Genomic DNA, 70,491 nt, shown 5'->3' on the forward strand with positions numbered 1-70,491 from the left:
AAAACCAATTGGTGTAAAACCAATTGGTCCAATTGGCTCAATTGTGTACTAATTCACAATTGGAACCAATTGGACCAGGTGGAAATTTTCCAATTGGTTTCAATTGCTTTTTTTAACTGGGTAGAAATGGGTTAGAGCATTCGAGGACCCACTCGTTACGTGATTCGCATTGTGCGACACGTGGTTGTTCTTTTGCTTTTCTAAAACGCTTTACTACTCATGTTAACAATATCAAGCCTGCCTATGGTCAGTTTGCTACGTAATTTCAAGCACCGGCGTGTCTTTGTGTGAGAATATTGGGCTGGTACGCAGGGGACTGGGTTCGAATTTCATTGTGCCCTTCGTGTTTTGTTTTATTTACGGAGTTTTTAGGGGTGAAGCTCTCTAAGGCGTGGGTCTGTCTATCCTCCGTTGTCGTACGTAGCCACCAGTGGCACATACCCGCTCTACAGTTGGTAATCGCCACAGCGGATACGAGATGGTGGTACTTGGAGTGCTCACTAGATGGACGCACGGACGGACAGATAGACAGACAGACTAGCAGATGGACGAACGGAGCGGGTGTGTGCCACAGGGGATGCGAGATGGCGGTACTTGGAGTGTTCACTGGATGGACGCACGGACGGACGGGCAGATAGACGGACGCACGAACGGACGGACGGACGGATGGACGCTTCGTCCCACTCGTCATCATTCACTCCGTGGGTATTTTTTTTTCTTATTTGGTGCGATAGTGGTTACGGACACCGGCGGCGGCGGCGGACAACTACGGTGAGCACGCGACACATGTTGTGATCTCATAACAGCTTTCACTGGATAAAGAGAGGGAGAGAGAGAGAAGAAACTTTCCCAGGTCTTCGTATAGATAACTTACCAGCGAAGCTGTAATGTGCGACGGTGCTGTGTTTATCGCCAAGTTGGTTGGTTGGTTGGTTGACCCATTAACCTGGTTCCTGTGGTTCATACGTCATTTTCAGTGTACCGGTGGCAAACAGTGGGGAGTGCTCGATTTCGCTCACGTAGGGAGGACGAATTTCGGTTTCGCTACGTCAAATACAAATTCTTCGCAAGAAAATCAGCAGCTAGCATTGTGTTGGATGTCAATGCGTTCCCCCGTTATAAAGCGGCGGGGCTTTTTCACCGAAGACTGCGCACATCCAGAAGTGACGAACTCTGTTCGGAAGAAATATTCAGAAACGTGTTCGCACCTCGGCGATCACGGTCCGATCTACTTGTATAAATAGTTATGCCCCACTCAGGCTCCCGTGATATTGTATACATCGCCGAGAGTTAACGCAATTAATTTGCTGTTAATTTTACTTCAGTCGAAGCTACCGCAAGTGGTTCCCGCATTATTTTAAACCAACCACAAATGTCGGCCTAATGACAGCTTATCATCATTTAGTACAGTGAATGCAGCGGTAATTTATCAAAAATTGAAAGTATGTGTGCAAGCTACACAAGAGGATCAATTATACAAGCCAGCACGAAAAGCAATTTCCTTCTAAAGCTGAGGGTAGAGTTCCCTTTGTATGTGCGACATATTTGTATAGTCACTGATAGTTCTATAACAGAATTTGGATATATATTACATACGAATTGTTGCACGCCATGTATAGTTGGTTCAAACAAAAACGAAAAAAAAAACCGGCAGAACGAGCTGACAATTAAATCACGGCGAATCACTTTCATAAGTTAACAGTCCGTTCGTTTCAAGCATATAAGCGTCGTTACGCAATACATAATAAACCTTGATAGTTTCGTATTTAAGCTTGGGCGGTAAGCTATCGACAAAGAAGAAAAAAGAAAGCTCAATAAGGCGACATTTTGTCGCTTCGAAACAGATCGACACGTATTAAAAGGCGGTTTCACGACATAAACGAGCTTAGTGCGGAAAAGCCACACACATAGTCATCGGCGCTCGCCAAGCGCACTTGCTATAATATTCGGTGGGTTGATCTTATCTTCGAGCCTCGGTGCATTTTGTACGACAGGTAAACGTCTGCATAGTAAGCATACTGGATGGGAAATAGTGCACCCCATTTCGTAAGTGTCCAAGAGGGGCGCACTCCATCTGCGCATCCCTAGCGGAATCTTCCACCACCGCGAGGAGGAGGCCTCAGTGGATCTCCAGTATTTTCAGTGTAACGGTGCACGTCATCCCAGCGGGCGCGACGACTGACGCCACGAGTCGACGCTGCAGGCCGTTCCGAATCCCCGGGTTCTCGCACGGTGGAGGCCCTGAGCCTGTCCAGCGAGCCCACTCTACGCAGAACCGAGCTGGGCACCGGTCTTAGCCGGCTCCCGATCACGACGTCGTCGAGGAAGCTGCCTGAAGGGGCCGCCTCAGCACCGCGATCGGTGGCCATCCTCAGCTCGGCAAGCTCCCGCCGGAGACGGTCGTTGTAGCGGCGCTGTTCTTCGATTCTCTCGCGTCGCTGCCTCTCGAGACGCTCCCTGCGCTGCTCCTCGCGAATGCGTTCCTCGATGCGCAGCCGTTCTTGCTGGCGCAACCGCTCCTCTTCGAGCTCGCGTCGCCTTCGCTCCTCCTGGCGAGCCCGTTCCTCGCGCCGCAACCGCTCTTGCTGTCGCACGCGCTCCTCGCGCCGCAGCTTTTCTTCGCGCAGCTGCTTCTCTTCTAGGCGCAGCCTCTCTTCTTGTCGCACGCGCTGCTCGCGGCGGAGGAAGTCCTCCACGCTTATGGTCGGCGGCGGCTGACCACCGCCGAGCGAGAGCTGGCCCAAGAGGGCTTGCGCGCGGCACGTGGCGCAGCCGCCGGTAGCCGCGGGAAACGCCGTCGCAGAGTTTGCCTGAACAGCCCCTCCGTACGTTCCCATTGCAGCTGGTGGCATCGGGTAGGGCTGTGGAAAAGCCGCCGGCGCTGGGAACAACGGGGGCCTCTGGTAAGGTCCCTGTAGGTTTGGTTGATAGGCGTTGCAGTAGATGTCTTGCCCCTGCATACCCGGGGGATATACTTGTTGCGCGGAGTACGCGGGTGGAGTGGCTGGCGGAAAGGCATACGGATAGGGCATTTGGTCTGCAAACCGCACTCCTCCTTGTAAACCTCTGCCGGTGGTGTCGGTCATCTCGGTTCTTCGTTTGGAGAAGCGTGAGGCCGGCTTTGGACCGAGATTACGCACCTCGTACCATTCGTCTCCGGCAGGGCCTTCGTCACCACGGCGCAAGCGACGTCGCCATGTTTTGCTTTGTCCTTGAGCCGCCTTCATTCTCGACTCACCCATGTGGCTTGGCCAGCAGGATCCACAACAGGGGCATGTAGTTGTCTCCTTATCTTCGATGCCTTGGGCTGGTGGGAACGACTCGTCCGCTTCGCTGGTGGTAGTCCCACTTTTATTTTCTGCGTCAGTCTCGTCATCACGCCCTTTCTTGTCGCTAGTGGGTCTCGACCTGGGCTGCTCGCCGGCCTTGCGAACGCCCGGTTTACCGTACTTGCGCTTTTTAGTAGTGGAACGCGTCGTGCGACGCGTTATAAGTCCACCACGCCCTTGGCGCCAATCGTTAGGGTCGGGCTCTAGGACTTCCTCCGTCACCTCCTCGTAATAGTCCTCCGAACCCGTCGAGTACTTCTCTTCGTCGTCCAACGTTTCTTCGACAGCAGGCACGGGCTTCTTGTCTGGGCCTTTTTCTTCTGTCACCTGTTTTGCGGGACCTAAGTCTTTCGTAGACACCGGGGGCTCCTTAGGCTCCGTAGCGGTCTTCGTGACCGTCGTCAAAGCGTTTGCTTCACGCTCTTTGTGGTTTTCGGGCTCGCGAGTCTCGTCCGTCGCTTTTTCGGCTTTCCCTTTTCGTTCGTGAGCTACCGTAGAGGGCTCTTTTCTGTCTGACCTTCGGACCCTAGATTCACCTCTCGCACGATTCTGGAGGTTCTCACGGTAATACTTTTCGATAATCGAGCGCATTGGATCTCTCCTGGTCGCCGTCGGTTTGCGCGCTCTCTCCTTGCTCCTGTAAGGCGACCTTTCTTCGATGCCGGAGAGGTTTGTGTCGTAGTCGGGACTTCGTTCGCCACGCCGTCTTTCTGATGCGGGGGCCCTCTGACGGCTGTATCGCCTGGCCGGCCTCGACTCGGTACCTTCAGCCCTATAGCGAAGCTCCCTCAGATATGCCGTATCTCTAGTCCGTCCTCTGTCCCTGCCGCGCCTGTCCGAGGAGCTATCCGACGGGTGATCACCTTCCTCGGGAATGGTCCGAGTCTCTTCTACTTCAGCGTGTTGCTTAACGTCGGTTTCTCGCCTGTCTCTTCTTTCGGCGCCGGGGCCGTCTTCGTCGGCTTGTTTCTGATCGGCCTCTGCTTTCTCTTCGAGACCATCCTTATTACGGTATGCGCGATCCCTGCCACTAGCCATGCCTTCGATTGAGAAATGTAAAATCCGGCTTGGCTACCTTGTCTCTTGGGCGTTTTTCCTGCTCTCGGAGCACGGTGAGCCGGTCACGCCTCTTCGCTTCTAGTCTGTGCAGAGGTCCCGCTCACCCGTTCTTCGGAGTCGACCGAAGCATACCAAGTGCATTTCACGAAGCGCGGCTCCGAGCCAAAACAGCGGCCCTAGTCACAACGCGTGTTCTCGCGCAGAAATAACGCGCCACGTGCGTGCCCTCGATCTTCTTTCTATTTTACCGTCGTTTATCCACGCGGGTTCATTGGTTGGTTGGTTGGCCCTTATATGTGCACAATCCACCACGAGGGATCGGCCATGAAACGGATGGTACCTTTTCTTAAAAATGAATTGGTTTACCAGCCGAATATGTTCAGATAATGATGTTTTTTTAAAGAACAAATAGGTAAAACACGGATTAAAGGTAGGATAAATAAAGTAAAAGAAAGTTCAACAAGCTAGTAGGGTTGAAAATAAATTGAATTTATGTCTAAGCTTAACATTGTATTCGTTCTGTTTCTTTTAGGAAATCGCATACGGCTTCCAAACGTTCCTGTAGCTAAAGCCCTTTTCAGTTGCTCCAAAGGAAATAACCACCTGAAGGGATAAATTTAAAGCTAACCTACGGAGAGGTTCTTCTAACAGTCTTTTCCTTTGATTTGCAAATAGCCTGCATGTTAAGGGGAAATGATACACAGATCCACTCTCGTTGCAGTGAAGGCATTAGGGTACCAGACCAGACCTGTGTATGTAAAAATTCTGTGGGCGACTCAGCATCGTATTCTCCTAACTGATATTTCTGCCCTTCTAGAGGAGCACCATCAATTTTTTCTGGGGTAATTTAGATGAGAAAACTCGGATGTAGCCAAGCGAGACTTTTAAGTCATCCGATGTGGCAAATTTGTCAAATCGTGCCATGGCGATAAATGCTAGTGTCGGTAATATAGAAATTATGGAACCATTGTGTGAGTCCACTGCAAGTGCATCTCCATTTTCATTGAGGGTTAAACCTTTATGACCTAGTACCCATACCAATAGAATTAGACGTTAATGTCTTGCAGCAAGGGCATAGAACACTTTTAAAGCATTCGACGTATTCCGTGCAGTTAATAAAGAACAGCCAGACATGCAGTGTGTAAGAATGACAGCATCTGTTATGGATAGAGGCAGTTTCCGTAATTCTAAGACAATTGAAAGTTATTCTGCTTGATAAATAGGTGTGTATATATAATGAACGGCATTTAGGTACCTACTGCCACGATCTTTGCAATTCTTAGGAAATATATTGTCCAATTCTGTTTTGATTGTTTGAATAGGTCTCCTTAGTACCAATACTTCATGAAGGCTTACTTGTAATGTTTCCAAGAGCTTCTGTACGACGATGACTTGACGGCACCTTAATCTAGACCACTGTTGGTTAAAGAAAGACCCTAGACTCAGCAGTAGATTAATTTATTTCAGCCTTACAGAAGCACCCTCGACCTCTTCGTGTCACTTTAGACAGCACTCAGGATATTCCACTCACACGCATATCCAAAGGACCCCGGCGTACAAAATTAGGGGAACAAAAGAAGTGGGCTTGCCCGTATAAACGTATTTTTGCGGACAAACCAGCTTTAAAGGCGTCTACCACGTGTGCAGGTTGTCTAAAGCTTAAAAAAAAAAAAATCCCTTATTTAGGAGCGTGTTTCTCCGTCAAGCAACAGTCTTAATTTGTTTTGCGAGCGTTTCTTTTCCTGAAAACTCCACGAACGCTACTTTTTTGACGAAAAGGCTTCACTACGCTCGCGGTGCAAATGTCATTATTCTCGTGAATGTTCTGGGACAAATTAAATTCCGGAGGGTGCAGCCTTTTCTTTCTTTCGTTTATTCATATTTACTGCTATAACAATTATATGGGTACTCTCGGCGGGTTTTCGCTGTCATGTCCCGTATAATGTATAAACCGATCAAAATTCGGCAGATTCTATGCACCACGAGAATCGGTGTTATGCGAAGCATTCGGAGAGAAGGTCAATGTGTAATTTTACTACTGAGCAAAACGTTGCGAAATGATGATCTAGATATGTAAAAATATTTTGCGAACAGACGCATGTTAGACAGTCTCATATGTTTCATATAACCAGTTGTTTACACTTGCGTAACGATGCCAACCGCAACATGGGTATTACCAACACCAGAAGCGGTGAGCTGTTGTGTAGCGCTTGTGCTTGCGGGCATGGGTAGTGCTTGGGTAGTGCTAAACACAGAGAGACTTCCGCGGATCACGCTTAATACGATTGACGTTAACCCGACGTGACGCCTGTATTATACTAGTACATGCGTATAAAGTTTACAAAACTAGATAGCCAGCATTGCAATCACAACTGGCGTACCATCAATATTACACTCGCATATAGTATTATTCCAAAGCAGTTTCGAGACTTGGCTTGGCTGTGTGGTAGAATAATTGGCGGCCACGCAGAATGCTTGGGTTCGATTACTGCTGGGACCCAAGCTTCTTCGTAATCGTCGGGACAACGCTACCGATGTTTATTTTGCTTAACGCTCTCGCATTTAGATTACCAATGTCGGTTCTCGCCGTTCCCGGGCAGATACAAACTGTCAATCGCCTGTGGCGCATACACTCATACCGCGGCCTGTGGTGTACCTGGATGTGCTACTCTAGTCTGGAGGGAACGGTTTGATGACGTACGCGAAAAGATTTTGTCATTCCAAGCCAGACATATTCGCCAGTGTTTTCTTTCCTACCGCGAGATCGTATCTAAAAGAGTTAGCGACCATGCCTCACATCGTATAATGTTACAATTTGTTGCTATCGCATTCATCACTTCGCTCCCAAAACAAAGATTTGCCCAGCGTGGGATGCAATAACTCTTATGGGTGAGTAGGGAAGAAATGACAAGAAATAGAGAAAAAATGAGAAAAATTCTTAGCGAGAAAGTTTTTTGGCGAGGCGGTATTTGAAAATGGCGAAGCGGTATTCGAGTATATACGCGATTCGAAGGCATGAGTGTCATAACCATTGGGCCACCCAGGCCAGCTGATAGAGCATAGCATAGCTTTGTACTGAAAGGGAGATGAAGGAAAGGAGGAGGAGAGAGTAAATCATATCAATTAGAATGAAAGAAATAGAAGAACAAAATAGAAAGATAAATAATAGAGAACAAGATAAAGATGAAAGGGCAAGAAATGAAAAAAAAAGAGAGAAAGGAATAGAAATAAAGAGTGACCAATAAAAAGAAAAATGCCCAATAACCAGTATGAGGAAAAAAAGGAGAGGAAGAAAAAAATAAAAAGAAACAAAGAAGGCCACCCAGCTCTGCACTTTGTTCAAACTTGGCATGAGAAACAGGATTTTTTTTATAGAAAGGAGGTTACAAGCTGTTGAGTATTTCAATAAGAGTCTCTGTTTTTAAGCCCCTGTTTCTCGAAGGGAATTAAATAACATAAGAGCTGTAATATAATGACATTTTCTTGGGTCTTACGTTTGCAAACTACAATATGATTATGAGGCACGCTATAGTGGAGGGCTCCGGAAATTTCGACAATCTGGCAGCTTTTAATGTACGCTAACCTCGCACAGTGCACAGGCCTCTATCGTTCCGACTCTATACATGAGCTGTAAATTCTTTGTAGTGCAAAAGCACCAAGGACTGATGCGAACTTCCATAGGCTGTGTTGACTGTGGGTCGGCTTGCAATTCACCACAGGCGTAGCCAGCGAGCGAGGACCTGATTCACTTACCCCCACCCCCCCACCCTTTGGGTTTTTTGTAATTCGCATATACATAATTATGCACACACATACTAATGCAGGGACAGACACATGTTAAGAAGTGGTTGACCCCTTCTCCTGCTAAGGAAGTTCTGGCTTAGCCCCTAGCATTCACCAATGCATACAGTCATCACATTGTTATGACGAGATAATGCAAATGCAAACAAAGCACACTACACCTTTTGTGTTAAGTTCCCAACTTGACGAATGTAGCCAGATTAGGATCAAGTTTCTGCAAGACAACAGGAGCGCACGAGGAAACAAGATAATAATTGAAGCTTCGGAGCACATGATGTTTTTATTTAGAGGTAAAAATTGACATCTACAAAAGCTATTCTGCACTTGTTTTACCGCTCATTCTAATGAATGTTTTGGGCATGTCAAAAAAAAGTTCTTGGTACGATGAAACCATTAATTTGAGAACGGGTAAACATTCAACTTAAATGATAATTCTTTTGATTTAGTATTTGCTAAATATCTATTTCTTTCAAAGCAACTTCTCTTTACATATTTCTTTCTACTCTCTTATGATAAGCCAGATTGTGGATGAGTTTTGGAAATTATGTTACTCTTGAAACAAATAATTGTTTGTGGGCATTTCCAGGCACCATGTTTAAATGAAAGTAGATCTGCCTTTACAAATTTTGTTCTACTCAATTCATACTATCTTTCCCATGCAGCTCTATGCCACTTTCAAAGGCCGCAAAGGTTCCCGAGTCTTCCTCCTAGTGAATAATTTTTCCAGAACTGTCATGCTCAGTGGTACAAATAGAATGAGTGCAAGACTTCTAGCCTCTAGGCGTTCTACTGTGGACATTTGTCCAGTACGTTGTGCAAAGGATATGGGTGGCGGCAGAAACAATTGGGCCAACTTCCACAAAATGGAGTCGTTGCATGAAGTGGCATGAAAATTGTTTGAAAGTAAGCCTTGCAGAAGACAAAATCCAAGCAGGCTCCAAAAGACACTACAAAGCTATAAAGAGATCGCTTACTGTTATTGAAGTAAGTGCCTAAGCTGTCTGATATGTATGCTTTCTTTCCCATAAATTTGACACAGTTCTTCGGAAGATTCAGGCTGAAGTGGCCTTTACAGCATCCATTACCTGCTTTGGGCAGGTAATGGATGCTCGTGCTTTGGGCATCAACACAACACAGCTTCAAGTAGCCAATAAAGCAACTGGCTATGTGTTATTGATTACTAAAAAAAAAGTGGCCACAATATTGCAAAATAAAAGTAACTGATTAATTACGTTACCAAGAAATGCAGCCTATCACAAACTTCTCACGTCTGATTAATACCTTCAATTAGCCTGTAGTTTGTTACCAACTTCCTTGAGCTTTTTTTCAGATTCCGATCCAGCATTGCATTCATCTTCAACACCTTCTCTCTTTACCACCCTCTTCCCTTACCTAACGCTGAGTAACAGTTCAGAAAATTGATTCAGGCCAACCTCTCAGCTTATCTCTCATAATGAACCTCTTCCTCAGCTGTCCATTTTTTTTTTCGCTGGAGCTACTGGGTCTTTTTTCAGAACTTATACTGCTCTGCCCTTATGTCACATCTAAAGAAGCCTAGCCCAGATCACTTTTCACTGCCTTATTTGTGGGTTTTCCACATACCCTTAATGCTGATTGGCCCACTGACATTTTGTTAACTTCTGTCCAATTCAGGACCTGATTTTAAGCACAAAACTACACCTGAAAACATTGGTGGCAGCACTAAATTCCTAAATTCTATGCACCCCTCCCCCAACCATGTATTTCTTATAACTTCAAGGTGCTCTGACATTAAAGCTGAATGTTATCTTGCCCTTATTTTCACAATATCTTGGCGCATGCTTACATAGGTCTCTTCTTCACTGAAACATGACCTCTGTTGACAATTACTTGCTGTTGTATCTACATCTGGTTAGTATGTATTTTTAAACTACAAATAACAGTTCTACATCTGGTTAGTATGTATTTTTAAACTACAAATAACAGTTCGAAATTTGCCTGTGCTAAAAACTATTGTCTAGATCTAGGGTATTAGCGAGTTCCTGGAAGTTCCTTGTATTGTCTGCTAGGGAAGCCATGTTGTTTGCACACATCAGTCTGGGAATCCTGTATGACTATTTACCTGTTGCACAGGCAACAAATGAATCCCTAATATTCGTTTCTTTTTTTCAAAGCGCGCTTATGTGTTCTTTACACAAAGCAAGAAAACAAAGACCATCTTTTCTTCAGTCCTTTCTGAATTTCGTTACGTTTATTTTTTTAATTTTGCGAGCAAGCATTTATTAAAGATGTAAACTAACAAGCCCACAGCACAGGGTCTAAGTACAGCAACAGGACACAACAAGCAGGCTTGCAAGTTACAGCTAACAAATCATTACTGAGCTCCATGCACTTCGCGTCGCTGCGTTTTCTGAAAAAATTGGGGGCAACAGTGGTAATAGCAATAACAGCGACTGACAAGCACAAGGCGATGGCAATCACTTGCAGCTTAGTCATGGAACAAGCGGAGATAAATGTCGGTCGGCAGCACGGATTCCAGACGGAACGACAATGCCGTTTCCAACGTGGGTGCAGCACGGTTAACGGCATCGCACAGCTGCGTGTTCTCAGTCTCCGATTCTCAGCTCGCATCTTCGTCACCTGCATCGACGTCGCCGTCATCCCCCATCTCAGCGTCGCCAGCGGAGACCGCGTCACTAGCATCTTGGAGCTTCTTGGCTCGGTTCGCGTCCTTTTTCGTTTTTCCTTGGCGGAACTGCTCCAAATTCCCAGTGAGTGTGTCGATGAAACTCTCAAACTCCATTTCTTCCATCGCCGATATGATATCGGAGCCGGTCACAGTTTTTCTTTTGCCCTTCGTCGCAATGTTGTTTGCGCACGAAGTGGCGTAGAGGACAAAGACGCTCGCCGCTTTAGCTAAAGCAGCTCGTGCTTCCTTCGAAACGTTGACGCCATCGGGAAGGGCATCCTTGACGATACGCGTAACGACAGACAGAGGCAAGTTGATATCCTCAGGTCGCTCTACCATCGTCGGTAATGAAGCAAACAGATTAGCTGTCACAACAAGACCTGTGTAAAGGCGCGTTGAACGTTTCACTGATTCAGAGTGAGGCAGCACTTAAAGCAACGACCACATAGAGTGTCATTAGAGTCGACGCAGAACGCGCGCGCACACACAGAAACGTTGGAAAGCAAGCCAGTGAGCCAAAGTGAGCCACTCAATAAGCCGTTGCTATAGTGTACTTACCATGACCTACTACACTCCTGACCTGCCCAGAGAGCACCTCTTCCAGCGCCCACGTTCTAGTTCATACCTTCTGCCGCTAGGGCCGTAACTTAGGAGCACTGTGGCGCTAGTCAGCACCTGTTCGCTGACGTCAGCTTGAGTGTTCGTGGTCATATTTCGGCCAACAGAGCACTCATATTGCGTAATTATTATGCACTAATGAAAAATAATTTTGAAACAAATATTTCAAAAGTCATTCACAAATTCTTTGCAATTAAATGGACGCAACATCACATATGCTGTCCTACACTATGTAAGTCTACGGATTCTCGCATTTGTCCACCAGTGTGCAATAAATTTTTCGTCACACTGAACAGCTTACTTGACCAGTCATCTAAGTGAAAAAATAGTCACATATATGCCGGCTGTTCATCACGGAATGCAGCCGTTCTTACTCTAGCGCCGTCCAAACAGCCGTAAAGTAGCAGACGAACAGGTTATAGGTAGCGCCACCTACGGCGAGCGATTGAACGAGAGCGGGGACACGCGCTCCCATAGGAACCCCGCTATCTGAACAGGTCAGGAGTGTAGTAGGTCATGGTACTTACTACTAAGGCGGCCAGTGTGAAGCGTGGTGAAGCCAACAAGAGACGTCTACGAAGCCGTGATAAGTATACTGCTAAAAGTGCGCGCTTTGATGTGACCGATGTTGTCCAATGCGCAGCATTAAACTTGCTCAGTGTCTCGTCTTTTTACCTCAAGTGTGAATTTTGACAATTGTGCCAATGAGTTTCACGGATGTGATATCTGCGCCGTAATCGGCATGTGTTGTTCGCTTGGAAAGAGTAACGCAGTTCCCGAGGATCTAGCGAGAAGATAATGGATTCTTTTGCTCGGGTATGTTGTCGACTGTCACGAATACCGGGTACATATGTTCTGACCCACCTGTACTGTCTACAGGGTAAGAAAAAGAAGCAGAAGCAAAAGCACAAAAAGCGATCTTCGAAAGCAAAAAAAGTGTCAAGCGTATCGGTGAGCTTATTACACGCGAAAACGTCCCTTCCGTTGCAATGAATCAAAGCACAAACTTGTTTCACATCTTTTAGGACTCCAGCAGCAGCAGTGGTAGCAGCGATGAATGGGCGGAGGCACCGCCTAAAGCTCGTTCTACTGAACAACAGGACAGAAAAGCAGACAATACTTCTAAAGCCGCTCAGGTAATGCATAAGCTTTATTCTCAATCGAAACACACGTACGCACGCGAAGAACTGAGAAGTGTTTGTGTAGTGTGGATGACAGTATCTGTTTTAGCGTTTTTCGTTTTTAATTCGAGGCATTTGCTGCAAAGCGTGTGCAGTAAGAATACCAGAAGGGTACCAAATAAATGCATGTAACCCACTTTAGTGCAGGCACTACAGCCATGAATGAGCGCACTTGTCTGCTATCCAGCATCTAAAGTAATGTGGAAGCTTGTTTTAGCTTGGCCTTCACAGACATTCTGCACCTAACATCCTCAGTACCAGGGCACAACAGCACATGGTGCCGTTGACTGAAACCACATTGCAGCCTTGTCACTCGCAAATTTTCATTGATATTATTGTGATGATTATTCAAGAAGAATGCGTCTCATCATTCAATGCAGAGAGACGCATGGATGAACTTCGAAGATGTCATTCCAACCATATCGGCAAAGGATCACAGAGCGCAGAGAAGAGGTGAGAGGGCAGGCGGGTCTGGCCAGAAGGAAAAGACTTTAAGGACTGTTTATGAGGTGGGTGCATAATTGCAATATATCTGGTACTATTTTAATGATGCTGCTTGATGTTTTACCTATGCTCAGTATCCAACACACACATGATTGTGTTGCCACTGGAATGTACTTTAAATTATTTACCTTTAAGCCCTTAGTGCAAGCTAGCTTTCATAGGTGTTACCAATATGCTGTGGCTGACAATTTGTACCTGCTTATACCTTTTGTCATGCTTTCTGGTTCACTGCATGGTTATCAAGTTACAATTGGTCCACAAAAATGGTGAAAATAAAAATATCTTAAATTGCTTGAAGAAGACGGGATGTAATGCAGGAACACAGATGCACACACGAAGAGAAAAATACGCGAAACGCATGTACAGGAAGAAATTGTCAGCCACAGACGTAGAGACAAAGTGTAAAACTCCTAACTGACTTTATTTCATGAAGGAGGATTTATAAGTTCTACAAAATAAATTCAGCTGTAGGTCCTGCTCTCTGCATGTGCGTCGGTGGTTCTGTTTTGCATCCTGTATTTTTTGCATTTTACGATTTTTGCTGAATATGTGAACTGACTAGCGCAACGACATGCCTTGCTTCTGTTGAAATATCTTCAGCAAATCAATGTGATGTGTGAGGTAGGGAGCACGTTTTGTACAAAGAAACAAAAGAGCTACAACACCACATATGTCGCCTGAACTTAAACGGGTGCATTGAAGTGAAGCATGTGATCGGTTTAGTCCGAGAAATTATTCCTTGAGGACACACACACAAACACTTCTTTTGAAACATTATAAATTTATAAACTAACCGTAAAAAGCAATATTAGAGAGCAGTTTTTTTTAATGTCATGCCACCACGTATCTCGGAACTAAATTTTGTATTTTGGCCATGTTGGCCCTGTAAGTGTTTCTAAATCTTGCCAATTTATGAACTCAGATTTGTTTTCTTGAACTCAGTGTACTCAGCTCTTTGCCAGTAAAAAATATTTATATGCTGTTGTGGATACCCTCATGGTAAGTAGACATCGTGGTGAGTTGGTGCTGAAATTAGAACAAGGCATCACCACCAATCTTATCTTTTTGCATTCTTTCTGGCCTACCAAGCACCTTCTTGCAGCAAGAGTGCGGTTTCTGTCATGCGAAAGTGTTCTTTTTTTACTGTTAAAAAAAAAAACAAAACAGGCATATGCAGGGCATGTCAGCATGTTCTCTTGTTCTCATATTAGATGTGCCTCGATGCCATGGTAAAGGACAATATTTCCTATAAGTTGATGGGCACTCGACTGCAAGCTGCTGAAATATAAGTGGGAATTGCTTGTAGGGTGGTAGGTGAGAGCAGACATCCTCTGCATGTTGTGACTGCCACTGGTAACACCTTGTTTTGCTTTAGCCCGGCCAGCATGAGCGCGAGTTGAACCCATACTGGAAAGAAGGCGGAATCGGACTGCCCAAGGAAGATGAAGCCAAGTCAGCGGGGCCAACTCTAGTCGCATCTGCTGTTGGTGATGGAGGCCTTAGGTGGCTGAAGCGTGCCTACCAGAGGATACGTGAACAAGCTGCCGACGAAGGTCGACCATTGGAGGAAGTAGCAGCGGAGCGATATGGGGTTAGTTCATTCATTGCCGCAGCAATGTCAATTTATTGCCGCAGCAATTTCAATTGTGTTTCAGTCCGAGAGGGCCTTGCACCATGAAGTGCCACGAGAAAATTTTAGCTGTGCTGTTTGCTTATAAATAGGTAGTCTGAAATTTTTATGCGTGCAATGGTGCTGTCAGGTGATACCTGCTTGGCCTTTGTCACTCTTGCTATGCGCTGCACTTCACCCACCCAAACGTTTGCATTTACTTAATGTAACAAGTAGGTGCAACTGTCGCTATTACAGATGGTGTCTTTCTGACACTTTGGGTGCTTGAGCCCTGGTGCTATCAGTGTCCAAGTATTTAAAATGAGAACAGCTAAATGAAAATGTTTAGGCCCTTTTAAACTGAAATGCTGTTCATTTAGTTTTTTTTATTTTTGTGTGTTCAAAGCTTTTTTGTTACTGTGCAGAATATAGGAATGTCTAATTTCTAAATTTGTGTTATTAGCACGCACAAGAGTTGCCAGGTGCTGCTGAGCTGACAGGCAAATAATCATCACAAAATTAGCCTCCAAAAAATGCTGCAACCGTTTGAAAAAGCACAAAAGAAACAGAATGTATTAAATTTTCTCAATATTTTAAGTATTTGTACCTATAATAAAAAAATGTCAATCAAGTTGAAAAAAATCACTTCAATAATTCTGTACAGCAAAAGTATGTGCAACTGTGTGCCACAGCACATACTCTTTAACATTGTATCCAGGGTAATCTCCATTCGGTTGAATGCCATTTGCCAGTGTGTGACTAACGTGATTTGTTGATTCCTCCAACATATTGTCACGACGTGAAAAATAAAAGGGTACAGGACGCGGGTGCGACCAGGAAAGACAAGGTCTGTATTGACAAAACAAAGGAGCAGCCGCTTCGATGTCGTCTTTCTCGGAGCAACCGTGGGTGCAGCCCACGCTCATCACTTCGTCGTCCTCTTGCCCGGCCTTTAGCCGTAATATTAGCCTCCCTTTCAAGTAAGCATCGTCCTGATGCTTTATAGTCATAGTGGTTGATACTCGCTGGAAACGCACGAGTTCATTTGCGATATTCGGAGAAATAAGGTTTCATACGAACAACGTGCACAACTTCTGGAGCACACCTTCGACGCCTTAATGAGTGCGCAGTATCAGGAACAACTTCATAATTAATGTCACTGAGACGTCGTAGAACTTTATAGGGCCCGAAGTACCGTCTTAGGAGTTTTCCCGAGAGGCCACGGTGCCGAATAGGAGTCCATATCCAAACTTTCTCTCCTGGCTCGTATGAGACTAGTCGGTGACGAAGGTTGTACCGTCTTAAATCGTAGTCCTACTGGCGACTAATACGTAGGCGTGCAAGTTGTCGGGCTTCTTCGGCAAGCTGGGTGATATAATCAGCATCCGTCTCGACGTTTTCGTACTCGTGTGGTAGCATGGCATCGAGCATAGTGGTGACTTCACGACCATGAAGAAGGCGGAATGGCGTTGTTCTTGTTGTTTCTTGATGAGCCATGTTATAGGCGAACGTGACATACGGCAACATTTTGTCCCAGTTTTTGTGCTCCACATCGACGTACATGCAGAGCATATCCACAAGTGTCTTGTTGAGACGCTCCGTAAGACCATTCGCTTGAGGATGATACGCTGTTGTTCGCCGGTGGGATGTGCCACTAAGACTTAAAACCGCCTGTAATAGCTCGGCTGCGAATGCAGTTCCCCTGTCAGTTATTACCACTGACGGAGCGCCATGCTTCAGCACCACATTTTCCACGAAAAATCGAGTTGCTTCACTAGCCACACCTCTCTGCAGAGCCTTGCTTTCGGCGTAACGAGTGCAGTAGTCGGTGGCTACTATAATCCATCTGTGACCTGCTGATAAGGTGGGAAATGGGCCCAAAAGATTTATTCCGACTTGAGCGAATGGAGTAACAGGCACGTCAATAGGACGGAGGCGGCCTGCTGGTTTGACAGGTGGGACTTTTCTGCGCTGGCAATCAAGGCACGTCCGAACATAGTGTTGAACGGTCGCCTCCAGTCTTGGCCAGTAGTATTTCTGCCTCACTCTGCACAGCGTGCGCGTGTAACCCAAGTGGCCGGATGTAGGTTCATCGTGGCATGCCTGTAGTACTTCACTCCTTAGAGATGTTGGTACGACAAGCAAGTAGTCGTTTCTGTGTGACGTGAAGTTCATCTTGTACAGGACGTCGTTGCGTAAGCAAAATGACGAAAGCCCTCTCGCAGACAGTCTAAGTACAGCTAAAGTGTGACCCTCCAAAAAATGAAATATGGGTTTTAGTTCCGGGTCGTCTCGTTGCAGCTGTGCGACAGTAGCCGTGTTTACAACTCCAACAAATGCTGTATCATCATCTTCTGCTGTTGCAGGTTCGTATGGCGCACAAGAAAGGCAATCGGCGTCTGAATGTCGCTTCCCCGATCTGTAGACCACCGTCATGTCAAATTCTTGAAGCTTCAGGCTCCAGCTCGCCAACCTTCCTAAAGGGTCTTTTAAATTTGTCAGACAGCAGAGGGAGTAATGGTCGCTGACAACATTAAAAGGACGACCATAGAGATATGGGCGGTATTTCATAATGGCCCACATTACGGCAAGGCACTCTTTTTCTGTGGTGGAATAATTTTCTTCCGCACGTGAAAGAGTCCTGCTCGTGTAAGCAATTACTCGCTCAGCGCCATCTTGACACTGCACGAGTACAGCTCCTAAGCCGACATTGCTAGCGTCGGTGTGCACTGTTGTCGGGGCGTCATCATCAAAGTGCGCGTGGACAGGTGGCTTCTGAAGGTCCTGCCGCAGCTCGTCGAATGATTTTTGCTGCTCCTCATTCTATACGAATGCGACGTCTTCTCTGGTAAGGCGGGTCAACGGCGAGGCAATGCGCGAAAAGTTCTCAATGAAGCGTCGGTAGTACGCTCACATTCCTAAAAATTGTCTGACCGCCTTTTTGTCAGTTGGCGCTGGAAAATTTGTAACGGCAGCTATTTTTTCAGGGTCAGGTCGTACACCTTCACTGCTGACAAGATGCCCCAGGAACAGAAGCTCTTCGAAGCCGAAGTGGCATTTTTCTGGCTTAAGTGTTAGTCCGGCGAAACGGATAGCTTGAAATACTGAGTGCAGTCGCCTGACGTGTTTGTCGAATGTGGCAGAAAATACGATGACGTCATCTAAATACACTAAGCACGTCTGTCACTTGAGGCCCGATAGTATGGTATCCATTAGCCGCTGAAACGTTGCCGGTGCTGAGCACAAGCCAAATGGAAGTGCCTTAAATTCAAAAAGGCCATCAGGTGTCACGAAAGCTGTTTTCTCCCGGTCTCTTTCATCGACTTCTATCTGCCAATACCCACTCCTTAGATCCATCGACAAGAAATAACGCGCATGCCGTAATCGATCGAGGGAATTGTCGATACGCGGAAGTGGGTCGACGTCTTTTTTTGTCACCTGATTCACCTTGCGGCAATCCACGCAGAAACGTAAGGTGCCGTCCTTTTTCTTCACTAATACAACCGGCGAAGCCCAAGGGCTTTTCGACGGCTGAATAACGTCATCTTCAAGCATCTGTCGCACCTGGTTTTCGATGGCTTCACGTTCCTGCGGAGCTACCCAGTACGGGTTTTGCCTAATGGGTCTGGTCATGTCGTCCGTTATAATTCGATGTTTCGTCAGTGGCTTTTGACGGACCCTGGACGTTGAAGAGAAACAATCTTCAAACTGGTTAATAAGCTGCAGGTTACTTTGCTTCTGCGCCGGCAGCAAACTTGGGCCAATATCACCAGATAGAGGTGCGGGGGGGCAGATAAGTTGAATGATCTTTCTCAAAAGTTAGGCAGTCTGTCATATCGGCGAGCTCTTTCATGTACGCTACTGCCATGCCCCTCGTCAGATGTCGGCGTTCAGAGCTGAAGTTCGTTACAAGGACGTGCGTTTGTCCGCATTTTATGTTCACGACGCCTCTTGCGACAGATAAACCATGACTGAATAGCAGTGTTGGAATTCGCTCGGCGATGTTTTCAAAAATGCTCGACGTGGCATATGTCACAGCCACGAGTCACTCGACCGCGGCGGGATGGTCACGTCGTCGTCGAAGACGCGCAAAGGTTTACGTCGCTGGTCTGTACAGGGCTCATCCGAAACATGACCTGGGGCCATCCAGAACTTAACCGATCTCCCAGGAATGTTGACAACGGCACCGTATTCACGCAGGAAGTCCATGCCCAAAATCAGGTCTTTGCAGCACTCCGATAAAATTACGAAAGTAGCGACGAAGTCTGAACTGCCAATATTAATTCGAGCGGTACATTTGCCCGTCGGCGAACATAAGAACCCCCCTGCGGTTCTTATGTTCGGGCCCGTCCATATTGTTCTGACTTTCTTGAGGCAGTCGGCAAGTTTACGGCTGATAATAGAGAAGTCCACGCCAGTATCTACCAGCGCTGTTACTGGGCGTCCGTCTATACAAATGTCTAGATTGGCGCTTACGATTTCCGTTGATGTCGGTGGCGTCGTATTGTCCTTGGTATCGTCCGTCGTTCGATCCGTGGTATCATCCGTCGTATCGCGTCGTAGTGAGGATGTTGGAGGTGTGATAGCATCTCGACGGGCGGCAACCTTCCCCCCAAAGGTCGCTGCTGTTAGTTTCCCCAACGAGGGCTAGGGGATCTGCCCCGGGTCACCTCGGCGTAACTGCGCTGCTGCGGCGAATTAGGTGCAGGAGAAGGAGAGCGGGGTAGGCGATACGGGACATCAGGTTGCTGGGCTAGCGGGCCTGCAATGCTGTCACGGCGGTTGTCGAAATAAGCACGAGGGGAGGTTTGTAGAAAGTTTTGATGTCTATGGTCATGGTATGGGCAAATGCGGAAAACGTGGCCGGCTTCTCCGCAGTGGGAGCAAAGTGGTCGACGGTGCGCCACAAGTCCGTCTTACGAATGAATGCTCGACTGGTGGGCATTCTTTGCAACCAAGATGCAGATGTCGGCGGAGTGTACGTCGGTGAAGTTTGCATAGGTACGTTAGGCTGTGGATACGGCAGCGGCGGATTGGAAGCTGGGGCCCACGGCTCGTTGTAAGGCCCTTGGCTGACGTCGCGATAAGCCAGTGGTGTTGAGTTGTACGTCTCTGGAGGGGGTTGACGGACGGCCGGTGTGTGGCACACAGACCACTGGTCTGAAAGCGATTCGGGCAGCGAAAATGGCTGGCGGAGTTCTTGCCGCACAACTTCTGCAACGCAAGCCACGGTATTTTCTTGCGGAGTCACCAGGAGGTTTCGGACCTCCTCACGAACGACCTCACGAATGAGCTCCCGCAGAGAACACTCACGGCTCGCAGTCAAAGCAGAGAGGCTGGGAGATGTGTTGTTTGGTTGGTTGTGGTATCGGCGCCGTTGCTGCAGTGCTCGCTCGGTCGTCGTAGCCTCTTTGATAAATTTCGTTATGCTTGTTGGCAGGTTGCGTAGTGGACCGGCAAACAGCTCTTCTTTGACGCCCCTCATCAGATGTCGGAGTTTTTTACTTTCAGGCATCTCGGGGTCAGCCCGCCCAAATAGGCAGGTCATGTCCTCCGCAAACATGGCGACGCTCTCGTTTGGTTTTTGTATGCGTGCCTCGATGAGCTGCAGAGCAGAATCCCAGCGGTCGGTGTTTGCAAATGTCCCGAGAATTTGCTGCTGAAATTCATCCCACGAAGACAGCGTTGACTCGTGGTTCTCGTACCACGTACGAGCACTGTCTGCCAAAGCAAAGTAGACGCGCGATAGCTTTTTTTCAGTGGGCCAGCGGTTGGCCTTGACGGCTCGCTCATACTGGGCTAACCAGTCCTCAACGTCTTCATAGACCTCACCGTGAAAGGTCTCGAGAATTTGAGGCTACTCAACAGTAAGCTGTGAAGGCCCTCCAGTAGCCATTTCTCCAGGCAGGGTGTGTTGCTGGAGAAGTTCGAGGGGGATCGCCTCGGGACTAAGGTCTCGCTGTCGGCAACTGTAGCGGTGGACAGGAGTATCCACTGCAGAAACGGGTTACAGTGGCGGACTCGAAGTGTCAGGGCGCAGAGGTGTCCCAAGCATCAGTTGGAGAAGTCCAGCATCTCCACCAATGTCGCGACGTGAAAATAAAAAGATACAGGACGCCGGTGCGACCAGGAAAGACAAGGTCTGTATTGACAGAATAAAGGAGCAGCCGCTTCGACGTCGTCTTTCTCGGAGCAACCGTGGGTGCAGTCCACGCTCATCACTTCGTCGTCCTCTTGCCCGGCCTTTAGCGGTGACAATATGTTGGACTTCAACTCTCACCTGCTTAAGGTCATCAATAACATGCTTTTAGTGAACCTTATGATCATTATTGTAAATGTATTAAAAAATGCAAATAAGCTCAGAAAACCTGACAAGTGATTGAAAAATTTCACAAGTGACTCGGCAAGAAAAGAAGCCCAAATTTGTTTATGATGAACAGATCTGGCAACTCTTGCACACGTGTACAAAAGCCTAATGATGTGTCAAAGTTTGCTTGCAAACCTACTTCATAGTGCTCAGTTGTTTGTAGAACTTAGATCAGTGTGTGAGCTTACAAGTGGTTGGAACCAGTATTGTGTGTGTGTTAGTGAAGTTAAATGTGAAGATGTCTTAATGGCTCTGCTACTGGTTATCTGGAAATCTGGAAGCATCACACCGGCACGATTCCCGCATTGTGTTGTGACCTTCACAGACAGTGTCGAGCAATATGTTCCTCTTGCGCTGATTAGTTTCATATCCGAAGACGGCGCAGTGGTGCCCAGGTGACCTCTTGTAAGTGGGGGTGGTGTGAGCAGGCGCTTTCACACATTTTAATATCTCAGAGCTGCCTCTTGCCATGGTAACTTGGCACGCTAAATACACTCCTTGGCATTCCTGAACAAAATGGCATCCTGGTGCGATAATATGCCACTTGTGAGCCGAGGCACCTTTGTGTGAGATCGGTGTGCTTTGGTCTATAGCCAAGACTTGTTCACGGATGCCTCGGAAATTTCTTTATAAATAGTGGAAGCTTGCTTTTGATTGTTTTAAGCCTGGGAAAACACGTAATGGTTTGTCTCTTTTATACGAATCACTTGCATAGTAACCTCTACTTTACTTTTCATTTTTTTTAGTCTTTAGAGAAACTGGAGAGCATGATAGCGGAAGCTGAGTCAAGGGCTAGTTCAACTGGTGACAGGCATCATGGAAGGCATGGCACATCCAGAAGATACGGGAGAATGCAAAGACCAGGCTCAGATGATGACACGAGATCGTCACGTAACAAAGCAATGCAAAGACCGGGCTCGGATGAGGAAAGGGAGAGACCGTCACGTTGCAAAGCAATGCAAAGACCGGGCTCAGATGAGGAGACAGGGAAACCGTCACGTCACAAAGCAGTGCAAAGACCGGGCTCAGATGAGGAGAGAGAGAAACCGTCACGTCACAGAGCAATGCAAAGACCGGGCTCGGATGAAGAAATGGAGAGACCATCACATCATCGTGAAAAACGTAAGTAATATAAATTTCTCGTGCTTTCTTCTAATATCTTATTTCTAAGTTCTGATTGGTCGACGACCCACTTAATATCCAGGCAGAGATAGTCAGTCATCAGGGTCCAAGAAGTGGTCTGAAGAACGGGGAAGATTCCAGCGACCAGGTGATAACGATGACAACTCTGATCAAGACGACCACCGTGGCAAACACCGGCACAGAAGAGAGTACTCATCATCATCATCTTCTTCAAAGCCCAGCTGGATGAAAAAAGAGTTCTACAAAGACACAAAAGGTTATCTTCTTCCTTGATCTGTTAATAAATACGAGCTGACAATGAAGCCAAGGAATGTAAAGGGAATGTTATGCACAGGTTGCAGGCTTGGTCTCTGCCGACGGCAAGTTGTTTTTTTGTCCACTTTTATTTCTGTACATATGGGAATTACTACACCACAGTTAAAAGACTACAAGTAACATCTCCGTTGCCTTTCTTTGCTTCGTTGTCTGCTAATATTCATTAAGGCTGTGTCTAGCAAAAAAGAAAAGAAAAACCTTCAATTTTCTTTTTTTGTTCCTTGATCTGTTCAGGGGTGCAACAGCCGTGCCAAGTTGATTCAATTTTTATTTTTGCACCAGTCTGGGCCGAAACCATGAAATTTGCAAAAATCGTGCCACACTGCGCCAAAATGCCCAACCAGCCTCAAAATTTTCTAAGTACATGTGCTAGCTTCAGCAACAAAGGTAGGCCACGTTGGCCATCTATAGTTTGCATCCTCAACCAATCCAGGGTAACATTCTATGAACGTTGGTCCAGGGATCTAAGCGCGCCAATCCTAACCCTAAATCATGGTCCTCATGCCCATCGGTTCACCGACCACAGCGGATATCCACCGGCGGGAAGACGCAACTTCAAGGCAAAAAATGCTTTGCCATAACCAGCAACACTTCGCGGAAAATATGAATTTTCTAGTCGGCAAACCTGCCAGTGGCATGTTAGGAACTAAAGCAGGAAGTGTATGTCGCTGTTACTGCGTGCGAGCTCGAAGTGCTGCAACGCCGTGGTTGCCAGCGACCTCGTTGGTTGCGCCAACGGTCGCGTGCCGTTGTTACTTTATCTAGTGAAACGCGCCTTGCAAGGGAGCTGACAATTTGCGCCCTAAACCTAATCCCATCGCAAAAAAAAAAAAAAAAAACGAAGGAGGGCAGGGGCCTCCCCCAAATTTTTTTGGCCTTGTTCTAACCCGTGCAGAACGTTGCTTTAGCTACCTTCGCAGCCGTACTCCAGTGACCTGTGGAAAAGCTTTTTAATATTTGGAAGGGGCTGTTAGCACTATTCATGGAACATAGCACAGTTTGTTCATTTACTCATGTGGTTATACGCTGCATAATTATGAGCACTAATATGATCACTGACGACTAAAAATGTTACTGGCAGTCATTTGGAGTACTGCATAACATTTCTGCAGCCCTAATGATATGAAACAAAACTGTGTGCCATTTTTTTTCACCACCCACTAAGATCGCCAAATTAACAGATCTATATTTACATCCTCAGAGTCTGTCGAAGGATTTGACCGGTGTGACAAATGCTAATTGTTTGCCGATTGGGTTGGTTCAAAGTACTACGTTTATTGAAATAGCAGTGCTCATATTCAATATCTGCACAATTTAGGGGATGTTGAATGGTTTTCACATATTATTTTTCTAAATGTAAGCCTCCTTTTTTCATACTGCTCCAAATTTGATCTTTCGTGACATAAAAAATTATTTTCTTGCGACTTGCTCGAAATTTCGATTTTAGTGCTCCAAAAGTAATATTTTGCTGCTCCAAATTCTATTTCTGCTGTTGCACTCCTGGTTGCAATATGAAGCTGCATTCAATGTTGCATTGCAGACGCAGCATCATGTTTCGAACAAACATTGATCAGATAGTAGCGCGCATTTTCGCTGGTGTAAATATGTCGTACATCACATGTCTTATTGCGCCCAGGCCTGATTGAGATTGAAATTCATTGTAGTGGTTGGCTTCCACAACTTGTGCAAGTTTGCCTATCCCGGCAGAGGTATTTGGCCCTTACTAGTTCCAACGGTATTGAAAATGCCCTATTTCCCGTCACACCACTGTGGAGGGAGTGACAGTGATTAAGATAAGTGAGACCTCAACAGCTGGCAAAAAGGAGTTTCCATAAAGTGGCCTTTACTAGGCTTTGTTTACCTTTGTTTGATTAAGAATGAGCTAAAGTTCATCTGCACAATCCTCTGTAATCGTACAAGCACTGAGATACCTGATAGGAGCGCTGGCAGATATTCAGAGCTATTTCAGATGTGGCTGTGCAAATTTGAGCCCTCTAGAGCACTAAAAAGGCATGCATTCATTTCTCTGGACTATTTTACAGTTACTAAGGAGTCTTCAAAATTTGGTGTAGGCTATAGTCCGAGCGATCACATTTGGGTCCAAGTTGCTCATTGGCTACTATATATTGCTTCAAGTTAATGTGCAGACTTATCTCCCCCAATTGTATCCTTGTGTTACATTCATGCGTTCTTGTAACTGATTAAACACAATTTTTTTCAGATTGAGTAAGTTTGTACCATTCTTTAACACAAAAAAAATGAAAGTCATATTGTATCAGTACCCCTTTGACAAGTACTACATGAAAGGAAAAGGAGAAAGTTTGAGGGGTGTGTTATACTTCTGTAATCTTGTCTTCACTCCACTGGCTCATGTTCTTGAAGGACCCCTGACATTGAAAGATTTGTTCTGGCATTTTTACTGCAATTTGTATCTTTGTGCCTGGTAGTACTAAAATTCAATCATAAATGCTTTAGTGCAAGTTATAATTAATGCTAGCATCGATAATTAAGAACAGTTTTGTGCTAGGTTGAAATGCCTGCCTTAATACCATAAGAAACTAGCGCCCCATGATAGGGGAGTGTCTGAGACTATGTGTGCACAAACTTCAGTGATGTTGAATGCGCCGCTTTCAGATCGGGGTACCCGTGTGCGGTGAAGAATGAAATGATGTGGATGCTTTGACCATGTTTCCTTTTGAAAAAAGAAAAGTTTTGTTGGCACAAGCAGCCAGAACCACCTTGAGATCAGCCTGAAAACAGAGGGAAGGGGGTGACAAGCAATTGTCTTGGCCTGTCGGTGTATTGTGTGTTCCCTGCAAATGTTGTCTGACTTCGACAATACTCGCAATACTTGTGGAATAGCACATGGGGTCTCGCTCTACAGCATACTCATCGCGATGTCTTGAGGTGCTGCCAACTCAGATGAGCACTCACGCTTACTTTAAAGACCAAATTAAAATATCTTAAAGCTGAAATATATTAAAATATATTAGCCTAAATTATTTATTAAACTTTATTAGCCTAATAATCAGTGAGAAGTGTGCCCGCATACAGGACAATCAAACAATACAAACATCTCATGGTTCCATTTCTTGGTTTCAGGGGTCTTTAAACATTTGTCACTGGGCCTATTCTCGGCAGAGCTTTACACAGTGTTAAAGTCCACTGAACTAGCAGGCCAAATATGCTGTATCCATTCTCTTAATAGACCGACAACATGAGCAGAAGCAAGACATCAGCAAGAAGGGAAGGGATTGCTTGCAGGAGGAATGCCAGCCTTCGAGGCAGCAGGGGAGCCCCAGATCACACGAGCAGCCAGAACGAGAAAACGAGCCTGATCCGGTTGCCCAGACAGAGGAGCGTGCTGCCCCCAAACTGCTGTCAGACAAGGAGCTGAATGCCTTGGGTGCAAAGCTCATAAAGGCTGAGATGCTGGGAAACACGGCGCTATACGAAAAATTGAAGAATGAAATTGAGGAAGCGAGGAAGGCGCGGGAATCTGCCGGGGCTTCCACGTGTCCCGATGGGGCACAGCGTGGCTCTCGCGAGGAAGTGGTCATCCTGACCAAGACAGATGGCCGTGGCTTTGCGCATCCTCTCTTGGAGCCATCTGAAGTTGGTGGGCCATCGAGGAAGAAAGCAAAAGTATGTGTCTCGCCACACACTCATGCTACTCTTTTTGGTTGTTTATTAATATCTCATATGTGCCAGCTTGGGATTTACGTTAAGGATGGGCTGTCAATTAGTGACAATGATTCAGCGAAAACTTGAAGGCTTGCTTCTCTGAGTAGTGCGTTCTAGTCCCTTGCAGTCTTCACTAAAAAGCAGCGTAGGTGCACAGCAGTCTGTGTCTGTGATGGGCACAGTGATTTTGTGTGATTCGTGCAGCAGGACGAATGACAAACGGGCAAGAATAATGAAGTGCTATGAGGGGAATGGCAAAACATGGGAAAAAGGCACTACCTAGATCTGAGTTCCAGGCTATCTTAGGTGTCTTAGTTCCAGGCTATCAAGACGTGCTTCCGATTTTAGTTTTGTAATACTAGTATGAAGTGAGTAATATGAATAAATGTCGTGAGCTGTGTGCTTTTGTACTGCTTCAAGCGCTTTAGAAAGGTAGGATTGTTATAGGTCCCAAGGAGAGCATGCATATTCCAAGCTTGAGCAAAACTCACATTTGATAAGCTAGCAGTTGGACGGATAGGGGTGTAAGATGCAATTGCCTTTAAAATTATCTCATGTCAGTTTCGTTAATGATTTTTGTGATGTGAAAGGACCAGGAAAGATCGCTGGAGCTAGTGATGCCGACGTACTTGCATGAATTGACAGGAAAAATCGTAGCATTGCATAGGACGCACTTTGATGGAGGAAGATTCCTTTGGCTGATAAAAGAAACCAGCAGTGTTTAGTGACATGAGTCATTTGCTACACCAAGCAGCGACGTTATCCAGGTCTTCTTGAAGTTACTGGTAGTCATCGCTATAAATAGGGCAGTAAACGATGCAATCGTCTACGAATATACTTATGTTAGATGAGATGTTGGCGGGAACATAGTTAATAATATTAGAAAAAGGAGTGGGCCCAAGACCGAACAGGGCTTCTTCTTAAAGAGTGATTGTTAGCCTGATGAAACTGCTCCCAATTAGTCACAAGAGCACAAATCTGGTCCAAAACAAAAGGATTAAGGTGCGACAAAGTCTCAAATGTAGTTACTGATGTGGCACCTAGTCGAACTCCTTTTAAAAATTAAGAAGCAGAGCATCAACTGGAACGTTTAAATCGGGGTTAGGGGTAATTTGAGTAATGAATAACGTTATTTGTGTGTCACAAGAAAAAGCTTTGCCAAATCCATTTTGATTAGGAGTGATAAGATTAACAGATAATAGAAATTTAATTGTGTGTGAGTATATTGTGTTTCATTAGTTTAGAACAATCACCTCTTAGTGAGGGCGGTAACTAGGACATGAAGACGGTGGACCTTTTTTCAGGACTGGGACAATTTGCCGGCTTTCTAGTCATCTGGTTCCTCTCCCAGTAATAATGACTACCGAAAGATGTGACAACATTTCGCTGATGGCATACTTACTTAGTTCAATTTACAATTTCTGAGTTGGTGCCATTGGCGCCTGCCGATAATAAAAACCATATAGAGTCAATTGCATTTGTGACGCTTGCAGGATTCAAGGTGATATCAGCCATAGCATTATGACCATAGGGCAGAAAAATCGGTAGGTCATCAGCAGGTACATTAGTAAATGCGGAAGAAAATGTGTGGACAGGTGCTTCTGCAGCTTCACAGTCATAAATGGGCTGGTTTTGGTCATCGAAGTAGGGGCAATGGTTGTGAGTGATTAAGATTCAGAATCTTGCAGAATTTTTTCAAGTTATCGTGAAGCATGTTTGGTAGTGTGGACATTTGGTTTTGCTAACAAGAGATTCGAATGTTTCTTCTGCAGTGCGATAATTATGCCATGCACACTCGTTGGAATGCTTTGCAGCATGGTATAATTTTTTTTTGTTATTCAAGCATTTTAGCATTGAGTTGAATTGAGGTGATAACTTCTGTTTTGTTACTGTTACTGTAAGTACATGTCTATTTATCAAGGCATGCATTTCGTTTCTAAACAGGAGCTGGTTCCTACTGACGGAGTGTTTTCAAAGTCAGAAGAAGACTTGCGAAAAAATTCTCTAGTTTTATGTTCATAGCAGCCTAGTTTTCTTTACGATGAAGAGTTCTAGTTTTTTTTTGTTGTGGGTTTCAGTAATAATAAAATTAACTCAAGCATGGAGTGCAGAGTGATCACAAAGGCCAGACACATAAGGCAATAATGAAATTTTCGACGAGTTGAGAATTAAGGATGAGATCAAGTATGTTAGATGAATTTAGGCTTTCACGTATTGGCCTGTTAACAAGCTGTGTCAGTCTGAAAGGGAGACAGGTGTTGATGAAGTCGAGTCGCTTTCAGCGGTGTCCACTGACATGGGGGTGTCAGGGTTAAACCAATTTATGGAGGGAAAATTGAAGTCACCAAACACAATGATTGGTGACTGGTGACGCCGTTTATGAGACAATGGAGCGCCTCATGAAAATCAGCCACAAACATCACGTCAGTATCAGGCATCAGGATCATCTTCATACAACTATGCCGAGTATCAGAGTAAGATCAGGGGATTTGTTGTTCTTTGCAGGTCCCCACACATGACAGAGGTGGCGAACGAGTGCGATACTTTGCCGATGACGACCGACATTCTCTCAAAAATTTGGTGAGCCACTTTCAAATGTACTCAGCAGAAGCAACACAAGTAACAAGCAAGACCAAGCGGGACAGCGCATGCCTCCTTTGGTCTTCCTTCATACTTGTGTTGCTTGCGTTGATATTAACATGAGTTTTAACCAACTTCCCCAATTGTTTGCTCTACAAGTGCATTCTGGTGCTTCAATGAAATTTGCTGTATTTCATTTTTACTATGCCACCAGTTTGAGCGGGAGAAAATGACCACGGCAGAAGATCAAAACGCGGAGTTTGCACGTCTCGCTGGCAAGGTGAGGTGATGCTACTTTGGTGGTATGCATGCAGACATTGCACTGATGATGCTGTTTCCTCTTTTGGAGATGTGCTTATGATGAGGAGATTTTGTCCAGGTACGAACCTCGAAAAGCCAGGATTATGACTTTGATGATGCTGTCATGGACAAAGCGAGTCAGCATGACTCTTCTGCGAAGCAAGATGCGCGGGACCGAATGATAGCTATTCAGGGTAGCGCCATGTTTATTCCTCTTCTGCACTTGTATATCTCTTCTGCACTTGTATATCTAAAAGGTGGCGAATTCGGTTTAAGGACATCTGCACGATTCAGAGAGATATGTGAAAAGAACAAAATAATTCTCATCCATCTGAGACTAGTAATAAGCAACAAATTAAACCCAGACTGATCTTTTAGAAGTTTCTACAATTGAAAAAAAAAAAAAAAAACTCTCCATTGTTTGGAGACTGTACCTGGGACTAACGCTTGTCCTCGTGAATGAAGCAAGGGAATTTCAAGTGCTCATTTCTTTGTTTGACACAGCATAATGAGAAGCAGCAGATAATGAAGCCCAGGAAGGTATAGGAGAGTAGGAAATGTTCACAGCTTTTAAATGTATTGTGATAGATGAAAGATGTGAAGAAAGTAAAGTGGATGAAAAGACAACTTGCTGCTGGAACAAATCGAACTCTCAAAATTTCCTTTCATTCATAGCGAGGGCCTCATTCTGGCAGGCGTGACGCCTTCAGGTAGTATGCGAGGGCTTATTGGTCAGCTGTCTGCTTGTTAAAGGTTCACTTGCTATGTGACACCATCTGGCAAAATAAAAAAGCATTCCACAATCTCCATCATAGCAACAAGCAGTGCTGACCTACACTCCTAGGTTTCGTGCACATAAATACATGCTCTGCTTTAAAAGTTGCGTGCATTATACAGGAAAAGTATATTTATTGATGGGACCTGTGCAAATCATTGACATTCTTGAGGATACTCTCCTTGCATCAATAGACTTGCAGAGGCATGTCTTTCATGCCTGGAAGGTATCCTGAAAGTTGACGGGAAAATCTCTCGGGAACGTTGTAACATGCTTTTTGATGTTGTTCACATTTTCCAAATGCTTTTTTCAGCTTTCTTCGCAGTAGAAGAAACAGAAATAAAGTTGGACGGAGCCAAGTCAGGAGTGCAAGGGGAATGGGGTACCACCTGGGCATTGCTGTGGGTCATGAACTTTGTAACGATAAAGGTCATTTGGCTGGGGGCATTGTCATGGTGGAGCTTGACCGCGTCCTTGATGTCAATCCTCATGCTCGTAAACCTGGGTTCCCATCTCTGGAGCACCTCCAGTAAGTTGCAGCGCTGGCAGTTTCTCCCTGCAGGACAGGCTCAATTTGCAGGCTCATAATTCAAATTTTTATTGTTTCTGATTGTTGAGCATCCACAATGGCATTTGTCGCCAACTTTCTTCTGGCCCTCCTTGAACGCCTTGCACTACTTCCTGGAATGCGACCTTAAAATGCAGTAATTCTTGGGGCCTCATGAAGCTTCCACAAAATTTCGGCAGCATTTTTTTTTTTGAGCTTCAAGCAAAACTTGATACCATAACGCTGTTGAGGGAGTGCTTCATAGCGTTGTATTGTGAAGTTGCTAACAACACTTTACGCGGAAGCACATCTTGTCACTCGCACTGTTTGTGTAAACTGGCTACCGCCTATGTTGGAAGTGCTCATGTCTCGCCACATTGCCCAAGCCGCTTTACTACGCTGTCATGTATAGTCACGTCACAATTAAATATTGCGCATTGCTTTTAACGACCGTAGCTCAACTGGTTGGAGCATGGGGTGTGTAATTTGAAGGTTCCAGGTTTGGTCCCTGACGATGGCAAGTCGTCTTTTTGTCCACCCTACTTTCTTCACATCTATAACAAATACTGCAATACACATAAAAACAGTACAGTTAACCTCTCCTGTACCTTCCTTGGTTTCGTTATTTGCTAGTTTTCATTAAGGCCTATCTTGGTGGTCACTCTGCCATTTGAACTAACTCAGAGATAATAGTACACGATAAAAACCGGGGAAAGATGAAAAGGACAGATGCACAAGTGCTGTTCCTGTTTTCACCTGTCCTCGGTTTTTGGCAAGCTGCAGCAATTTCGTGAAGTCATGGAAGCTTGCTTAAGCTTCCCTGTTTGCTACGATGCTGGCATATCACTCAGAAAGGCCCAAGTAGTGAAGAACAGGGGCCTTTCATTGATCATTTACAGCTGCGGAAATATGATGAACATCACAGTCCAGGGCTTGCTAGAATTCACTTGAAATACTTTTGTTTAACTCCTTTCTTAACAGAGCATAAGCACATGTCTAAAGCGCTGGAGAAGTGTAGATACTGCATCGACAGCCGTGAAATGAAGAAGCACCTAATCATCGCCATAGGTATCCGGGTGAGTTGCACATTTACCAGTACAGCTTGCGATTCCCGTTTGTTGCATATATTCCCGGACAACATGTGCAGCTTGCAAACTCATTTCCCTGCGTTTTAATTCTGTTTCTAAAACTGTTAATGGCATGAAAACAGTTAAAATGGTAGTTTTCATGACTGCGAGTTTCTTGAGATGAGCAGCTTCCAAGAAATGTTATTCTCCTGAGCTGCAGTAAAACAGCTCTAGTTTATCCTTGTTGAGCAGTTCGATTTGACAGGAGTTTATTGTAATCTGAAGCAGAGTCCTGTGACAGAGATCGGTTTCTACTGAAATGATCATGTAATGTCTAATTTAGTTAATTGAATGCATTGCTTTGTTTTTATTCTTCGGGTAGTACGATTCCGTGTTTGCTTGTAATGTCGTATCTTCTTGCACGTTATTTTCAGGCTTACTTGTGCTTACCGCCGTATCAGTCGTTGACTGAGGGGCACTGTTTAATTGTCCCACAAGCACACGTAGCTTGTGGAACTTTGCTCGACGAAGATGTGTGGCTCGAGGTGCAGGTAAGCTGACAAGTTTACATAAATATCAGTTTTACAGTTTCCTTAAAGAGACGTTTTTAGTAACCAACTTGAGATTTTAATACTGTTAGCAGGAAAGGATCATGCTTTTTTATTACCAGTCTTTCTTTTCGATTTTTCGATGATCCATTCGAACGCAAGACCGCTCATTTTGTATCATAGTCCTTGCGGGATACCTAGTGCTCTGCCCTGTCATTCGAAGGTCTAACAAATCTTTGTCTTAAGTTCGACCAGTTTGCAAGATTCAAGTCTACTGCAGCATTGACCAGCTTAAACAGAATCACAGTCATTGAGGGAGGTTGCTCTCTTCTCAGCTTTATCAATTCATACAACAGTTTCGCCTTATTGATACATGAAAGACAAAGTAGCTTTGGCCGTGAAGTTTTTGCTGACGCTTTTTGTATTTGCACCGCTTTCTTTAGTTGCTGACAGGTGATGAAACCATCCACGACCAAGACAGTGGTTAAAATTTTTTTTGTCGTATGTACCACGAGTACAGTGTCATGTGGGATGAGAACATATATGTACCCAAAAATGTCACATAAGGGGGAAATCTGGGAACAAACGGAACATTGGTATGAGCAAAATCTCTGTTGTTGAATTCGCCAAATAGGAAATGTCACTGTTCAGCCTTTTGTGAAAGAAATCACTTAGTAATTTGGATAGCAAGTTTCCCTCAGGTGGGCTTTCCATGCATGCTGCTACAATGCGAAGTGTGCTATTCATACTTTCCTTGAAAGTGCTAGGGGATCAAAGCAGGCTACATACCTTACTCATTTCACACAGTCTGGCCATTGTGTCATTAAGGTCTATACTGTTGAGCGCCTTCATAAGAGATTCTGATGTAAGAGACAACTGGTTATAAAAGACACCTTTGTGCTCAATATTGAAATAAGAGTTGACCAGAAAATCAGGATGTGGTTTCCTACTTCCAAGAGATGCCTTATGTAAGGGACAATAACTACTCCCAGGTGCCTGTGTCTTAAATAGGGGTTCAGCTGTAGGACTTTCTCCTTGCAGTGTCATCTGCATTCGTCTCTTTACACATAAAAACCTTTTTGGATATATTTACTGTTTAAAAAAGTTATATTTTTACCTAGGTGTTTCGAAAAGGTTTGACAAAGATGTTTGAGGAGATGGGAAAGGACACTGTATTTATGGAGACTGCCGTCGCATTTCGTCATCACCCACATGCAGTCATAGAGTGCATACCGGTGCCCTTGGATGTTGGAAACTTGGCACCAATGTACTTCAAGGTTAGTTAAAAATGCAGATGTTTGAAAACTGTGCATGTAAAGTTGATGTTCAGTGCGCTTCATATCAAGCACAACCAACTGCTTTGTACGCGATAGCTGTTATAATCGCGCAAATTTGAACACTTGTAAACTTATTTACATGATACTGTCTATGTTTCAGAAAGCCATAATGGAATGTGAGAGGGAGTGGGCCCAAAACAAGAAACTTGTTGACTTGTCGAAGAAAGGCCTACGAAACTCGGTACGTTAATTTCATTTCGATCTTTTGCTCTTGATTTGAACCTATAGCCTGTCAAATTATTTGGTTGTACTAGTAGAGAACATTGTCTGCTATTCAAGCTTTCAAAGTATGTAACTGCAACTGTTACAGCATGACATGTACCTCTTGCTGTGCGAAAGCAAAAGTTTGTAGACATTTTCATCATTTCTCAATTATGGTTAGCAACCTTAATTTCTAGGGCTTTAAGTATTTGTGGACTAAAATTTGTGGAGTATAAAAAAATAATGTGACAAGCATGTTCTTCGAAGGAGTTTCAGCAAGAAACTCGCCAGGGCAAGCAAGACAGCTGCAGCACAGAAAACAGGAGGTTGAGAGCACTACACACGAACGTCGTCGTCTTTTTTCTCACTGGCACAGAGCTCGCGCCGATGTGCACCAGTGCAATTTCCTCCCCGCAAGAACAGAAGCCATCCTGGCGGCCATGACTTAAAAAAAAAAGCGCTATAGGTGTGTCATAGCAGGGTGTAAGTCGCGTGACGTGAACTGTTTTGCGGCCTCAGCAGCGATGATCGGGCGATGGGTCGACCTACTCAATGACGTAGTTTACGGGATATGTCTGCTCCAGTATGCGGTAAGGACCGTAGTACCGTGACAAAAGCTTGGTGGAAAGTCTGGGAGTAGTCGACGGGACTTAAAGCCAAACCAGCTTTCCCTGGGGATCAGACGCAGAGGTGTCATGACGAAATTTTCGGTGCGGCTGATCTTGCGTGGTGTATGAGCGAGCCAGTTTACGGCATTCTCTAGCGTAAGCAGCAGCTTGAGAGATGGGTTTGCCCTCAGAAGCTTCCGGTTGGTACGACAGAATGGTGTCGCATACAACATGAAAGTTCATGTCCATACAGGAGAAAAAAGGGAGAGAAGCCAGTGGTAGTTTGAGATGCAGAGTTGTAAGCGTAGGTGACGAAAGGGATTACGCGGTCCCAGCTTGTGTGGTCTTGCCCCGCCGCGGTGGGCTAGTGGCTAAGATACTCGGCTGCTGACCTGCAGGTCGCGGGTTCAAATCCCGGCTGTGGCGGCTGCATTTTCGATGGAGGCGGAAATGTCGTAGGCCCATGTGCTCAGATTTGGGTGCACGTTAAAGAACCCCAGGTGGTCGAAATTTCCGGAGCCTTCCACTACGGCGTCTCTCAAAATTATATGGTGGTTTTGGGATGTTAAACCCCACAAATCAATCAGCTTGTGTGGTCTTCCGACATGTACATCGCCAGCATGTCGGCAAAGGTACAATTGAAGTGTTCTGTCATGCCATTAGTCTGAGGATGGTATGCGGAAGCGGTGCTGTGTATAATGTGGCATTCTTTGAGCAGAACCTCGGTGGCATTTGAGAGGAAGACGCGGCCACGGTCACTAAGTAATTCACGTGGGGCCTCATAGCGCAGAATGAGATGCGGTGGCGGCTGGTAGCGCAGATGTTTCTGCGTACCACGTGAGGTGGTCGCTGGCGACTATTATCCAGCGGTTGCCGTCAATAGTGGTCGGGAGTGGTCCGAAGAGATCGACTTCCACGCGATCGAATGGTCGGGCAGGGCAGGGCAATAGCTGTAGAGGACCAGCAGTGCTGTGAGTAGGAACCTTGCGACGTTGGCACGTAGGTCGCGACTGAGCGTTCTGGCGAACGTATCGATACATGCCTCGCCAGTAGTACCTCAGGCGAAGACGCGAGTATGTCTTGAACGAGCCAGCGTCACCGCACTGAGGGTTGTCGTGGAAGGCACTGCAAATGTCCGCGCGCAAATGACGGGGGATCACGAGGAGCCACCTGCAGCCTCCGGTCAGGTAATTGCGACGATACAGCAAGCCTTCATGAAATGCAAAGTGTTGGACTTGACGACGTAGGGTGCGTGAGGCAGAGTTTGGGGCTGTTGCGCCTCTGGGTCCCGCGGGTCTCAGTTTGGTAGCGGGCCCCCGTCCTAGGACCCATCGTCGAACAAGTCAGATGAGGCGCTCGTAATAACAACAACAATTTATTTACATGGTTAGTAACTGAGAATTCGAAAGGAGCACGAGAAGTCAAGAACTGTAAATGAGAACTGTTAAACTGTAGAACTTCAAATATACAAAAGTCTTCTGCTTATATAGCGCCTCGTTGCCAAACCTGGGTGCATTGTCCCCTGTTTCCGCCAATAGGGCGCTCCATGGTCTAGGTGCTCCACCCACGAAGGAGGGGAAAGACACCACACAATGCATGTGGAGAGGGCACAGTCTACACGATGCCCAAATAAGGTCACAAATGCACTGCACCGACGTTTCGCACACGTCACCAAGATTTTGCGCACGTCCAATGATCTTAGATGACCTTGGTTTCCAAGACTCTTCTGGCAGTTGGGTGAGGTTCGGAAAACCGGCTGCCAGTACACGTGTCAAACTTGCCTGACTGTGTTTGGGTAGGACAATGTAGTGGTGTGCCAGCATATCGTCAAAATATGCCACTTCATTCAGCCGATCCTATGGAGAAAAGGAGGAAGGAGGGGTAGTCATAGTCAACTAATTCCTTGTCGTGGAGGCGGGCTCCCGCAAGGGCTGCAGCAGATAGTGCATTATCCTTTTCTTTAACCCCACATTCCATTCCTTGTTGTTTGCTAGAAGCTGCGGCTTAGCTGCGAATATCCGGGGCTCTGCTTCTCCTCGCAAGGTGCAGCCGCAGCCAGTTTGGTTTTAGCTTTCAGCCCAAACTGCAAATACCACACTGGTTCCGATATTTCCAGATCCTCGGTGACCTCAAAAATGGCCCAGCTGCCACCTTGTCTGCCTCGAAAACCTTGCATAGAGTCGAGCTCACAATGGCTTGGCTCGTGCCGTTTCTTTGCGGGAACCGGTCCTGGACCCCTTGTTCACGTTTTGCTGACAGGAAACCAACCCGTTTTGACGACACATCCTTGCTTAGAATGCGTCAAAATATTTTCGTCCCGTTCACAAACGCCGAAAGACTTCAATAGAAATTACGGTCGTAACAGGGCCCGTTGAGACAAAATGTCAAGCAGGGAAGCGATCCAGAGACCTTTGCACCGTTCTTCTGGCGTGTCGGTGATGGTCAGAGATGATAAATAACAAGTGGAAGCTGGTGAGCTGACGGAGTCAGAAGGCAGTGGTGACTGAGATAGGGCATCAGTGTCCGAGTGCTTTCGTCCAGAGCGATAAATCACACGTATATCATACTCCTGTAATCGTAAAGCCCAGCGAGCCAGGCGTCCAGTCTGGTCTTTCAAGGACGACAGCCAGCATAGCGAATGGTGGTCGGTAACAACATCAAACTGATGCCCATAGAGGTAGGTGCGAAATTTGCCGATTTCCCAAACAATTGCCAAACAATCCTTTTCTGTGAAGGAGTAATTCGACTCCGCCTTTGTGAGGGTACGACTGGCATATGCTACAGCGTACTTACCAAAGTCTGGTTTTCACTGAGCTAATACCGCGCCAAGGCCGACACCGCAAGCATCCGTGTGTATTTCTGTAGGCGCATTGGGATTATAGTGGTGCAGAATGGGAGGAGACATGAGGAGTAGTCGAAGCGTCGTAAAAGACTCATCGCAGTCAGTATTCCAAGTTGAGAGGTCGCTGCTGCTGGCGAGAAGCTGTGTCAAAGGGGATAAATGAAGGCGAAATTGCAAATGAAGTGCCGAAAATATAAACACAGACCAATAAAGCTTTGGAGTTCCTTTAGAGTGCTGGGCTTAGGATATTCGGCAACCGCTCGAAGTTTGGCAGGATCTGGCGAAATTCCTTCTTTGGAGACAACGTGGCCTACGATGGTAAGCTGAGGGGCGCAAAAATGACATTTCTTTAGGTTTAACTGCAAGCCGGTGTTAGTGAGGCACTCGAGAACTTGTTCAAGGCGAGCGATATCAGATGGGAAATCTGCAGAAAAAACCACTATGTCATTAAGCAGCATAACAGGTCTGCCATTTGAGGTCTCTGGGAATGGTGTCTATCATCTTTTCGAAAGTAGCAGGCGCATTGCAAAGGCCGAAAGGCATTACATTAAATTTGTATAAATTATCAGGGGTGACAAACGCTGTTTTCGGACGGTCGGCTTCAGCCATGGGAACTTGCCAGTAGCCTGAGCGCAGATCCAGTGATAAGAAATATTCGGCTCCTTGAAGGCAGTCCAAGGCCTCGTCGATGCAGGGTAAGGGATAAACATCCATCCGCGTAATCTTGTTTAGGCGGCGGTAGTCAATGCAAAATCTTACCAAACCGTCTTTTTTCCGCACCAGCACGACAGGAGAGGCCCAGGGACTGTTCGATTCTTGAATCACCCCACATTTCAGCATGTCATCGACGTTGACAGCGTCCTTGCCGAGTAACGCGGCGTTCTGCCTGCGATACTCGGCAAGGATGCTGTCGCAGGGGAGCATGATGACTGGTGTCATTACGATGAACCACTGCACACGTCCGCCCCAATAATGGCTGGCCAACATCGAAAGAAGCACGAAAGCGTTCAAGCAGTTGAACAACCGTTGTGCTCTGGACTGGCGTAAGCGCGTCATCGACGCTACGTAGGAGGATGTCTTGGACAAGGGAGGTAGTAGCCACGGCGGAAGTGACGGAATTTATCGTCAACGGTGTCTTAATGCGGTTGCATCCAAAGGAAAGATGGCGTCAAAACTGTCTAAATTCCCATCACATTCGCCGCATAACAGAGTTGCCGAGCGAGGAAAGGAATTGCACGCATAGACCACGCCGGCACCATTCACAAGGGTAACGACGGCAAATGGAAGTATGAGGTTCCGTCTGCGTGCACAGTCTTCAGATGGTGTAAACAAGGCAGTCAAATCACAAACAGAGTCAGAGGAAACAGACACCAGGGTGGCAGAGAACGGAGAAATGATAGCGTCAGCAGTGACAACCAATTTAGGCACCGGGTTCGGGACGTCGATGACTGTGGTACTGAAAGGGCACAAAGCGGGTCGAGCTCCAGCGCAGTCAACGACCACATCATGTGTAGAAAGGAAGTCCCAACAAAGGATCACATCATGGGACGCATGTGGTAGGACAACGAATTCCACAATGTAGAATGCGTCATTGATAAAAAGACGTGCTGTGCACGCCGCCACAGGCTCAACGTGCTGGGAGCTCGCTGTCCGTAATCAGAAACGGGTGTTGTCAGTTTCTGCAGTTTGTGGCACAAAAGTTCACTTAAAACAGAAACGGCAGCTCCTATGTCGACAAGAGCGTTCGTCGCAACATCATCAATAATAACTGCAATCTCGTTCCGAGGGGAAAGATGAGGCCGTGAAATTTTCGACAAAGGCGCAGTTCGTGTCTCAGGAACTGCGACTCTTAGTTTTCCTCTTGCGTGGGGTTGGTACGGCTGAGCATTGGAGAAATGGAGCGGTGCTGGGGAGGAGGAGATTGACGTGAGGGGGAACTGGCATGGCACGAATAAGCGCCCGATGAGTCGGCGGAAACAGGGTGTGCTGGTTGCTGTGGCATGTAGTCAAGGTTGGGGATGTAATCATTGGCATAAAAGACTTCGCTGATGACGACAGTGACGCGCAACATGGCCAGGATTGCCGCAGGTGTAGCAGATGGGCCTGTTGTCGGGAGTGCGCCAAGGGTTGTGAGGTGGTCCTGGAGGCGAGAGGGGTTGCGCGAGAACAGGTCGTATTGAGTGAACAGGGCATGGTGGCGAGTAGAAGTTGGTGACTGGGGCGGATGGTGTTGGCATCGGTCGAGCATAGGAATGGGTAACGGCCTCAGCATATGTATATCAAAACGTTTATTTGAAAAAGAAACAAGGAAAAAAGATACAGAGAGCATGTGGTTGGGGCCCCTATTCCAGGGCTCCATTGGCTTTAGCGGTTCGCTGCGCCTGGTCGAGGAGCGCTAGTTGCACCCCCAGATCCTCGCTGGCGAGCAGTCTCCCACTTCTCTCTTACGGAAATTTTGCCGGCTATTTGCGGCAAGTTAATTTCGGTTGGCCTGCTCTGACAATCCCACGTTATGTGTGCGAGAGTGGGCCTGCCTCCGCACCACGGACAACTATCGCTGTACATCGCAAGGTGATGGCATGCTTCAACAAAAGATTTGGATATGTATTTGTTCGTATACGATGCCAGTCATAAGAGTACCGCCCGGTTAAAGCTGTGTGTGGTACACTGTACCTTCGTCGCTCAAGCCATTGGTTTTCAAGGATATCTTGCGGTAAAAAGGGGCTGTCGTCGGAGTGGTAGGCCGCTCAGTTTGTTAAAGCACGAGCTGCGCCGTCCACTCTCTCATTGCCATCGAGTCCTGTGTGACCCGGGCACCAGATGATAGCATGGTCCTGCGTTAGGTCCGGTCCTAATTGGCGTATGTTGTGTGGTAGTCTTCCCAGGCCTCAGCATAGATGAGAAGCGCTGCAGGCTGCGTTGACGGTACAGGAGGTGGAACCGCCTCAGCAACTTCAGCCTGAATGACACGACGGAGTGAGTGATTCAGTGCCGTGGGACTCTCTGTGACAGTTGTGACAATAGAGAGCTGACGAGCTATTTCCTTATGGATGTACTGCTTGGTGGAATATTCAGCGCCAGTGCTCTTAGCTTCCAAAGATGAGAGTTCCACTGTGGGAATTCTGGCGCTACGGGTAGAAGAGTGCTCTTTGCGCAGCTTGTCAAAGCTTTGCCACAGTTCAATGACTTGCGCTACTGTCTGAGGGCACTTGGCTACCAGCATATGAAATGCACCGTCATCTATGCATTTTAGTATGTGCCTTGTTTTGTCAGACTCTGCCATAGACGCATTCACGGGCTTAGACAGATCGATGACGTCCTCAATATAACTCGTAAGCGTCTCACCGTTTCTTTGGGGTCTGGCATGAAGGCGATGTTCGGCGCGAAGCTTGCGCAATCCAGCTGACCGAAGAATGAAGAGATGATTTGCTTGAATGCTGACCATGTGGTGAACTCAGCTTCATGGTTGTAGTACCATAGCTTCACCTCATCGGTCAGATAAAAGCAGACGCATGTCAACTTAGCAGGGTCATCCCATTTGTTGGGACTGCTAACACGCTCAAACTCTACAAGCCAGTCTTCGACATCAAGTACGTCGGTGCCGCTGAACATTGAAGGGTCATGTTGACGAAGCGTCCCAGCACACATGACCGTAGGTGGTGGTTGGGAAGGAGCGGCGTCCTCGGCCATTTCGGGGGCAGATGTTAAAGTCCGGTGGCGGAGCTCCAGGACGAAAAGGGGAACGACCCAGCAGCGCTCCACCAAATGTAACAAGCGTGTTCTTCGGAGGAGTTCCAGCAAGAAACTCGCCAGGGCAAGCAAGACAGCTGCAGCACAGAAGACAGGAGGCCGAGAGCGTGACACACGAACATCGTCGTCTTTTCTCTCGCTGCAACAGAGCTAGCGCCGATGTGCACCGGTACAATAATTACAATTCTACACACTTTGAAAGGATGCAGGGGTGTGCTCGGGTGTGTATTTTTTTTCCGTACCAAAAAGAAAGCTCTGACTGTGTTTTGTTATTGTAATGTTGCTCCTATAATGTTGTAATGTAATGTTGTAATGTTGCTCCTGTCATACGTTAAAAATTAATCTAATCAATAGGCTAATGGATGCTATTCATATTTTTATGTATACCAAAGTCTTACAAAGTAGATTCATTTTTGTTGCGTGAGAATGTGACCTTCCATAGCATCGAATGTTCATTGATGACCTATAAACAGTAGACAGTAGTCGTCCTGCTTACTTATGCCACTTAATTACCACCTACTTTCCCTTCCTACAATTGCAGATTCCCAGAGGCCTGCCCTATTTTTCGGTTGACTTCGGTCTTCAAGGAGGATTTGCTCACGTTATTGAAGACGAAAAAGACTTTCCAGTTTACTTTGGAAAGGCAAGTCATTTGGGTGGTCAGCTTTTGCAATGTCAAAATAGATTCAGGCTTTACAGTGTATTTATGCATACAGCAAGGGTGCAAGAGCTGCGCCGATTGCGCTAATTTGATACAAATCCCCATTTCTGCACCAAGCTGTGCCAAAAGCATGAAATTTGCTGAAATTTGGTCATGCTGCATGAAAATGCCAGACCAGCCTCAAAATTTTGTCAGTTGCCCTAATTTCAGCAAGAAATAGAGGCCACGTTGGTCACCTGCAGTTTGTGTCATCAATCAATCCGAGCATGCAGACTCTAACCCTAAACCACAATGTCAGATATATTCCCGTTAGGTCAGGGCACTTGTGAGATGTGATCGACCAGCTAAAGTACCAATTCCGTACACCCATCGGTCCGCCGACTGCAGGGGATATTTATCGGTGGAACGGCGCAACCCCTAGACAAAAATGGGTTGCCGTACTCACCAATGCTTCGCGAGAAATATGAACTTCCTAAGCAAATGTGGCTATTGCATGTTAGCTGGTACAGCTAAAGTGCATACGTGTTTTTCGCACGCATACAGAGTCGATGTGCTGTGAACGCCGGCGCTCTCGGCGACCACGTTGGTCGCCGTAGCTAAGGTGTATAAAACATTTTTTTGTTTCCAAGTTGTGTGAGTTGCATCGTCCCGGCGATAAATATCCGGTGCTGTCGCTGGATCAACCGGCGCTTTGGCGCGTGCCATTGTTGCTTAATCTCGTAGAACGAAAACGTCTTGCGAGTGAGCCGAAAAGTTGGGGCCTAAACCTAATCACATTGTGAAAAAAAAAAAAAAAAAAAGAGGAGGGGGCGTAGTGGTGTTCGAAAATTTCTTGGCCTTGCTCTAACCCCTGCAGAACACCGGTTAATCCACCTTCGCCGCAGTATGCCAGTGCTTTGCGTAAAAGCGTATTATGATTTGGAAAGGGCTCTTAGCGTTAACACAGTTCATTTTGTTCAATTGCTTATTCGTGTATACACCACATAACTGAGTACTTCTATGACTGCTGATTTTTAAAGATGTTACGGGTAACCACTTGAAGCAGTGTATGACATTGCTGGCGGTTAAAAAAAACTGTGTGCCAGTTTTTTTTTTGACACCCCTACTATCAGTTTCACTAATCCCCGGATTTTCAAGGTCGCCAGCTTGCCAGATCCACATTTCAATTTACAAAGTGTCAAAGTATTTAAAGGGACCGACAACTGACTTTTTTTGATCCAGTTTTTCCCTGCGGGACAGAAAGCTTACCCTTCGTAGAGATCGTAGCTGCAGTAGTTATTCTGAAGAGGTTGTAGTCATTTTATAAGCAGTATTTTTCGATCTGAAAGGCTCTGAACACGGTAGTGCCTTTTCATCTGCAATGCTGAGTATTGATAGCGATGCGGGTAGCCTTTCTGGTGGCTTATGCATGCTGTCGTTGTTCTTATTTCGCAGGATTTCCTGAGACTATGCTTAACCTTGTTTATTCTGCGCTTTACAACTATTTTTGAAAATAACAAGCTGTTACAATAAGACGGTGTGGCTCTATAGAGCATCGCCAAGTCAAGTAATCAAAAATGGAACTGCGCATATGTCACGCAAAGGCAGCGCCACTTCAATGCATACTACTAACGCAAGCTTCTACATATACTTTTATAAAATATTATTTTTGCTATAAAGAATCAAGCAATATTTCAGTACTAATCAATAAATTGTTGACCGTGTACATTAACACATGGTCACGTGACAGGGCATTCATGATAGTTTATTTTTTTGCCACCAGAGATGCCACAGGTCATTTTTTGCAATTTTCAATGTAGAAATACAAATAAAAATCCATTTCTCACGAGAAAAACAGGATTAGTTTGAGTCACTATAAGGGACAATCTTTCCGCCTGTGCAGTCATCTCATTTCATGTTCTGGGCAGTTGTCGGTCCCTTCAGAAGATGTGGCAAATGCTAATGTGGGCTTTATGGTTGTCTGCTCAGTGGTGTGATTCAAAATACTACTTTTATTGAAGTAGCAGTGCTCATGTTTACTCTGCATGATTCAGGCGATGTCAAATGATTCGTACATATTTTTTTCGAAATGTAAGTCTTCTCTTTTTCACTGCTCCAAATTTGGTTTTTCGTGATAAAATATTGATGTTTTTTTTCCTGGAAGCTGCTCCAACAGCAAAGTTTTGCTGCTCCGGAAATTGTTATAAATTCTAATTCGGCTGTTGCACCCCTGCATACAGGAGAAAAATGTCACAGAGCCATATCTGAGTCAAATGTAGATGATTGGTTTTCTGGTATGAGATATCATGTAGTAGTGGCTTTCCTGCCATCAGTGGGCGACTGGCAGTGCCACACTTTTTTGCTTGTGCTATGCGGTAGGTAGCGTTTGACAGGAGTCAAACGACTAATCAGGCAGCTAACAAGCTCTGATCAAGAGTTAGGCAGCTATAGAATGAGGGACCTTTGCTTGAAAATATCGTGCCTTAGGCATCCTTTGTGCTGCAAAAACCTTGAAAGCTTCAAGAGTACTATTTGTGGACAAGTTAGTGGTTGTGGTACAGAATAATATTAGTAAGTCTGCTTTTTGGCAGAACTACTGTAAAACCTCAGTGATACGAATCTCATGGGGTCATCAAAATATTCGTATCAGGCTCTGAAATTCATATCGCCAGAACAAAAGAAAGTGGGTGTACCTTTTCACATATTCTGTCTCAAGGCAGCAACAATGTCATAAACAGCTTGAAATTATTGACAGTAAAGTTTTTAGATGTCAAAGATCGTACTTGTGCTTGTGAATGTAGGCATGTGTAAATAATGAACCATATGTGTTGTGATCCACCCTTTCCAAATTTTAGTACGCCTTTTTGCATGGCACCAGTGTACTGTGGCAAAAATGACCGAAAAAGTGCTTTTCACGCAATAAATGCAAGACAGAAAATTTTAAACCGTGAGCCTTATCCTTTTTTGCTGAGACTGCCGACCCACTTATTCTTCTCGTCCTCATCCACCTTTCCCATGACTTCTGATTGCCACGACATGGCTCGCAATCCACGTCGCTGGCGTTTTTTAACACATCACGACGACACACTGGGGAGGCGAGGAAGAAGAAAAACAATATAACTGAGATGTGAACGCCATTTGGAATCTAAGCACGAATACACACAAAGACACATTAAGGCCTTTGAGATTCGTGCGCACAATCTCGAGGGCTACGATTTGCCGTTAGTGGTCAGCTGAAGGCGGGGTGCACATGCCCATGGTTTGGTTACCACGCGTGCAGAATTACTGCGTTTTGCGTGAGAGCATGGGTAGCGGGGTGAAAATAAGTTCACCAGAACCACACGTAATTACATTGTAGGCTAATAAACCTTGGCCAGAGATCAAAGAAAAATTTATCACGCCAAAATTCATACTAGCCATGATTGTATCTCCAAGGTTTCACTGTGTTTTGTGAAACTAGCAGTATTGTTTGGCTGATGTTGTAAGAGGCTGTAGCTGTAGGAGACGGTATATTACTGTGTGTTGTATAACAATGTGTTAGACACATCACTGTTTGAATCATTTGAAAATTTGGGCAGCAAAACTAAAACTTCCTTACCATCAATTCATGTACATAACAAATATTAATTGTTTAGTAAACGTTCCTTAGATAACGTATTGCTGTGAAAAAAAAAAACATACAAAGCCCAGCGTATTGTACACAGTGCATGCTTGACAATGATTCAATATACACATTCCCAGACATTATTTCTGCAAAGTGTAAAAGCAAGACCTGCTGTGTTCAGTGCTGTAATTAACATTTAGTTACAATTAACCTGAAATTCTCTTGCATTCTATTTTTTTGTTACTCTTGGCAATGGTAAGCAAAGTGCAAGAGCATTCTGTGGGAATAGGGAATCGATACTGTCCAACCCTTTTATAAGGATGCTGATGTAAGAAAAAAATGGGTATAAGAGATGCCAGTGGGCCCCAGTACAAATAGGGGTATGTAATAACATACAAACATCGTACCCTGCTTATTAGAGACGCCTCATTCAAAAGACAAGAATTCCTTCCTGGTGCATGCCTCTTAACTTCACATTTTTGGTGATTGCGTTATTGGGTAATGCAGTTACTGTGTATATTGTGCTTCACATCGCATATATTTTCGTATCGCTTTTGTATCACACATTAGGAAGTCGTGGGTGGCATGCTGGATTCGGAGCCCAGACTCTGGCTGAAACAACAACACGAGAGCTTTGACGAGCAAAAGAAAAAAGTCCTGGAGTTTGCCAAGTGGTGGGAGCCTTATGACTGGACCGAGCGGCTCAAAACCGAATCATCATAGTGCACAGCACTAGAATTTTAAACTTTTTGTTGCGGCTGCATTCAGCCATAAAGTTTGCAAAAGAATCATAGAGCACCATCTTAAACGTTGATGTGGTATTGCTTAGCATTACAAGTTCATTGTGTAGACAGCCACAAATAAACAATGTATGTTAATGTAGCTTGTGGTGAACTATTATTGCCTTCTAGTGATGCTTGCTGGACCTCTTGACCTTCCTTATTCTTTTTGATCATGTACAGAACAGAACAAATCCAATAAACGAGTTAGGCCTTATATTGGCAGTCGCAAGAATAGCAGCCTTTTGCTGGAGCTTATGAAATCAAATGCATGGAAGAGTGTGTTTTTGTAACCTTGTAAACAAATTCACTTGGCATGTGTTCTTAGCATAGACATAAAAATTTATTTGCTGTATGCTGAGACGACATTGGAATTGTACACTTAGGCTGGCAGCACTTCATTGCTGGGAACATTTCATGGTTCAAGGCAGTGTTGGAACCTTTTTATGCAGCATGCTGGCATCAGGAAACTTGAAACAGTGACCAAAAAGTAAAAATAAAAAAATTCAGATGACTGTGACTTTGCTTATGAGCCTAAACCGAAAGCAAGTGCTCTACTGGCTTCTTTTCTCTGTCTGAAGACGTCTAACAATAGGATTGGAAGAGGTGCATTATGGTTGACGTATAAAAAGATGTTGCATACATTTCACTGATATCTACTATCTGTCATTGTACATATACATAAAATTGCGCATAACAGTGCCTTTGTAGGTGGGTAACAACAATGGCAGCGCAGTTGCACCAGATAAAAGAGAGAAAAATGAACACTAAATGCAGACTAGTTTAAGCCGTTCTTGTTTTATTTTTTCCATACTCTATGACCATTGGCTTTCCTCTTAGAACATATCCATTGCACAGCTCCAGTGCCTTTTTGGCAGCCTGTACATCTGCAATATCAACAAAAAGAAATTGATGAAGAGGCTCCTTTGCCTCGGTCTTGAAGTTCAATAGGGCACTGCACTTACTCGGTAAAGTGATAAATGCTTGTCCCCTCAACTTGCCAGACAAAAGCCTGTACTTCACTGGGCAAGCCTCCTCATCGAAGCGGCAAAATAGTGCCATCAGTTCTCGAATGTCTGTTTTGTGGTGCAGGTTTTTCAGGTACAGCACCTGCGTTTGTGAAAAGTGTTTGGGAAAAACACAAAGGAAAGTGGTGCAGTAGAATTTTGTTATAGCAAAAGCTTATTGGGGCCACACATAAGCTGCTACTATACCTCATGACTACCTATTTTGGGAGAAGAGACAGAAATTGATTCATACAATCCTAGACATTAAACTGGATCGGTGCGAAGGAGATGCAATGCTTTGTCAACATATTATCTCTCTTCTCTTGAAGTAGCATCAAAAGTAAATGTTGAATATGGTGAAGTGTATTATTGAATGAGAAGCAATGCCGTCTGACATGTGTTGCATGACTTCATGTTTGGCAACTTCGAAGTGTAGGCGATGCTGTATTGCTGTAGAGCTCTTACATTTATGTCTGCATAGCAAATTTCTGCTCTGTTAAAAACACTGAAATGTATGATGTTGAATTTCAAGGTTTTGTTGAACTGTGCTTCTCACTAAAATAGAGCATGGTCAACAAAATCTCATATCTACGCCATCACGTCTGACACAGTGGCATATCACACTTCACATGTTTGGGACCTCTGATGAGCATGCAGAGAGTGAATCAGAAAGCTCCAACTCGTTTATTTATTTATTTATTTAAAAGTACCTTACAGGCCTTTGCTAAGGCATAGTGTAAGGGGGCAGTACGAAAGGTGCATTTCAGTGGCGTTTACAAAATACAAATAGGTGAACAGCATTCATAAACCAAATGACAAAGAGCAGTGCAATAAAAAGTAGTTACGGCAGTACTGGTAAATAAAAAATCACAACACCAGCAAAGATAAACGTATACTAGGGTAATAATCACAGGAGGAATTATCTCTCTAGTAATGTAGACAAGAAAACTTGACATTTTATACAATGACTTGGTTCTCACTTGAAAAAGAAAAAGAAGTAAGAAAAAAAAAAGCGACACTACTGATTTATAAGACGATGAATTAAAAAACAAGAAAGAAAAATTACAATGATATAGAGGGTGTACTGCTATAACGGCAAACTTCTTTGCGCTTCTTTGGCCAAATAACTGGCCAATGTGTCGCAAAGTTTATTAGTGTTTTCTAGACATGCGATTCTATCTTGCAGAGAGTTCCAACATCGGACAGCACATGGAAGTGCTCGGCTGTCGAATGCACGTGTTGAACAGTAAATGCACGAAAAGCTAAAATGATTATAAAGCCTGTGTGACGTAGAGTAAGGTCATTCGAAGCATGCTAGTGTTTGAGATGAATTAATTATTTTGTGAAACAGTATTCTTTATGAATTCATTAATGTGTTCATCAGTGGTTTATTTTTGCCATCATATAAGTTTTTCTACAAAAGTGTATGTTCGATTTTTAAAAGAAAAATGCTGACCTCTCGGCTATAAAATGAATGACGAAAGTGTGAAATTTTCAACTTACTTGGCTTTCACACCCTGGACTGTAATCATGAAAGCGTGGCAGCTTTTTAATCTCCTCAAGCCCAAGTCTTTCCGCTGTTATTTCGTCTTCGGGAAGGGGCACAACAGCATGATAGATGGTTGGGTCTGGACGACGCTTCCCTTCAGCACATTCGCTGCTCTTATCTTGTGCTTGCTTTTCATCTTCATTTGTATGCGACAGGCAATGTTCTGGTTCAGTTTGTCTCTTCTTTCTTCTCCTGCTCATCACTCTTTCCATCAGTCTCTGCGAAAACTCTGCGATGTGGCTCATGGGATCTTTAGGAAGTGCCGTTTGTGAGGAAGAACTCTCCGTGCAGGTGATGGTCTCCGAAGACGATGTGCCGGCACCATCAATCCCCAAGTAAGCAAAGTGCTCTTCGCTCCTCAGTTGGTCTAAGCAGGCATTTTCAATGAACTTCTGGCCATTCTTCACCTTTGACTCTATATGCTTCAGCCTCGAATCCAGCATGACTGGATCCATCAAAGGGTGCTTCTGCTTTACCATCTGAAAGGTATTAGCTCTGTAAGTTGTTAGGGTACCGAAGCTTGATCTCGATAATGCACATACATTTAGCGAAGCCCTGGTATCCTTCTCAATACTTAGTTACTAAGACGTTACATCGCTGTAAATTTCGCGCACCGTAAAGCTCGAAATATAGCCTGTACGTAACCCATTGTTCGCTATACAGGCGATTTCGTTGTATTGGCATTGAGCAAACGAAACCGGAAGGGTGCCTTAATATGCGCGGGAACCATAACTCTCGGATGGTCTAGCATGCGCTTCTGTGTCTGTAAACAGGCGCACTTACTTCGACGTTTCAATAACTGTCCTTAAATATACAAGGCATTGCAAAGTACCTCCAACATCCAACTTACCGCAGAGTCTTTTGACTGGAGATATAGTTCGATTTCATCGTTCGTGAGACCACATTGCAGCAACACTTGTATCGCTTGTTCACGTGAATCGACTGCTTTGTACTCATCCAAAGAGCGAGCGCCAGCGACAGGGAGTTCCACATAGTTCCCGGCAGCTGTGAAGTGTTTCTGCTGCTCTGAAAGACTGAAGAAGTTCACAAAAGTGAGAGCCATGCATAACGCTCAAACAGATTAACAGAAGCGCTGTTAATTAACACTCAACTGTTTGACGGAAAACCGGGTGTCAAGCTGTTTTGTTAGCATCTCTTGAAGCAGCCTTTCGGATTCCGTTTCGGTACCATGTTCGCCTTTCAGACGCTTGCGAGGACATTGTCCATGCAAATCGTCTTCGTACGGGGAACGAAGGCTGTCGTAGTTCATGATTGCTGGTGTACTAGCGCTTCAAACACACGTAGATATGTATCCAGCTGTACGAAGCTTCTGTTATTAGGTCACATTTGCATGAAGAGGAGCGAATATGCATAAGGACGAGCGTTAAAGCACCGCCTTATATAATTATTTTGTAGGGCTAGAATACATTCGATGTTGCGGCCGCCCGACGATTGTGTACGCTCAACAACATCGTCTGCTTAATGGCTACAAAACGCCTCTGTTCTGGCTTAAATAATGAGAACTATCCAGATCAATCCAGCAACAAATACACACATGAATGATATTTGTTTAACGTAAACAATATATATGAATAAAACCTTGGCAACATTCTGTTTAAAAAGTTACTTCAATAATAATAAAGCGTTTTTGTTACAAAAGTTGCTGTGCATTATGATAAAAGAATGCGGCTCAGCAGCACTGGCTTGGTAGCCAATATGGCTGAACACAAGGCAATTTTGCAGGTACGGTCTTTCTACGTGTCAACAATTGTGTCAACGGTTATTCTAATACGCTAACGGACTTCATCAGTCCTGATTGTTGGGCTTTTAGTGCGGAACACGTGTATATTGTCTTGCGTTAGCCGATCATGTTGCAGAGAGCGCTGTATAGGGTATAGTCGTAGGTGCAAACTTCGTTTCGTGTTTGGTTTCTGATGCCATCCAAATGTTGTCCTGGACCGTTTCGGAAAGTACTACTGTCACGGCGTTGTTGTGGTAAGATGGTGTAGAGCAGCCGAACCCATACGCCTTTGGAATGATCAGTAGTGCACCCGTGATGGGCTTGGAATGCGAAATCGAATTCTCGTGCTTAGATCCGTGATCTCTTTCCACACGCAGTCTGGTTCAAGCGGCTACCAAAGACCCCCTTACCAGGACTATGAAGCCCCCTTGGAAGGCGACATTGCCGCTGTGGCAACGCCCTCTGAAGAAAAGGAGTTCAACACACTCGACGAACCAGTGCTTACAACCATTGTAAGGCGCCCTGATTTTAGTCTGCTGCCGGTACCAAGCCGGTCGATTATCATCAAAATACTCGGGTTGTGCTACGGAGCAAGCTAGTGCGATCTGACAGTGTTACCTCGGTTTCGTAATAACAAGTTTTATAATTGAAGAATCCAAACAGTCTGAGACTCTAGAAAATGTCTCCGGGCTAAACAAATAGCATAAAAATGATGTTTGCGTGCGTGTGCAATATTTCCATCGCTCTACGTTTTATATCATTTGTCTATTTTTTCTTTTGTAAAGTATGAGCTTGTAAATGCAGTGCTGCTTTTTCTACATATGGATGCCTTACAACCATTCATGTAGGCATCCCAATAGGGGGTAACATGGAAACGCTATAAATCGAAAATCAGATGCTTTTGTTTTACGTCCTATGGTTGCAGCTACACTTCATTAATTTTTTTTACTGGAAGCAGCAGACACATATCCAGTGCCAAATATAGCTTTCTTTACGAGAAGCTTGCGGCAAATTGTTGTTGCAGTCGCATGTTGGCCCAGTATGGTCTACTGTTACAGGGAACGTGCAAGTTCGTGGTCGGCAGGCCATGCGGCGCTAACGGGCAGCGAGATTTGTAAATGTGGCACTTGCGCATAGAATTGTTAGGGTGGAGCGTGCCCAGTTTCGTCCGCCACCTTTCTGCCTGTGCGCATGAAAGCATTGGAAAGCTTTTCTGTATTTCTGCCGCGCAGTTTATCGGGCTGTCATTTTGCCTGCTGCTTATCAGATTTATAGCAAGCACAAAAAATGTATGGCTTTATTTATTGCTGCAGTGTTTCGCAAGTTGTCACCGTAAAGTCATCACGTTTTTCACTTGCTGCGCGCTGCAACTGGCCACTTTTGATAACAGATAAAGCTATCGAAGTCTGATGCAGCGAACATTCTAAGCTCATCCAGCTGACCATGAAGTATTGGCTTATTAAAAATGCGGGAGTCAGTACCAGTTAATACAGTGTGAAAACAAAAAGCGCAAAGGATCATGGCTCGCTAGCGCATGCCAAGCGCATGTGCAAAAAACTAACAGACAATGTGGGGCATGCAATGTCTTTATGAATCAATGCATGCGCCGCATTAGCAAATCTTGCCAGCAGTTAGCGCTGCGTGAACCGCCGGCCATGCACTCGCGTGTTCCCCCTAACAGTGGACTGCACTGTACATTTATAATGCACATAGTGGCATCATAATAGGCTATCGAATGTGTTTGTTGTAGAAGCATGTAGGCTGGAAGTATGTGTAGCTATTTATTTAGTTATGGGCCTTTACATTGTTCTCTTTAATATATGTACTTCATTTTTTTTTTTCAGACAAGGGATCTAAAGGCCATTGGCATCAAGTTTGCCCATGTCTTGTATCCAAAACAAAAAAACACAATCTTGAGGGACTGTAAGTATAACACTTATGGTTCTTGCGCTCGATAAACTGATGTTTCATTCATTTATATTTATTGAATTCCTAATGCAGGGGACTTATGGGGACCTCTAATCCTCTGCGTCTTCCTTGCCATGTAAGCAAACAGTTTTCAGATATGATCGCAATAGACTGTTACGTAACCAATGTTACTTCGGGATGCATGAGTATTTGACGCTGCATCTGCATGTGAAAGTGTTAGTGAATGGGATCAATAACTGGCCAAGATGTATTTTGGGGCTAATTGGTTCATACTTGCAATAAAACAGTGCCAGCTAAAACAAGAGACCAGACGTAGAGGAACGACACTTGCATAGATCGCTGACATTTTGTTATTGGACCCTGTGCATCTGTTCTTCCTCCTCGTCTGGTACCTTGTTTTTGCTAATGCTTTTTTACAGCAATAAGTGGCTACGCTATCTAAAACTAATACACATAGTCGAAAATTACCGCAGCACCGAGTGAAAAAGTTTTTTTTATATCGATCAGGCTCACAACTACCATTAGTGCCATGGCGATTTTTCAAGGATGCTCCTGTTGTTATTCCAAGATGCTGTGCTGCATTCAATCTGCCAAGCATAGAAATTATTATTGTGAATTGCCGGATGTACAATCCTATTAAAAAAAAAAGAAGGCAGCGAATAGCATCTCTCTAGTGCGCAGGTTGGCTTCAGTGACATAAACTCGTGCAATTGTTAGCAGCACCATGTAACTGCTACAGAAGTTAAGTCACTTCTTCCCCACCCATTCTTCATACTAGCACACATTGCCTGCTCCCTTTTAGATTAATGACCTAATTGTTGAGTCATGCCAGCTAGCCACACATTGAAAGGAGAATGCTGTAGTTCTTGTGCACACTTTGAAGCATTGAATACATTAGAATGCGCAATGCAAGTTCATGCTTTCATGTTTCTTCGTGTTGCACTTTCGTGCCTTGCCTTGTACGACTGTCATCTTGGTGGCTTATTTTGTACCGTATTGTCATGCAAAAAGTTGGCCAGCCTAAGGTGTATGGAAAGGCCCCATAGCTCTTCTGTGCTGCCACGAAGAACGAAGTTGAAAAGTTCTGTTCATATGTTACACCCTCTTTCATTTTATAGGATGCTACAGCAGCCAGATGATGAAAAAATACACAGGGGCGCTCCTCAGTTTGCCCAGATATTCGTCTTGGTGTGGCTAGGTGCCGGCATCGTCACATTGAACTGCAGACTTTTGGGAGGAACGATGTGAGCACAGCTTTGTTGCACGCTCCTTGAGTATAGTGCCATTTTTCAATACTTTTGCATTGACTGCTATTTTGTTGCTTCTGGAGACAAACTTTCTGCCCAGTCTCGTGCTGATACGCTTATATAGTATTGTAAATGCATATTGTGTGATCTTTGTTGGTTATTTATTTAATGTTTCTGGGGTCTATAATGAAATCGCCGCTCTTGGGACACACAGACACAGTAGACGTGGTTAAGCAAACCAAACATAAGTCCATTTATATATTCACCTGCTTCTACAAACGATGATGTCATCAGTTGAATCAAGTACATTGCTAGTGTCACGCTAAACAACCTTATGCAATATTTCAGTATAACACACAAACACGTCACTGACAATAGACTCATTACAAAGAACCCACAGGAAATGGCCTGCAGATCCTCTACAGGAGACGTCGATCCTTGATTGCCGCCAAATGCCGAAGAGACTCGTTTCTTTTTTCTGTACGCCAGTCTACCCTATTCGCCGGTTACGTTAACCCGTGCTAAACACAGTGCCATCGTCCGCTTGGCAGCTGTTAAACCGAAATGGGGCTTATCCATGAGACGTGCGCTCGCCGTGAAGCACAAACGACCTCACATGAGGCTGATAGCACCCCCACATGTTTCTTTAGACATGGATTTTACTATTTTGTTGCTAAAGTAGGTAATTCAGCGTGGAAGAAAGTTATGCAAAAAAAAAAATGCTGCTCTACTGTTACAGTACCTTTTTTTGTTGTTGTTTTGTACTCTCGGGATTCAAAGAACTATTTCAATGAAGCTAGTAGCTGTACATCACTTAACAGGGTGTTGAATGGTAAGAGGGACCGTGGCAAAGCAGAACAAACACTGAACATGCTGTGGAACTTGCAAGGTCTCACGCCACAATGAGAAGGTTGTTGTTGGCAAAGGGTAAAAATGAAAATGAGGAAGCCATATGCAGTTGTGTATGTGAGGTAAAATGTCATTATATTGTGTGTTTAACATCAGTCCTGTTTAGAAGAAATAGTAGAAGCAATTACCTTGAAATAGATGGTATGAGAGTCTTTGTAACTTGCTGTGGTAGCTCTGTGTCTATGGCGTGATGTTACTGCATAAAAAGTTGTGCAATTTGTGATTATGGGCTTTGGTTTCACCAGGAAAAAGATCCACTGTGTGGTCACACAACACTAGCTTCGCTTAAATGTGTCAAGGCTGTTAATATGGTCAGTAGCACTGCCAGTTGGGCAAGGTGGTGTGGGTTTATAGTTAGGAGCGGTGCAAAAAACACGGGACACAAAATGATAAGAACACAGGGACACAAGGTCTTAATTTGGTTTTTACATACTGTTCCAGCCTTGGCTTATTTTCTGTTGCACTTGCTTCACAATGGCACAGTGCTTACACTGCTTGCTTGCCGACCGCTGTGGTTCCAACCGTCGCGCTGGTCACGTTTTGGTGAAAATTAAATGCTCGAGGCCTGTGTGCTTAGATTTAGGTGCACTTTAATAAACCCTAGGTGGCTGAAATTTCCCTAGCCCTCCACTATAGCAGCCCTCATGATCGCAGTGGGTTTTTAGTTTGTAAAACCCCTGCACTTATTAATATTCAATTGTGTCAGTTCATTAACATTTTCTGTTTAACTGCATTTGAGGAAAGAGCAGAATTTGTAGTGTTTATCAAGTAACATAATGCTCATTATGGTTGCATTCCTGTGTGCCACTTTTATGAAATTTATTGTTTTGAGTGATAAAGACAACCTTTCATGAGTGCCTACTCAGAAGTAACAGTGTTGCCAAGCTATTTTTGATAAAAGAAAGTATCAAAGTGCCTTTGTTAAAGGTTCACTTATTTTTAAGAAGCTCTGGTAAAAAAAGAGCGGCTGCCTCTGTGCTCAGGTTCCAGGCTAAGCAAGTGAATGTTGCATGTCAAGTCAAGTTGGCCTTGAAAGTATCACCGTGACGTTTCCATGGCGTTAGAACATTTTTTGTTGACTAATGCATTCCGTTGTTCAAAACATAGTTATAGGATATCGGTTTATTTTAATCCAGAAAATGTGCACGGAAACCTCGAAGCTTGTTCGGCGTGTGCCTATTATGTTATCTCATTTGGTGCTCCCCAATGTTACTTTTGTAGCATGCGCTTCATAACAGCATTTCCCATATATTTATATTTTAACAGGGGCATGAATCCTTAGGTAGTTACTTGGTGTTCAGTGAGCTCTTGTTTCTTTATCTTTCACTATAAGCAGCAGGGCTGCAAAAGGCAGTGTTGATGAACTAGTTATAGTATGTGTGCTTAAACTTCTCACTTCCTACCAATTTTGTACTTGCTTTTTCCTTGTGCCCAGATCATTCTTCCAGAGTGTGTGCGTGCTGGGCTATTGCTTGCTGGCACCCTGTGTTGCATTAATCATATGCAGAATCATTCTGCTAGCTGGGAACCAGACTGTTGGACTGTTCATCCTCCGCTTCTTTGTGACCATGCTTGGCTTTGGCTGGGCTGTATTTGGTGAGCCCATATTTATTAATTTTTTGTGCTGATTTAAAACACCAACAGCGAACTGGAAAATGTATCGATGCCCTTATGCTCTCATATTAGTCTCTTTTTGAATGTAATAGATTCTGGGGAACTTGCATTTGAATCTTGCTTTTCGATTTTCACAGATGATGCGAGTGGAATAGTAACTCAATCACATTGTCACGAAATTGCAGTTGAGGTGAATCTTAAGTATGCTTCATTTCAAAAGGACTTGTTTTTGGTCAAGTTGGTGCATACATGGTGAAGATGGCTGAGGCGCAAAAAACATTTCGTGAAACAGGAGGAGCAGAAGAGAAGAAAGAACAGCACCAACTACCAACTGTTTAATGACGGTCTGAGAAATGCACAGAGTAAAAGACAATGCTGTGCATGCGTGCACAGCCAACAAACGCCGTACAGCGTCATGTTCAAGACAATATGTTATCCAAAAACTGCATTTCTGTGGAATACAACGTAATAGATGTACCAGTGCTACAATCGGGCCCTTTCTTTTTGATAAAAAAAGCTTCCAAGAGCTCTCTAGCTGTTTATTTGTCACTCCTACCGAGAATAACCGTTTTCTCAAACCATGGCACACATCCGCAGGCTTTACAGTGAGCTGGAAGATGCACATGGTCAATTATGCCTAAACTATTGGCATGCTCCTCCTGTTTCAAGAAAAGTTTTTTGGGCCTCAATCATCTGCACCAAGTATGCTTCATCTGTAAATAGTCTTTCTTTTCAGGCAAGTGGAAAGAAAGCTTAATGCTTTTATAGATTTTAATTGTAACAACAATGTCTAAGTGCATTTTTACCTTTATATAGAAAGCTAGTCTGCTTCTGAAATATTCTGGCATCCTTTATTATTTCTATTAATAACAATGACTCCTTTCTTTTTGTTCCTTTACAAGCATCAACGGCATTCCTTGCAGACAGCCAGCCGTCATCAAAGAAAGCACTGGCGGTGTATCCCATCTGTCTTTTCTATTTCGTGATCAGCTGGCTGATACTGGCGCGCTCACCCTAGGATCTTGTGGAACAAGCCGGAGACATATCTTCCTTTGTCCCTCCTCGTGAACTGAACTGAACTCAAACAACAATTGCAGCGTATGCACTGATACTGATTTACGCGTGCATTTTTCTCTTTCTCTTGTTCAAAGGGGACACTAGGATTGAGACCTAATTTATTTTTTTGCTCGCGGAATAGCAGAAGGAAAGAAAGAAGAAAAAAAAATTGAGGAGTGCTTTGGAACTAGTATGCTTTCCTTTGGAAGGAAGAGATGTGTTGTTCCAACAGTTCAAAGAACTAGGAGTTGCTTCAACTTTCATGAAGGTAGCTGTTCTGAGTGTGATAATGAAAGTGCTTTCTCAAAAGGCGTTCTTTGCGCTTTGTTTCTGTCTGTGTGGGAGACTGATTGTTGAAATGTCTAGTCACATTCCACAATTTTCTGTACAAAGAACACTTTTATAATAAAGGTTGCTTCTTAAGCCTTTTAGTTTTCCCTTTCATGTAGCCATAACCTGATGCTTTTTTTTTGCTTAGATAAGGTTTGATAAAATCTGTGGCAGTGGCATGAAGGCAACCCTTTTGGGCATAGGCGCCATTTTTAACAGCGCAATTTACATAAGTACTGTGGTCATATTTCTTGCGGTGTTGTCCTGGGCCGGCCATGTTGCTAGAGCTGTGGCTTCCATGGCTGCTTTGTGGTTACACACCACCGATTCCAATAATTCTAGTAGCGCGGAAGGTGAAGCAACTGGGTCAGCCTTCTGCCAGCTCTGCGTAAAGCCATTGGGCTAAGTCTACTGTGCTGAATTAAGTAGTAAAGTGCAGGGTGGCATCAACGTAAATTGAATGGATCTCGCATTTCGAATGGGCCATATTGGTTGCTGTAGAAAAGTGTGCTGCGTCTTGTTATCTTCTGTAGTGAAACATACTTCTAGACACCAGCTGTGGTTTCACCTCAAAGGCTGTTTTATGTAAGCCTGCATCATTGATCGTGCACTTAGACTGAGGTTCATAAGCTGGGCGGTCAGCGACTCTGCAGTTGGGGTACATTGCCAAGTAATAAAGCGGGACTATTTTGTCAGTCGCGAAGGCAAATGGCTGTTGCGCTTTCGTATTCTAGGTAGGGCAGCTCCTGCCTTTTTAAGTTATAACCAGGGTTTATATTGGATAGGCTTCAAAAGTAGCCTGGACATGGCTAAAGATGGCTTAAGAATCTTTAATTTATTAACCAAGTTGAATAGAAGAGATTATGTGACAAGAGGTTTTATTATTCAGCAATCAGTAATATTTTGAATAAGATCAGTTTTCCTCTATTGCTTGGTCTTCAAGCCACTAATACGTTTCAAATAAAATGATCGTAAAAAATTCAGGGTGCCATGCGTATGATTAATTTGAAATATAGTTCTAGCCAGATACTGAGTAATTTTGGAACATTCTAGGCATTGCAAAGGCTGAATGTTGCTTTTTTTCTTGAGAAACAACAGATCAAATCTGATTAGTACCTAACACCACTTAAGGCTTAGATAAAGAAATCTGTTCAAGATGAAAAGCCTAGCCTCATTTTTCGCAGGTCTCTATCCAACTTCACTCGAGAATATGTGCTGCACATCAGAATGAAAAACTTGTGTGGAGCGTTAGTGTGGATGGCGGGCATTAGTGGTTAGACAAAATAAAGCAGAGAATTTTTTTTCTTGGGGGGTGGGGCAAAGGGGGTGTTCAGCTAAAATTTATGTAAGTTCTTATATGCATTTATATTAGTCTGTGTATATTTTTCAACACTTTTTTTTTCATTTTGCCTTGCAGAAATAATAAAAAAAAAGGAAAGCATGAGCAGTGGGGTGAGATACTCGTTTGCCAACATGGGCATGTGAGTGAATTGGCTAATGACTGAATAGCTTCGGAAATCTCGTGTTTTATCTGCAAGTAATGTGAAGAATGGCCTCCTAATGCGCCGGGACGGAAGTTGAAAGTAGCCAGAAAGTTGCCATAGCTCCTACATGAAATTTTTGTCACCAGGCCGAATCATAAATTAGCCAATTTGGACCAATTAAGCCAGCAGTGGCCACCGTAGATGTTGAAAACTACAGCAAATATTGAAAAAAAATTGAAAAGACAGCTTAGCTGTGCAAAATGCCATATTTGTGCTAATCTAACGCGAGACTGTTCGATTTTCTAGCTTGGACATGGTGCACACTTAGCCACTAAATTGCAAAGCCGTGCTGGAAAGCCAACCTTGTAAGAGCAGATCTGGAACGGGCGTAGCAGAAATTTTCGCCGAGGGTGTGTGTGTGGGAGGGGGTTCAAGTGTTCTTCACATGCGTTCGTGGGTGCATTTTTGGGTGTGCGTGTGCACAAACATACAAAATTTAACATTTTTCAGGTGGTGGGGATATACAACGTTTATAAAACTAGGTCATAAGTACTTTTGTAGAAGTATAGTTCTGAGAACGTTGGGGGGTGGGGTGGAGATGGAAATTTCCCTTTGGTTACGCTACTGATCTGGCAATAATGAAATCGCGATATGCTGTTGATTCTTGCAATTAGAGCAAGAAAGCATCTGTGTTCTTGAATTGCATGGGCCGCCGATTCTTAGGGTTGTATGCGTCCATGCGGTCTTCTCGTTATTCGCTGTAAATGAACGCAGGCTTGAATGTACTCGATTGATTCAAGAAACATGTTTGATTGAAACATCTTTGTCGCTTAGTAAGGCGAAAGCCTCGAATGTCTCATGCGAAGGTGGTATTGAGCGAAAAGGCAGTGTCCACTCGAAATCGCTCAAAAAAGGTGAAGTGAGCGCGCGAACTTCGTGTTCACGTCGTCTTGGCGAAAGTGTGAAACCGAGGCTAAATCGGACGAAGACGATCCTTGGCGCAGCAAGTGCCATCTTCTTTATGCTTTTACTGCCAAGAGCCTGAAAGCATCGACCACTTTTTACTTGCTGGCGTTTCACTAGCCGCAGTAAAAAAAATTCACATTTCTATATTTTATTCAATTAAGAATTGCGCTTAATTATGAAAATATTCTTTTCCTTGTGGCATCTTCTCTGGCCCACAACAGCAGGAACGTCTCCGTTACCGTCTGCGAATTTCCTAGAGACTCAAGAATTGCTTGTTAAGTTATTCCCAATCAAGAATTATTACTTTGGGCTCATTCTGACTAATTTGATTGTATACCATATTATAGTTGCCCAGGCCAATAATTCATTTTGCTTCACTTAAATTAAAAAAAATTCCCCCATACTAACTGTCGCTTTAATGACCAATTCCTCATAGTGGGTACGAGCCAAATGTAGCAAGACACAGCAGATGACAATATATAATCAAACTGAGCATATAGTTCATTAGGGAAAGTTAATTATAACGGCAATCGAAACAAATTAAGATGAGTGCAGAGTTACTTAGCAAAAGTTGATATAAAGCGCATTGTAAATCAGCAACACCGCACGGCTCTTGTTTTTGAGTAGTCTTAGGCGCATGCATAAAGAACCTTGTGAATATTGCTTTTTTTAGAGACTGCCGAAAAACCTGTTGTTCTTAACTGAGTGGTAGCGGCAGCCATGACGAAATATAAATGCCACGTCATTGATGTGTTAATTAAAAAAAAAAACGTGTGCGTGGTTTGTACACATGTGTGCCTACTCCAACACCTTATCAGTCTACATGTGAGTTCCAATTAATTCAATTCTTTTGGTAGTATGAGACCTAGGGGCATATGGATGGTCTATGTGCAAGAAATTCGTGGCGCTGTTTGTTCACACATGTATATAACAGGGGCGATCCAAAAATTTTTTTGAAGTCCTGTCACGGACGCCATCTTTCTGGCGTTCGTAAAATCATTGCATACCATATTCGAATGAACCCTCAACATTTTTAAGAATATTTTGTGGAATGATATTTATGGCACCCCTTCCCAGATGGCTTGGTTTCTCTAAAAGAAAGGAAGAAACAGTATGAAACGGCAATTATTGAGGAATCGCCGCAAGAGGAGGGCACACATGCCCCACAATTCTACAAAATAACAGGGACGGAATGAACGAGAGAGCTTGTGCGGGAGAGAGGAAAGTTATATCAAAAACTTGTGGGGACAAAGCCTACAATAAAGTGGAAACTTATAAAAGGCGAAACCTCGTTGCTCATTATAACTAATGCTTGCACTTTTTCCAAGATGCTGCTTCCGGGTGAGATCCAGATATTATTATTACTTTTTAAAAGGTACGCGAGAGGAGGGAGAGGTCGTGAGTATGAAAGAGGACACGAGCAGAACGTGGCGAGTTATAATTATCGAAGTAAAGGGTACGCGGCTTTCACGGCAGCGTAGCTCGTTAGATGGCGTTAGCCCCACCAGCTTCGTACGTTGAGCTTTTTAATATAAGTGACTGGGACGAAAAGAAGGGGAGGATCGAATGGTTACCACAGGGGCCCTTGTTATTCCGAAGTTCTGAAAGAAGGAGAAAAAAAGGAAAAAGAAAAAGAAGCCAATGGCCACATTGACTGCCCGAGGAACTGAAATGATTTGGGCAACGTCGCGTACTGGGACTCTCATGAAAACACCGCGTTGAGCCGTGAGAAAGTCGAATTATGGAGACGGAAGAAATAAAGCGAGAGGAATATGGGGGAGAAGCAAGAGTGAAGTATGCGTGACATTTTTGCTTTTCAGCTAATCATATAACTCGTCTTGGCTGCAACTGCAATCGAGGCGTCAGCTCTTCGACAGGCAACGATGTTCTTTTCTCCTCATCCCGTGGGGCGCTTCGACTGTTGTTCCTCTTATACGCGAGATCTCGTTCATCCCGCAGACGCAGTTTCCACGATCGAGCGGGGATGCGCGGCCCTGCTTTATTCAGCGACAAAACGTAACCGCTCCTTCCATCTTCACCTTTGTGTCGCCGTCTGCATGTCGTTTCTTTCTTTCTTTTCATTCATATTCTTGCAGAGCCACAGTCTGCTACCACAGTGCGCCGGTGTGTCATCTGCAAGGCAGGCCACGCGTCTCTGACTTAGTCGAGCGTGCCTATAGCCAAGCCTAGCCGTTTTTGTTACTGTGGTTACACTGCCATGGTTGCAGCGTACCATACGGCCGACCTCCGGGCATAGCCTGGTTAGCTGCCACTCGCCCTCTTCGCATATATATATACTTATGTAGCATGGTAGCTTGTGCGGGATGATGCTTGCGTAAGTTCGCGCACGCTGCGAGTACCCGCGTATCGATTTCCATCGATCTTCGAACAATGTGGCGCCGTTCGGCCCTTACAAAACGCCGCCGTTCTTCGGTCACCACCGCCACCCTTTTCGCGAGGACAACAGACGTACCCACTTGTAAATCGGCACGGCGACGCGCCAGTCGGGATCGGGCGCAAAAAGAAGCACAGCTGTGACTGTTCTCCGGGCAGCCGCGAAGCTTGCTTTGAGCGTGTAGCCCTTGTTTCGACCACCGTGTATGCCTCGACCCACTCTATTTTTCTAGTACGACACGGAAAGAGGGACGAACGAACGAGGGCATTTGTTGTGGTGGCTAGAATTTGTTACCCGACGTAGGTGGCGCGCAGGGCGAATGCGCGTAGTCTGTTTGCAAGGTCAGAGGTAACGTTCATGTTGTTTTGCTTGCTCGTTGGTGGAGCCTAACGTATACGTGGCACGTGTGTAAAAAGCACCTGCTTCTAAACCGCTCGAATATTTTGCCTTTACCTCAAAAAAAGGAGTAAAAGGAAAAGAGAACCTTCGCGAAGATTTTTCTTAAAAATTGATTCTTAAGCGTACAGGATTGATTTTACCGTAGAAAAGTCTAGCTGCGCTTCTCCCTAACTGCAACGCTGTGTTCGGGGGCCGTGTATACCGTAGGGTTCTGAAACGTTCCAACGAAAGAATCATTCTGTCATCATCGGAACGCGTGCTCGAGAATAAATTTTCAGGTCAGAATTTTTTCTGATGTGCACGGTGCTGCAGGGTACTTTCATTCCACCCAACACGAGATATGTCAAAGAAGCCGTCTCAGAAAGTGTCTTGTAATTTTTTTATTCGTCGGTACAACGGATTCTGGTGGTTCAAATATATTCTTGTTGAACAAGTGCGAGTGTTTAGCCTACACGGTAACGCACTCGCCTTCACAATGCGGGGCTCTCGCTTCGAAACCCGACATCACTACAACAGCGGTCATCATTTAATTTTATGCACTTACTATTTATTGAGCTACATTGCGTTACGGGAAGGCGAATAGAAGCGCGGACGCGCATTCTTCCCGTTCAAATGGTACACAAATTTTAAGTGTGAATACACTTTATAAGCGACCCCAAACCATCCACCGCCGTCGGCGGCGTCCGCAGTCTTCTCTCTATCTTTAAAAGAAAGAGGACTTGGCGGGCCGCAGCGCGACGCTCTACCGAATAAGCCACGGACGCGACGCTGATATCGGTGTCAGTAACGCGCCTTATACCCCCTCCCCCTTCACTCGCTGCAGCTGCGCGCGCACCCCTCTCTCTCGCGCGCCCGCCTTCTCTCTCAGTCTCCCGTCGAGAGTGGGTCGTGAGGGGGAGTAAAGTTAAAATCCGTTGGAATTCGCCAGTGAGTTAACGTAAACTCCCCCGTGTGGTCAAATTGCGATTATCAGGAACAATTACACCATAAAGGCACCATAGTGTGATTAATAAATATAATAGTGCGAATTAATAAATACCCCTCATAGCATCACCCCGTGTATTCGCACATAACCATTTTACCCTCGGGGAAATGCTTGGGAGTTTTTTTTCTTTGGCTGTGTAGGGTTTCAAACCTTGTGCACAACAATCCGAAGACGAGTATATTAACAAACAGGCGCTGCACCAACGCTTGCAGAATGCGTGTAGATTGGGAACTCACGGCCACGTACGCCGGATATGAAACGCTGCTTTTTCCATCCAGAGTAGTCGTATTGGAACCATATGAATACTTTATTACCGGCGGTACAAAACTAATGTAAAAGATGAGTACATAAAGGAAGTACATAGCTTTGTGGTTTTCTTTGTTTCTCAGTATTTTCTTTCTTTCTCTCTCCCTCACCTTCTTGTTCTTTTTCGGTGTCCACGTATTTCTGTTTCTTTCTCTATTTGTTTTTATATTTCTTTCTATTTCTTTCCTCCTCCTCTCTCTCTCTCTCTCTCTCTCTCTATATATATATATATATATATATATATATATATATATATATATATATATATATATATATATATCTGGCCGTTCTCTACAAACTATTAACAAAAATAATAGCTAACAGAATCAAGATGACATTAGTGTTCAATCAACCACAGAACCAAAGCAGGATTTTGTACAGGCTACCCCACAATAGACCAGATTCATACTATCAATCAGGGGAAAGAGAAATGCGCGGAATACAACCAACCCCTATACACAGCCTTCATAGCTTACGAGAAGGCGTTTGATTCCGCCGAGACATCAGCAGTGATGCAGGAACTACGAAATCAGGCCATTGATGAAGCCTACATAAACATTCTGGAATAAATTTACAGCGGATCCACAGCCACCATAGTTCTCCTAAAGCAACCCACGGAATTTCCTAATGAAGGGTGTAAGGCAGGGAGACACAATCTCTCCAATGCTATTTACCGTGTGTTTACAGGACGTCTTCAGGGGCCTAGATTGGAAAGAGCGAGGGATAAAAGCTAATGGAGAGTGTCTTAGTAACCCGCGGTTCGCTGATGACATTGCATTGATGAGTAACTAAGGCGACGAATCACAGCTCGTGATTACTGAACTGGACACGGAAAGCAGAAGAGCCTGAAAAATAATATGCACAAAAATAAAGTCATACGCAACAGTCTTGGCAGAAAACAGCTTTGCGACAGGTCGAGAGACGCTGGAAGTTGTACAGGAGTATGTCTACTTAGGACTGTAGTAACCGCGTAGCCGGACCATGAAAGTGAAATAACGAGAAGAATAAGGATGGGGTGGATCAAATTCGGCAAGCATTCTCAAATCCCGAATAGTAATTTACTACTAACCTCCAAGAGGAAGGTATAAAACTCCGGCACCTTGCCGGTACTTACAGAGAAGAGACCCGGAGGCGCACAATGAGGGTTCAGATTAAATTCAGGACGTCGCAGCGAGTGATGGAAAGGAAGATGATATGTGTAACCTTAAGAGAAAAGAAGAAAGCAGAGCCGGTCTGGGGACAAACCGGGGTTAAGGATATTGCCTCATTCCAAGTTATGTTATCGCCCCGTTTCACTGTCAGTAATTATCAGCGTAAACTGCGCCTGCAGAGTTTGAGAAGCTTTGGGACTGCAATAAATCATTTTGTTAAGATTATGCCCACTTCGCGAAGATTACAGATTATTTTGGAACCTACGTGGCTGCTAGCGATAATGCTAGAATATTCGACGGCACGTGTATAAATGCCGACGCGCTTCACCGCTTGCCAGTTGATCGATGGCCGACGCTCTGTCCGCTATCAGTGTTATCGGGGTCCGTGTCTCTTTGTAATCTGACTTTCCTTTTGCGTGGCCACAAGTTGCCAAATAAACAGTTTCATGAAGTCTAACCTGAAGTCTGTTCCCTTCGTCAACGTCACGACCCCGTGACATCCGGTAGAGATGCTGCTTCTTTCATGTTCCGGACACCCCCGTCAAACCGCAAACTCAGTTCAAGTGGCAAAGAAGACACCGATGCCAACCCCGAACAGCGAACAAGTCGCAGGCAGAGGAGACTGCAACTAGAGTATGGACCCCTTCCTGAAACATCTAGGCAGCCCCGGATCCAGACATCGATAGCACTAACGATGACCGCTCCCGTGCAGAATGCCCAATCGTTCTCCGGCAGCGCAAGGCACCACCAACCTTCCGTAGATTGTCAATCGAGGACCCGGAAAGCTGGATCGAAACATACGACCGAGTCGCCGCCTTGAACAGCTGGGACCCCGAAGAAAAATGACGCCGCGCCTACTTCTTCCTAGAAGACGCCGCCAAGACGTGGTTCGAGAACCGGGAATCTACACTACGAACCTGGGATCGCTTTCGGACGACGTTCCTGAGCACCTTCACGAGCGCCGTTCGCAACGAAAGGGCCGCCGCCTTGCTGGAAACACGAGTGCAACTTTCTAACGAAAACGTCACCATCTTCGTCAAAGAGATGACCCGGCTGTTTTGTCACGCCGATCCCGCCATGGCTGAGGAGAAAAAGCTCCGGTTCCTGATGCAAGTGGGGTCAAGCAAGAGCTGTTTGCGGGACTTGTTCAGAACCCACCCAAAACTGTCAATAAATTTCTTACTGAGGCCACTGCTATAGACAAAGCGCTTGAGATGTGGACAACGCAGAACAACCGCCGCTCATCATTAAATTGCGCCGAAGCTTTCAGCACCGACGACCTGCGTGAGACCATTCGAGCGATCGTGCGGGATGAGTTGCACAAGCTTCTACCTCCGCCGCAGCCTCAAGCTAATTCGATCGCCGACATTGACCGCGGAGAAGTTCGCCAGTCCCTTGTTTGGGTGTGGACGCCGATACGCCAACGCGGATTGTGTGAAATACTTCTGCGACGCTACTTCGGACCGTACAGGGTAGTCCAACGTCTCGGTACACTCGACTGCGGGGTTGTTCCCGACGGTATTACGAACTCTCAACGGCACCGTGCACGACTTGAAGACGTCCATGTCGTGCGCCTCAAACCATTTCATGCGCTAACCCGAAGACTGTTTGTTGCTTTTGCTGTGGTTTATTGTTTGTACTTGTTTATTTTTTTACGTTATTCTTGTACTTCGTTGTTTGCCAAAGCATAGGGACGATGCCTTTTTTTCAGAGGGGAAATGCCACATTCCAAGTTATGTTATCGCCCCATTTCGCTGTCAGTAATTCTCAGCGCAAACCGTGCCTGCAGTGTTCCAGAAGCTTCGGGACTGCAGTAGATCATTTTGTTAGGATCACGCCCACTTCGCGAGGATAACAGATTATTTTGGAACCTACGTGGCCGCTAGCGATAACGCTACAATATTCGACGGCACGTGAATAAATGCCGACGCGCTTCAACGCTTGCCAGTTGATCGACGGCTGATGCTCTGTTCGCCGCTATCGGTGCCAGTGTCTTGCTGTAATCTGTCTTTCCTTTTGCGTGTCCAGAAGTTCGGCCCGAATAAACAGTTTCATTTTCGACCTGAAGTCTGTTCTCTTCGTCAACGTCACGACCCCGTGACAATATCATAGTTGAAATCAAGAAGAAGAAATGGACATGGGCTGTGCACGTAGCACGTAGCCATGATAACCATGGGTCATTAAGTGTAATTGACTAGATTCCCAGAGAAGGCAAACACGCGAAGGGGAGACAGAGAGTTAGGTGGGCCGATGAGACTAAAGAGTTCAGCGGGATAACGCGGCAGCAGAAAACACAAGACCTGGTTGGTTGGCGGGTCATGGGAGAGGCCTTTGCCCTGCAGTGGACGTATTCAGGCTGATGATGATGATGTATCTTTTTCATATTTATGGCATGTTTTGCTTTGCCCTTTTCTTCCTCCTCACTTTCCTTTCCCACATCTTTGCTATACCACATTATGCAAGGTTGTCTAACGCTACGCCAATGTGCCTGTATAGCCGAATGGTTACGACACATGCCTTTTAATCGTGAGCATATGGTTATCAATCCCAACTCTACAATGATTTCCAAGCAGAGGAAGCTATTTAAACTGCGTATACGAGCAGAAGCGTGGCTGTGTGGTAGAACATCTGCTTCCTACACAGAAAGCCTTGGTTCGATCCTTTCTTAGAAGCCGAAACTCTTACTATTTATTTTATTCGCATCATTCTCGATATCTTGGTCACGCACAAGATAACTTTTTGCTCGCAACAAACGACGACGACACCCTGACGTCACACCTTGCAGCGGTGGCCCTAATATTAACACCTTGCGAGCTGAAGGTTCCTCTGACAAGTTTGCTTCACCGCACTAAAGTCGAAAAGCAGCCGAAAAAGTTCGGGCCCATATCACCTATGATAAGGCTCAACTTTTGTCTGACGTCACACCTTGCTGCGATGGCCCTAATTATAACACCTTGCAAGCTGAAGGTTCCCCTGACAAGTTTCCTTCACCGCTCTAGAATCGAAAAGCAGCCGAAAAAGTTGGGGCCCTTATCACCTATGATAAGGCTCAGCTTTTGTCTGACGTCACACCTGCAGTGATGGCCCTAATAACACCTTGCGAGCTGAAGGTTCCCCTGACAAGCTTGCTTCAGCGCATTAGAGTTGAAAACGAGCCGAAAAAGTTGGGGCCCTTATCACCTATGATAAGGCTAAACTTTTGTCTGACATCACACCTTGCAGCGATGACCCTAATATTAACACCTTGCGAGCTGAAGGTTCCCCTGACAAGTTTGCTTCACCGCTCTAGGGTCGAAAAGCAGCCGAAAAAGTTGGGGCCCTTATCACCTATGATAAGGCTAAACTTTTGTCTGACATCACACCTTGCAGCGGAGGCCCTAATATTAACACCTTGTGAGCTGAAGGTTCCCCTGACAAGTTTGCTTCACCGCATGATGGTCGAAAAGCAGCCGAAAAAGTTGGGGCCCTTATCACCTATGATAAGGCTCAACTTTTGTCTGACGTCACACCTTGCAGCGGAGGCCCTAATATTAATACCGTGCAAGCTGAAGGTTCCCCTGACAAGTTTGTTTCACCGCATTAGAGTCGAAAAGCAGCCGAAAAAGTTGGGGCCCTTATCACCTATGATAAGGCTCAACTTTTGTCTGACGTCACACCTTGCAGCGGAGGCCCTAATATTAATACCGTGCAAGCTGAAGGTTCCCCTGAAAAGTTTGCTTCACCGCACTAGAGCCGAAAAGCAGCCGAAAAAGTTGGGGCCTTTATCACCTATGATAAGGCTCACCTTGTGTGCGACGTCACACCTTGCAGCGATGGCCCTGATATAACACCCTGCGATGACCCTAATAACGCCTTGCGAGCTGAAGGTTCTCCTGATGGGTATGCTTCACCGCACAAGACCCGAAAAGTAATGGACAAAGTTGGGGCCTTTATCACCTATGATAAGGCTAAACTTTTGTCTGATATCGAACGTTGCAGTTAATGATGATTGATACACGGGGTTTAACGTCCCAAAATAACCATATGATTATGAGAGACGCCGTAGTGGAGGGCGCCAGAAATTTCGACCACCTCGGGTTTTTTAACGTGCAACAAAATCTGAGCCCACGGGTCTAAGCATTTCCGCCTACATCGAAAATGCAGCCACTGCCGCCGCCGGGATTCGTACCCGTGACCGGCGGAGAAATCGCAGTGGTGGCCCTAATATTAACGCCTTGAGAGCTGAAGGCTCCCCTGATGCGTTTACTTCACCGCGCTACATTCGAAAAGCAGCCGGAAAAGTTGAGGCCCTTATCACCTATGATAAGGCTCAGCTTTTGTCTGACGTCACACCTTGCAGCGATGGGCCTAGTGTGCTTGAATTTCGCGCCACAGGTGTCAGGACAACCCGAAACATTTTCCTATGGTCTGTGTTGTTAGGAAGCCGACCTTCTGCAGCGAACTGCCAGAGCACCGGTCTGACGATTGCTGACAGTGCCTTACATTAGCAAACACCCAACATCATGGTTGGTTTGCAGTCAGGGAGAAGTAGAGCCTTATCGTGGGTAGTATGTTCGTGAACTTTCTCGGCTGTTTTTCAACAGTTATTGTGGTGAAGCAAACTTATCAGGGGAACCATCAGATCGGAAGACTCCTATTTGGAGCGTGTGCATGAGCACACACTCCAAACCGGTAACACCTAGAAAGGTAGTATGGAGAGGCTTATTTGATCAAAGAAACTGTGGTCATTATCGCATAAGTAATTACGCTGAAGTCATAGAGGTAAGCTTTGTCGTTTTTATTCGTCGTGGTGCGGCTAAAGCATAAACCAGCACAAGTTGGGTGTAGTTACGATGCGACAATATTTAAAGGGAATGTAGTACTGCTGCGTTCTTCAAACACCCGTATGCCGACTTTACCGGAAGGCTGTCTCTGTCCGTCCGTGCCTCTTTCAGGTCAAGTGAAGTGCTGTAAAGAAATAAAAAAAAAAGCTTTTATTGGCCGCTTTGGGGAGTCGCACTAGGGTCCTTACGCTGTGGTGGCGAGTCACACCCGCTGGGCTAAACGCCAACGCTTGTGCACTGCGACTGTACCTGAATCGGAAGAATGTGTTGTACCAGCAATAAAAAAAAGTAAGAAGAGAATAGTTTATATGAAGGCTTTGTTGCCATATTTCGTGCTAAATGCCCACACTAGAACAACATGACAAATCGACATAGACGCTCCAGAAAAATTCTGAATTTGCAAAAATTTATTCGCAAAACGCTTTTCCAGTGATCGTACGTGGGATGCATATTCCATTGGGCCGTCCGATACACTGAAGAATGCTAGAAAGAGGAAAGCTAACAGACGATGGGTTGATGCCGCCGGGCAACGAGGTTTTAGGGAAGGCCGCAACGATAAAATTTTCTGCAAATCCCAGATAACCCACACACGATTCCAGGTGGATATTTAAATGCGCAAGTATTAATGCGAAAGAGTTAATGAGCTCGTTTCACAGAAATTTTGGCATGGGTGTCGTTGGTTGCCAGCGAAAAATGGTCATCTTTTCCGTGACAGGAAAATCAAGAAAGACGGAAATAAAATAA

The 70,491-nt window shown here is 45.1% G+C and overlaps 5 protein-coding genes across 6 annotated transcripts; 2 read left to right on the forward strand and 3 right to left on the reverse strand.

Moving 5' to 3' along the window:
* Positions 1-1,430: 1,430 nt before the first annotated feature.
* Positions 1,431-4,557, reverse strand: LOC119169318 (uncharacterized). The gene has a single exon (XM_037420430.2). It carries the CDS (start codon positions 4,365-4,367, stop codon positions 2,085-2,087), a length of 2,283 nt encoding a protein of 760 aa, XP_037276327.2. The 5' UTR covers positions 4,368-4,557; the 3' UTR covers positions 1,431-2,084.
* A 5,830-nt stretch (positions 4,558-10,387) lies between these two features.
* Positions 10,388-11,341, reverse strand: Chrac-14 (DNA polymerase epsilon subunit 3 Chrac-14). The gene has a single exon (XM_037421282.2). The coding sequence runs from the start codon at positions 11,194-11,196 to the stop codon at positions 10,789-10,791; it is 408 nt and encodes a 135-aa protein (XP_037277179.1). The 5' UTR covers positions 11,197-11,341; the 3' UTR covers positions 10,388-10,788.
* Positions 11,342-12,138: 797 nt separating this feature from the next.
* LOC119170196 (CWF19-like protein 2) lies at positions 12,139-45,959 on the forward strand. 2 transcript variants are annotated; one of them, XM_075878378.1, is made up of 17 exons: positions 12,139-12,291; positions 12,355-12,426; positions 12,501-12,611; positions 13,037-13,165; positions 14,536-14,751; positions 21,883-22,258; positions 22,341-22,535; positions 25,803-26,239; positions 28,784-28,858; positions 29,073-29,138; positions 29,238-29,352; positions 31,462-31,556; positions 31,982-32,098; positions 33,217-33,372; positions 33,533-33,613; positions 41,375-41,480; positions 45,652-45,959. In XM_075878378.1, the coding sequence occupies exons 1-17, from the start codon at positions 12,274-12,276 to the stop codon at positions 45,798-45,800; spliced, it is 2,514 nt and encodes an 837-aa protein (XP_075734493.1). In that variant the 5' UTR covers positions 12,139-12,273; the 3' UTR covers positions 45,801-45,959. The 2 variants fall into 2 exon arrangements, with proteins under 2 accessions (XP_075734493.1, XP_075734500.1); XM_075878385.1 differs by lacking the exons at positions 12,355-12,426; positions 12,501-12,611.
* A 676-nt stretch (positions 45,960-46,635) lies between these two features.
* Positions 46,636-49,852, reverse strand: LOC119170197 (RNA-binding protein 41). Its single transcript, XM_037421281.2, has 5 exons — positions 49,525-49,852; positions 49,263-49,446; positions 48,367-48,891; positions 46,822-46,966; positions 46,636-46,743 (listed from the first exon to the last, which is right to left on the reverse strand). Exons 1-5 carry the CDS (start codon positions 49,680-49,682, stop codon positions 46,640-46,642), a joined length of 1,116 nt encoding a protein of 371 aa, XP_037277178.2. The 5' UTR covers positions 49,683-49,852; the 3' UTR covers positions 46,636-46,639.
* Positions 49,853-50,093: 241 nt separating this feature from the next.
* On the forward strand, positions 50,094-57,331 carry LOC119170195 (protein YIPF6). The gene is made up of 7 exons (XM_037421277.2): positions 50,094-50,155; positions 50,531-50,665; positions 51,998-52,076; positions 52,155-52,197; positions 53,201-53,326; positions 55,674-55,834; positions 56,755-57,331. Exons 1-7 carry the CDS (start codon positions 50,096-50,098, stop codon positions 56,868-56,870), a joined length of 720 nt encoding a protein of 239 aa, XP_037277174.2. The 5' UTR covers positions 50,094-50,095; the 3' UTR covers positions 56,871-57,331.
* Positions 57,332-70,491: the final 13,160 nt, after the last annotated feature.

The sequence above is a fragment of the Rhipicephalus microplus genome, chromosome 2 (genome assembly GCF_043290135.1).
Source record: "Rhipicephalus microplus isolate Deutch F79 chromosome 2, USDA_Rmic, whole genome shotgun sequence".
NCBI classification, from domain to species: domain Eukaryota; kingdom Metazoa; phylum Arthropoda; class Arachnida; order Ixodida; family Ixodidae; genus Rhipicephalus; species Rhipicephalus microplus.

Bases quoted from the DNA above. Each gene is read 5' to 3' on its own strand.
- LOC119169318 (XM_037420430.2), bottom strand. From the start codon at position 4,367: ATGGCTAGTGGCAGGGATCGCGCATACCGTAATAAGGATGGTCTCGAA.
- Chrac-14 (XM_037421282.2), bottom strand. From the start codon at position 11,196: ATGGTAGAGCGACCTGAGGATATCAACTTGCCTCTGTCTGTCGTTACG.
- LOC119170196 (XM_075878378.1), top strand. The intron at 29,353-31,461 runs GTAGCGCCATGT...CTTTCTTAACAG, and splicing joins CCGAATGATAGCTATTCAGG to AGCATAAGCACATGTCTAAA. The intron at 33,373-33,532 runs GTTAGTTAAAAA...TCTATGTTTCAG, and splicing joins TGGCACCAATGTACTTCAAG to AAAGCCATAATGGAATGTGA.
- LOC119170197 (XM_037421281.2), bottom strand. From the start codon at position 49,682: ATGAACTACGACAGCCTTCGTTCCCCGTACGAAGACGATTTGCATGGA. The intron at 46,967-48,366 runs GTAAGTTGAAAA...TCACAAACGCAG, and splicing joins GTCCAGGGTGTGAAAGCCAA to GTGCTGTACCTGAAAAACCT. The intron at 46,744-46,821 runs GTAAGTGCAGTG...TTGATATTGCAG, and splicing joins AGCATTTATCACTTTACCGA to ATGTACAGGCTGCCAAAAAG.
- LOC119170195 (XM_037421277.2), top strand. From the start codon at position 50,096: ATGCGGCTCAGCAGCACTGGCTTGGTAGCCAATATGGCTGAACACAAG. The intron at 50,666-51,997 runs GTAAGGCGCCCT...TTTTTTTTTCAG, and splicing joins AACCAGTGCTTACAACCATT to ACAAGGGATCTAAAGGCCAT. The intron at 52,198-53,200 runs GTAAGCAAACAG...TTCATTTTATAG, and splicing joins CTCTGCGTCTTCCTTGCCAT to GATGCTACAGCAGCCAGATG.